This window comes from Mustelus asterias, chromosome 6 (genome assembly GCF_964213995.1).
Source record: "Mustelus asterias chromosome 6, sMusAst1.hap1.1, whole genome shotgun sequence".
NCBI lineage: Eukaryota > Metazoa > Chordata > Chondrichthyes > Carcharhiniformes > Triakidae > Mustelus > Mustelus asterias.
This window is the reverse complement of record NC_135806.1, coordinates 23,507,720-23,579,808: the sequence shown is the minus strand read 5'-3', so window position 1 is coordinate 23,579,808 and position 72,089 is coordinate 23,507,720. Positions and strand designations below refer to the sequence as shown.

The window sequence follows — 72,089 nt, the reverse complement described above, 5'->3', positions numbered from 1 at the left end:
GTTATGCAGAATCTCAGAAACGCATAAAAAGATTTTCTGGGACAATTTGTCAAGACTTCACCAACATTCATTCTGGAAATTCTCTGAGAACTTCACCTGTTGCATAATATTAGACATCTTACAGGAGTCGGTAGGTAAAAGCGAGTGCTTGTTCATAAGCATCTTGCTCGCGTTCCCACTCTATCTGAAAGAGAAACAAAAGGAGGACACAAGGCCACATAAAGCAACACCAGCTGTTGCAGAAGAAAGGGTCAAGAGGGGTTAATGGGGGAAAGGTAACATCTATCCCTCTTGCAAGCACAGGACATCGCTCCTCCTCTGAATTTCCTCCATCAGCGTCTCCAATGCTGCGTTCAAGAGACTGTGCGCCCTCTTCCTTGGTCCCTGGCCAAACTTCAATGTGCTACAGTGTGTCAAACAGAGCACTTCACACCATCAGTGAAGAGGAATCCACATACGCTGATCATGAAAATTGTGTCTAATAAACGCTTGAGTGCTAAATTTGAAGGGATCTAGTTTAGTACCTTCAACTGAATTCACGTTATGGGAATCAACAATTAGGACTAACATTACATGTGCTAAATCCAGACTTTCATAGAGGTGAATCTAATTAGAACAACATTCATTTTGTGCCAGTTTCACACTTTGATCTAAAAACTCCAATTACAGTCAATAGAAGAGATTCTCATCCAGGTTCCAGAAGTGAAAGGCCAGCACCTATTACACTGTAACTCGTTCAATACCCTTCTTGAGAAATAATAGCTGAAGTGTTTTTTTACTCAGCCAGCTGGGCACAGCCAGGTCGAAAAAAACAATTTATAAAAGTATTTTCAAAACAAAATTGAAGCTTAATCATAAAATTTAATCCATTAGTGTTGGATTCATGGGACATAGCATCGTTGGTTAGCCAACATTTATTGCCCATCCCTAGTTGCCCTTGGAGGGCATTTGAGAGTCAACCACATTGCTGTGGCTCTGGAGTCACATGTAAGCCAGACCAGGTAAGGAGGGCAGATTTAGTGAACCAGATTGGCTTTTACGACAATGGTTTTATAGTCATCAGTAGATTCTTGTAGATTGTTTTATTGAATTCAAATTCCACCAGCTGCCGTGGCAGGATTCGAACCTGGGTCCCCAGAAAATTAGCTAAGTTTCTGGAATAATAATCTAGCGATAATACCACTCGGTCATTGCCTGTCAGCAGCCTGAAAACTATAATTCAAGACTTGTTCTGGGATAAATAATGCGTTAAGGCAACTAAATTTCAGTAGGAATATTACTCCAGTCCCTCCACACAACTGGAATCTCTCATGCCTGATGCAATTCCAGCACAATAGCAATTTATATAGTGCTTTTTATACTAAAATATACCAGGTGTTTCACAGGGGTGTTGCAGAAAAAAAATTGACATTGAACCACATAGAGATTTTAGGGAAGATAATAAGAAGCTTGACAAAGAGGTAAATTTTAAGGAACGTTTCAAAAGAGGAAAGAAAGAAAGAGAAGCAGAGAGACATAGAACAATAATTCCAAAGTTCAGGGGCTTGGCAGCTGAAGGCAAGGCCGCCAATGATGGAACTACTATAATCAAGCATGCACAAGAATTTGAGGTCTGCCAATATCTGGGAAGGTAGTAGAGGTGGAGGAGATTGCAGAGATAGGAAGAAGCAAAGCCAAGAAGGAATTTGTAAAGATGGAGGAAAGGTTTAAGATCATAGCATTGCCTGACATGGAGCACACAGATGTTGGGTGAACAGGTCTGGGTAAGAGTTAGATCATGGGCAGCAGAGTTTTGTATGACTTCAAACAACTTTCTTCCACAATCTGACCAAGACCTTAACATAATCCTAAAGTGGTGCTGGAAGGGAACATTCCAGTTGGGGAGTACTTCAGCAATCAAAGAGGCATTCAGCCTCCGATCTTCGGGTAAGCATTCTCCAAGGCGGCCTTCAGGAAGTAAAAAGGGTCGAGAGCTTCAAGTTTTTAGGTGTCCAAATCACCATCAACCTGTCCTGGTCCCCCCATGCCGACACTATAGTTAAGGAAGCCCACCAATGCCTCTACTTTCTCAGAAGATTAAAGAAATTTGGCATGTCAACTACGACTCTCATTAACTTTTACAGATGTACCATAGAAAGCATTCTTTCTAGTTGTATCACAGCTTGGTATGGCTCCTGCTCTGCCCAAGACCGCAAGGAACTACAAAAGGTCATGAATGCAGCCCAATCCATCACGCAAACCAGCCTCCCATCCATTGACTCTGTCTACACTTCCCGCTGCCTCTGCAAAGCACGCACTCCGGACATTCTCTCTCTCACCTTTTTCCGTCAGGAAAAAGATACAAAAGTCTGAGGTCACATACCAACTGACTCAAGAACAGCTTCTTCCCTGCTGCTGTCAGACTTTTGAATGGACTTACCTTGCATCAAGTTGATCTTTCTCTACACCCTAGCTATGACTGTAACACTACATTCTGCACTCTCTCGATTCCTTCTCTATGAATGGTATGTTTTGTCTGTATAGCGCGCAAGAAACAATACTTTTCACTGTATGTTAATACATGTGACAATAATAAATCAAAATCAAAATTGAAATACGACAATGCAACATCGCCGAGCAGAAACTGATAGCCAAGTTCCGCATGCATGAGGAAGGCCTCAGCCAGGATCTTGGGTTCATGTCATACTACATGTAACCCCCATCATACTGCCGAGGTTTGCAAAATCCTACGAACTGTCCTGGCTTGAGACAAGTCACACCTCTTTTACCTGTGCTTAACCCTCTCCCCATGCACATTGTTTGTACCTGCAAAGACTTGATTACCTGTAAAAACTCGCATTCCAACCATTCTTCACATTCCAATCTGGAATTATCTTGCAATTGTGTCTTTGCCTATATATGCTGTGTTTGTGAACCTACCTCCACTCCCTGATGGAGGAGCGCTCCGAAAACTCATGATTCCAAATAAACCTGCTGGACTTTCACCTGATGTTATGAGGCTACTTACTGTGCTCACCAGGATTTAGCATTGTTTCCTTGTCTTTGTAACCTATTGCACTATTAATGAGACCAAGAATTGCATATGCTTTATAGCAGCCTTTTCAATGTGTCCTGTCACCTTCAAAGATTTCTGCCCATGAGCCTCCTGATCTTTTTGTCCCCATCCAGCTTTAGTTCTTCTTTTCTCTCACCATTACCAATTTACACTTCTGTATGCTAAATTCAGTCTGCCATGTATCTGTCTGTGGCATTAGATTTCGTTCTCTGTAAGTCCATTGCAATCATCCTTAATGTTTACCTCATTATGTGTGCTGCCTGCTGCTCTGAAAAACATCTGTTTTGCCCGATTCTCTGCTTTCTGACTGAAGCCAATTTTGTATTCATCCTGCCACTATCCCTTTAATCCCATGGGCTTTAATATTATGTTATATTTTGTAAAACACAAAGGAGCCTAGTAAATCCCTTTCAATGGTTATTCTTCATTAGATGCTTCGAAATTGGGGGTGGGATTTTCTGCTCCCACTCCCTGCAGTGTGTTTTCCGGCAGCAGAGATGGTTCACCATTAGCTGCTAGCGGGATCTTCCGTTCCCAACAACATCTTTTTTTATTCATTAATATTCATTCATGGGACATGGGTGTCACTGGCTGGCCAGCATGTATTGAGCATCCCTATTGGCCTTCAAGGGCCGTTGAGAGTCAACCATATTGCTGTGACTCTGGAGTTGCATGTAGGCCAGACCATTTAAGGATGGCAGATTTCCTTCCCTAAGGGATGTTAGTGAACCAGATGGGTTTTTCCAACAATCAACAATGGTTTCATGGTCATCAGTAGATTCTTAATTCCAGCTTTTTTTAATTGATTTCAAATTTCACCATCTGCCGTGGCGGGATTCGTATCCGGGTCCCCAGAACATTAGCTCAGTTTCTGGATAAACAGTCTAACGATAATAACACTAGGCCTGCCCCTCCACCAGGAAACCCACTGTGGGAGGGGAGGGATGGGGAGGGGGTGTCACCTTTTGCGGGAATGGAGCTCCTCCTGGTTGGAAGGGCTGGGAAATCCCGCCCTGAGATTGCGGCCCACTCCCGTTGTCTGTGACTTGCTCCCAGTCCCTTGCAACCTATTGTGACCTATTGTGTTCTTGTGTGCTGGTTGAAAGCTTTCACATAACTATAATTTCAGTCCAAGCATTACATTTAGATATTGTTTTTATAACCAAAGTGTGGATACCATTATCATGATAGGAAATGAAGCAGCTGATTTACACACAGCATTATGCCACAAATAGCACATGAAAGAATGATCAAACTGATTTTTTGTTCTGCTGTTTACAGGAGCAGTGTTTTCCAGGGCACCAAACAAATGCTTATTTTTCTTTGAATTATGCAGTTAGACCTTTCAATGACAGGTCAAAGAGTCTTCCAAGGTTTCTATTTAACGTCTCATTCAAAAAATAGAATATACAGAAATGCAGCATTCCCTCAATACTGTATTCAAGCTTAATGTAATGCATGTACCAATAGAAATCATGTTACCCATAGGCCCTGCTCATTAATATGAACCTTCCACTCATCTAAACATCAGTGTGGACTGAGTGAATATGGAACATGGTATGGTAGATTGAGAGGGTACAGGATCTAGCTGTAACGAATGGATCAGTTTGGACTGAGAGAGGTAGAGACCTATCTGTAATTGATCAATTAGTGTGGACTGATAGAGTATGGGATGTATCTGTATCTGATGGATCAGTGTGGAATAAGAGAGTATGGGACCTATCTGCAACAAATGGATCAGTATAGACTGAGAGAATATGGCACTGATCTGTAACTGATAGACGAGAGTGTTCTGAGATAGTATGGGATTAATGGATCAGTGTTGTCCCTGCATGATGTGGGGGCTAGTTGACCCCATTGTGGTTCCTAGTGAACACATCTGTAGTAAGTGTTGTTGCTCAAGGAACTGTGGCTCAGAGTTGATGAGCTGAAGTCTGAGCTTCAAACGCTTATAAAAAATCCTAATCACAAGGAATAGAGTATCAGAGAAACTCAAGGGGCTAAAGGTGGGCAAGTCCCCAGGATCCGATGAACTGCGTGCTAGGGCTTTAATGGAAGTGGCTGCAGTGATAGTGGACCCATTGGTTGAAATTTTTCATAACTCACTAAATTCCGGGAGGGTACCAGAAGATTGGAAAACAGCCACTGTGACTCCCTTTTACAAAAAGGGAGAAAGACAAAAGGCGAGGAACTAAAGGCCAGTTAGTTTAACATCTATTCTTGACAAGATGCTGGAATCAATAATCAAAGAGGAAATAACTAATCATTTAGGGAAGTTGAATATAATCAAAGCTAGTCAACATGGTTTAATGAAAGGTAAATTATGTTTGAAAAATTTGCCTGAATTCTTTGAGGATGTAACAGGGAGAGTAGATAGAGTGGAACCTGTAGATGTGGTGAATTTAGATTTCCAGAAGGCATTTGACAAAGTGCTGCATAAGAAGCTGATGCATGAAATAAAAGCCCATGGAATTGGAGGAAGTGTGTTAGCATGGATTGAAAACTCTTTGTCAGATAGAAAACAAGAGAGTTGACATAAACGGGTTATTTTCAGAGTGGAAAGATGTCACTAGTGGAGTAATACAGGAATCAGTCCTTGGCCCGCAATTGTTCACTATTTACATTAATGACCTGGTGGAAGGAACAGAATGTGAGTTCCAAATTTGCTGATGATGTGAAGTTAGGTGGAAGGGCAGATTGTGATGAGGATATTGTGATTCTGCGACGGGATGTAGATAGATTGGATCACTGGGCGAAAAGCTGGCAAATGGAGTTTAATGTGGGGAACTGAGAGGTCATGCACTGAAGTAGGAGGAATCAAAAGGCAGATTATTTTCTAAATGGAGAGAAACTGCAGGTGAGTGAAGTGTAGAGGGATCTAGGTGTTCTAGTGCATGAATCACAAAAAGCTAGCAAACAGATCCAACAAGTAGTTAAGAAGGCAAATGGCATTTTAACGTTTATTGCAAAGAGGTTGGAGTTTAAAAATAGGGAGGTTTTGTTGCAATTGTACAGGGTTTTGGTGAGGCCTCCAAAAGAGAAAATGTTGGAAAATCTCAGCAGGTCTGGCAACATCGGTAAGGAGAGAAAGGAGCTGACATTTCGAGTCCAGATGACCCTTTGTCAAAGCTAAAAGTCATAGAAAGTGGGAGATATTTATACTGCAGGGTGAGGGAATGAAAGATGAGTCATAGGCACACAAACAAAGGGAAAGGCTGCTAATGGCAGTCCATAGAGAGAATATCAGGTGTGAGTGGCCAAACAGCAGAGAAGCTGAAATCAAAGGGTGAGCCATGACAGATGAAGATGTGGGGGGAACGGGGATTGGTGGGAGAGAAGTAAAATAGAGAAAAAGGGGGAAAGGAGAAGCAAAGGGGGAGAAAAGGTAAGGAAAGGGAAGATAAAATAAGGAGAAAGAGTGGGGGGAAAATGAAAAATAAAGAATGACAATAAAAAGGTAAAAGGTCGAGAACAGTTAAAAATTAAATGAAATGAAAACAAAGGGGTTGAGGTGGAATAGAACTAATCATCTGAAGTTGTTGAATTCGATGTTGAGACCGGAAGGCTGTAATGTGCCTATCCGGAAGGTGAGATGCTGTTCCTCCAGTTTGCGTTGAGCTTCACTGGAACATTGCAGCGGGCCAAGGACAGACATGTGGGCATGGGAGCAGGATCGTGTGTTAAAATGGCAAGTAACCGGAAGGTCAGGGTCCGGATCAGCCAGCCTACATTTGGTCTCTCCGATATAGAGGAGACCACATTGGGAGCAGCGAATGCAGTACACCAAATTGGGAGAGGTGCAAGTGGAACACTGCTTAACCTGGACTGAGTGTTTTGGACCTTGGATGGTAAGCATGGAAGAGGTAAAGGGGCAGGTGTTACATCTTCTGCGATTGCATGGGAAGGTGCCATGGGTGATGGGAGAGATGTTGGGTATAATGGAGGAGTGGACTATGTTATCCCAGAGGGAACGGTCTCTGCAGAATGCTGACAGGGAGAGTGAAGGGAAGATGCGTTTGGTGGTGGCATCACGCTGGAGTTGGCAAAAATGGCGGAGGATTATGCTTTGCATGTGGAGGCTGATGGAGTGAAATGTGAGAACAAGGGGGACTCTATCCTTGTCCTGGGAGGGAGGGGAAGGGTTGAGGGTCATGGCGCGGGAGATGGACCACATGCTGTTGAGGGCCCTGTCGACAACTGTAGGTGGGAAACCATGGTTGAGGAAGAAGGAGCACATATTAGAAGCACCACTTTGGAAAGTGGCATCATCGGAACAAATGCGACGGAGGCGAAGGAGCTGAGAGAAAGGGGTGGAGTCCTTACAGGGTGTAGGGTACCAAGAGCTGTAGTCCAGATAGCTGTGGGAGTCAGTGGGCTTGTAATGGATATTGGTAGATAGTCTATTGCCGGAAATGGAGACAGAAAGATCAATGAAGTGAAGGGAAGTGTCTGAGATGGACCAGGTGAAGGCGATGGAGGGGTGGAAACTGGAAGCGAAGTTGATGAATTTTTCCAGATCCGGACAAGAGCATGAAGCACTAAAATAGTCATCGATGTACTGGTAAAGAAGTTGTGGGAAGGGACCTGGGTAGGCCTGGAAATAAGGAATGTGCCACATAACCCATAAAAAGACAAACTAGGACCCATGCGGGTACCCATTGCTACTCCTTTGATTTGGAGAAAGTGGGATGAGTTAAAGGAGAAGTTGTTGAGAGATAGAACGAGTTCAGCCAGGTGGAGGAGAGTGGTGATGGATGGGAATTGTTCAGGTCTCTTTTCAAGAAAGAAGCGATGAGCTCTCAGGCCATCCTGGTGTGGGATGGAGGTGTAGAGAGATTACACATCCATGGTGAATAGGAGGCAGTTAGGGCCTGCGAACTGGAAGCTGCCAATATGATGCAGGGCATCAGAGGAATCCCGGATGTAGGTGGGGAGGTACTGGGCCTCACCTGGAATACTGCATACAGTTTTGTCCACTTACCTAAAAAAGGGTATCGTAACATTGGAGACAGTCCAAAGGAGATTCACCAGGCTAATTCCTGGGACGAGAGTGTTGTCCTGTCAAGAGAGACTTAATAGTCTGGGTCTGTATTCCTTGGAGTATAGGAGGTAGGGGTGACCTTATTCAAACCTATAAGATTCTGAGGGGGGCTTGACAGGATAGATGGTGATATGTTTTCACGAGTGGGAGAGTCTTAAACAAAGGGGCATAGCTACAAGATAAAGGGCTGGTCATTTAAAACTGAGGAGCGTAGAAATTTCTTCTCGCAGAGTGTAGTGAATCGCTGGAATTCTCTGCCCCAAAGCATGGTCATAGAATCATCATAGAATCCCTACAGTGCAGAAGGAGGCCATTCAGCCATTGAGTCTGCACCGACCACAATCCCACCCAGGCCCTACCCCCACATATTTTACCTGCTAATCCCTCTAACCTACGCATCTCAGGACACTAAGGGGCAATTTTTAACCTGGCCAATCAACCTAACCCGCACATCTTTGGACTGTGGGAGGAAACCGGAGCACCCGGAGGAAACCCATGCAGACACAAGGAGAATGTGCAAACTGTGGTAGAGGCTGGATCATTAGAAGTATTTAAAGGGGAGGTGAATAAATATTTGATAGATCGAGGAATAGAGAACTATGGGGAAATGGCACAGAAAAGGAATTGAGGCCAGCATAGATCAGCCATGATCGTATTGAATGATGGGGCAGGTTAGAAGGGCCTGGTGGCCTACTCCAGCTTTTATTTCTTGTGTTCTTTTGTTGTGTGGACTGAAATAAGTATTAGACCTATTTGTAAGTGACTGATCAGTGTGGCATAAGAGACTGATCAGTAACTGATGAATGAGTGTGGACTGAGAGAGCATGGGATCTATTTGTAACTGATGGATCTGTGTGAACTGAGAGAGCATGGGACCTAACTATGGATAGCTGTGGGATGAAAGATGATTGTAAACAAAGTGCACCGTAAACATAGTGTAAGTGTTGTGAATTTGAGGAGCATGGAAATTTTCTGGTAAGTAGCTCCTAACCTAAAATTTTATTTAATATTTAAATTTAATTTAGAATTTTAAAATCCGGAAAGGAAACTATGGGTGGAATTTTCGAAATTCACCCATGACAGGTTTGGTGAGTCGCGGGCACGGAGAATCTGGCAAGAGACAAAATGTTGGAAACTTGCCAGTGTAAAATCATGTTGCAATCCTTCCAATGGCGGTTTAGTGGTGAGTCGCTCATCCTGCTGACAGTTGATTCAAATGCCATGTGTGTTAATTTGCATCCCATGAATGCTCATTAAAACTGCTAGCTGCCAGTGTCCCGTCAGGACTTCCCATCTTGCCAACGGGAAATCATGTTGGTGTCAAACATGGTTGATAAAGACTGCAGTGCACAAGACAGCCTCAGTTCACCAGAGACTTTGTGGTGAGTGCAACATGCAAAGCCTACTTACTATAGTACTGCGCTGCTCCTGATGCATCTTACACCACTCTGCTGGCGCAGACCATTTCCTGCTCTCCATCCCCATGCCGAGCTGGTCTTCATGGACAGCACTGTGCTGTTGGACCCATGGACCCTCCTGTGTTACTGTCTCGGTTCAGTACTGCTTCTAGGGTTGAGGAGTACAATGGTTTCCTTCCCCCCTGGTGCCTCAGGCCAGTGTCTATCCGGACAGCGCTGTGCTGTGGGTCTCACTCAGCCACCACACCAAAGATCTGAAGTTCACCCGGTAGGAGTGTGGGTAGGCAAACGGAGACAAGGTGGAGGGGAGGGGAGGGGGGGGGGAGCAATGTGGTAGGAGGGCTAGGCAAGGAGGTTGGGGAGAGTGAGGGCAGGCAGAGGGGAAAGGAAATGGATGAGCAATGTAAGGCAGAGGGTTGGGGGGGGAGGGAAGCTGGATCTCAACAAGCCTGCATGGAGTGCTGACATACAAGCGGGTCTGAGGGATAGCACATGTATTACTGGAAGAAGATGCGCTCAGATGGCAGTTTATGGGGTTGGTGCCTTTTAGTGTGACAGATTAGGGATGGTTCATGTGAACACTGAACAGGTCAGGGCTGCAGTGCTTGTGAAAGTCACGGTTGTCCATAGTCCTCTTTGGAAACGAGAACTATGTCAAGACTCACGTTTAAGTTCAGGGGGTGGCACACAGGAATCAGAGAGTACAGACACTCCTGGAAAGAAGTCCGATATGATAGGCAGTCCAGAGGCTATATGGACCTCAGTCTGAAGGTAGAGAAATGAGACAATGCAGAAGAGCAGTAGCCATGCAGCAGGAGCTATCATTGGAAGCATGGTATAACCGAGCTGCAGGAAGGGGCAAGGACTGTCTGCTCCACAGGACAAATGCACAGTTTGGTGTTCAGGGCTGTCCTACACTCAATGCCCCTGGGTGTGGCAGGCTCTGTGCTAGGTTGCAGAGGAAATGATGATGGTCACGGGGCATCTGTATCCTGTAGATAGGGATCACATAGACGGTGTAGGTGAAGCTCCCATGGAGGTGGAGGGGATAGGGACCTCCAGTAAGTGAAAGTGCCCACAGCCTCCAAATAGGGTGGGTACAGGTCCACATGAGGAATGGGCTCTCTGCAGATGATGAACTAAGGGGGAGTGTGCCAATGTCTACCACCACAACAACAGGACCCAGTATTAATGGGGGAGGCTGGAGAATAACAGTGGCATCTCTACCTGCACACTGTGAGGCTCCAGGTAAATCATTGGTAAGCGGAGAGTGAGGGAGAGAGGGTCAAACTCCATCCTATCAAACAGGTGCTGCATCACCATCTCAACACTGAAGTAAAATATTGTCTTACAAAATCAAAACTAAGATCGGATCAGAGGGATATGATGAAGTGTGGGAGGACTGTTAAGCTGGGCTAAGGGGCTCCTTTTTGGGACCTATACCCGTTTGTTGGTGCCATTACAGTGAACAGGGTCCAGGACAATTTAACAGGACTCAGAATCCATTGCCCGGGAAGCAAGAGCAAGACAGATTTCTAATTTTGAGCTTTGCAAGGGATCAGCACAACTCAAGAGGATCATGTCAAATTTGGAAAAGCCACAGAGTGAAAGAGAGGAATGCAGCCTTAGAGAGTGAAGGCAATAGTGAAGAGGGCACAGGTATCAACTCTGCCATCTCATCAGTGAAGGGGAGTCATGGGTTAACAATTAATGCCATTCATCAGAGGATAAATGTATTCCATTCATTCACTATAAGCGACTGAATGCTCATAGTTATGCCAAATCAATGAATGGAGTTCAGAGTCACATTGGTTCAATGATGTTATTCCCAAGTTCCCACCCCATACAGGGTTCCAGATGTAAAATCTGTGGAATGGAATGCTGCCAACCTCTATGTGCGTGTTAGTGTCCCAGGGGTAAGGCCACATGAGGAACAATGTAATCTAAGATGCCAAAGCTTAGCTGCCCCATTTCCCCCAGAGGTCTCTCATTCATACTTTTGTACTCAGCACCTGTTATATATTTAAAGTGGCCTCATCTCTTCTGGTGTAACATCATGTGATCAGCAGTGATGGCAGCAGAGAGATTTGGGGTGTTTGTGGCTCTTCCATCTTAGACCTGGAACGAGCAACACCTTCTTAATGAACCTGCATCGTGTTTTACTACAGCCCACTAGTGCGGCAGCTCATTACTTTTCTCTTTGTGGTAGCTACCAGTCGATATGTAACAAAGGAGAAATTAGCGATGAGAGTTGGAGAGGAAAAGAAATTTCGACTGGATTCATAAAAAATGAAACCCAGCAATTTGGATTGAAATGTCAATTGAATACAAGGAAAAGAACCTTAGATGCACTACAAAAAGGTTTAGAAAGAAAATAAAACCACAAGTGAGCAAGAAACAAAGGTTAAATTTACTTATTGTTCAGTAAAGTGTGTAGACTTCCCAGCTGCGGAGAAGGGAGACAAGCTGCGGAAACGGAGACTTAGAGAAACGAAAAGTCTGTGGGATCTTAAAGAGAAGCTCCTGCTTGGAAGAAAGGAACTTATATCAAAACGCTTTAGCAATATTGCTGTCAGCATTGTTGGAAAGTGTAGGTTGCAGGATTACTGAACTGCAAGGACAACAAAGACTTTTCAACGAAAACCTGATCCAAAAGAGAAGACTGAGAGAATCGACCTCTGGGCCCTTTGGGACTAGAACAGAAGAGCTCAGGTCACTCGGAGGAACTTGTTGCTTCCTCAAAGGATTCTGGGAAGAGATTTCAGAAGAGGAATGACTTTCACTTCCCAGGAAGACTATATCACATCTATATCACCCACTGCTGCATCAAAGACTCACAAGGCATTGAAGATCTGAGATTTCAATGAACTTGAGCGATGAAAAAAACAACAAACAATAAGTAAGACTGTTAGGAAACCAAGACAGAGATTTCCCAATGATTCCTCAGCAGAGTCGTCAACTTTCTGTGGGCAATAGAAGACAGCCACAATTCTCTCTCTGCGAGGTTCCTCTACCATGGGCAATGGGAAGAACTGCTAAGAATATAGAGACAAGACATCCTCACCTTTAGTAATGGGAGGAATTTTCTGTAGTCAAGCAACTCGAGAACAAGATTGCTGTGTAGGATTCTGCAGCTTTAGAAGTGGTAAATTCTGCCATAGCTTCTGTGTTGACCTCCAGCCCTGAAGGGAAGAAGGCTTTCAGCTGATACGGAAGTATGAATGTCAATTGACTTTCACCCTCTGAAGGTACCTGCTTTTGAGCAATGTGAACCTTTATTGACCCTGATATATACTCAGGCAACACATGCTCTGTAGAAGGTTTTTCATTATGAACAGGAGATAAAGCAGGCAATACATGAGGCGGTTCAATCAAACTAAGATCTGGAACCTGTTCAGCCATGAGAAACACAGCTGATTCTTTTAAAAAGACAACAGAGGGGTCATAAGTTAAACCTAACAAAGGAAAAGTGAATCATTCTCTGGGAACTCAATGTCCAAGAGATTATTTAATACTGAAGGGATTCTTCCTTATGCCACTCTAGAAAGAGCCAATTCAGGTCCAGCAGGACAGTCACCATCTGCTGCAGTGTGTTCTGTATCTGTCACACTGTAAAGAACTGAGAGATTCATAACTCCCATATTATTCTGGGTCTAGTGGACAGTGTATCTGTGAAAGAACGGAACTTACTGCTGAGAGAATGAACATCCCCAGTTTCTGAAGGTTGAATTCCCACTTCTTCTAAACAAAAGGATGAAGATGGTTGTCTGAAAGTCAGTGAGCCAACGAAATGATGAGCATCATCTGTGCTTCTGGGGTTCCTAGGAGTTTGCCAACAACCGCCACTCAATAAGGAGGTATGCTGATTGTGAAGAGGATGGAGGGATTAACTCCTCCTACCTAAAGGGAGCAATAGTCCTGCCTTTGATTGGGAGTTCAATGCTGTTGGACATTGTAACTCGGTTCTGCTGGATAAAGTGTCATCAGCTGAAGCCAGTCGAAGTCATCTGGTAACAGCTACTCCAATATCATTTAAAAAATAATATCAAAGCCTTGAACTTGGACTTACTGTGGATCTGCTTAATGCTTTTTAATTGTTAAATTAAAACACCTCAGCAGAGGTGTAGTACAACTGAAAAGCAGAGTAGGCATGATGCTCTTAGGCATGAGTCCAACCTCTTGCTCTCTCCAGTCTCATACATGATTGACTAGTGTGAGTGGTTCATCATGATTAAAGTCATACATTGGCATACCCCATCTGTTAACCATTTATATTATACTGCATGCTAAAAATCACTTTTTCTTGCTTTAAGTAGTTTGAAAGAGAGAAACAGGAATCAGGTCCTAAGATTCCAGAGTTTGGTATGTCTGACTTCGATGGAATCAGACACTTCCATAACAAACTGGGCAACTCTGTCAATAGGTTAAACACCATGAGATCAGTGGGCGGTGTTCAAAATAGAATTTAACATGATGGAGAACAAGTTTATATCTCAAAGGGTATGCACAGTTTATCATCTTCCTACAATGCCTTTCCAATGTTGTCCACCTGAATGGGTTGCTTTCACTTGATTCCATTACTGGAATTTCCTCGAATTAAATATTGAGAAGACCAATCTCCCCCTTGAGAGGATCCACTCCCTATAGGCTCTGCCCCCTCATGTGCAGTAGCCCTGCACTGCCCATCTCACAATCGCTGGCCAGCCCCACGACCCCCATCATTGGTCATGCGAACCTCCTTACCCGCCGAACGCTGGACTCACGGACTTTTTACGGACCAGCCCCGACCCACCCCCAGCCTGCCTCAATCTTCCCCCTCCCCCCCCCGGCAGCCGATCTCCTACCCCCTTGCCTCCCCCACCAGCAGCCCGGACCTCCCCACCCCCCCCACCCCAGTGGCCAGCCCTGAATGCTGGCCTCTCTCCCTCTGTCACAGATCCCAAGTGCAGAGTAGCAGCAGGACCCCTCCACCCCCACCGATCTCCCCCCGAGAGGACCCACTCCCTATAGGCCCTGCCTGCTCTGGCCATGCCCCCTTGGCACTACCCATTGCCACTTTGCCCCTTGGGCAGTGCCGGGGGCCAGGCTGGCACCGCCAGGCTAGCAATGCCCCCCCCTACTTACCCGCAGCCTCCTGGGGGGCCGCCATGGCCCCTCGTTCACTCCAGTGGGGTCAGGCCGCCAGCACTGGAACTAGTGGGGAACTGTTGGATGATCAGCCATTGAGTTGGATGATCAGCCATGATCATAATGAATGGCGGAACAGGCTCGAAGGGCCAAATGGCCTCTTCCTGCTCCTATTCTCTATGCTTCTAAGAGTAGAAATGGAGCAAGACCTGTGGGGGGAATAAAGAGAGATGGTAGACCATATTTGAGAGCAGTAGTGAGAATGAGAGATGAGTGACTGAGGGGGGAAGAAGGAGCTAGGGGGACTTGGAACGGACCAGCCCTATTCAAAAAGAAAAGTTCCAAGTGTGACATCACAGAAGTGGTGAATGATTTGTTGGCGAGTGTTTCATCTTTTTCTCCTTTTTCTTTTTCTCTCATCCAAAGTTTGCTTAAACTAGGAGCAGGAAATTGAAATTTCAATCAGGTTAACAAAAAACAGTGAATTGAGAACACAGGCTGAGTACAGAGGATGTCCAAGGATATTAATTAAAATTAATAGTTTGCAGAAAGTATTAACTCAATTATAAAAGAGGGAATAGTGATTTTTTTCAGAATACGAATGGACAACTGACAGCTGTTGCTTGCAACTTCTGTGCTACGTGGGAACTTTAGGCCACTTCATGTGTCTCCAGCTGCTTGACTCTGAACTCAGATGTTCGAAACGTATGGGGGAATCTTCGGAGCATCAGGGATTTTCTTGGATTGTACACTCCAGGAAGTGATCACCCCATGGGCAGAGCAAGTTCAGTATAGTAGATGGAGTGGTGGGGGGAGTGTCAGGAAATGTAGGACGTGGTGGGAAGTGCAGGAGCCTGCAGGGTATTTGTGACTCTCAAACTGGGAGTGATAATGTCATGAAGAGTTGCAGATCACGTAATGGCACTGATGGGCAATGCGCTGCTCAAGGTGGAGAAACAGAGGAGAAATGCAGTCATTCTGTAAGATTCCTTGGTTAGAGGGATAGACAGATCATAGAATCATAGAATCCCTACACTGCAGAAGAGGCCATTCGGCCCATCGAGTCTGCACTGATTCACTTAACAGAGCATTTTACCAAGGCCCTCTACCTCGCCTATTCCACACATTTACCATAGCTAATCCATAGGACAGCATGGTGGCACAGTGGTTAGCACTGCTGCCTCACAGCGCCAGAGACTTGGGTTCGATTCTCAGCTTGGGTCACTGTCTATGTAGAGTTTACATGTTTTCCCCGTGTCTGTGTGGTCTTCCTCTGGATGCTCCAATTTCCTCCCACAGTCCAAAAGATGTGTGGGTTAGGTGTATTGGCCATGCTAAATTCTCGCTCAGTGTACCTGAACAGGCACTGGAGTGTGGTGGTTAGGGGATTTTCACAGTAACTTCATTGCAGTGTTAATGTAAGCCCACTTGTGACACTAATATAATAAATTAAAATCTAACGTACATATCTTGTGACACTAAGGTGCAATATAGCATGGCCAATCAACCTAACCTGCACAATCTTGGAGTATGGCAACTAGGGGATTTTCACAGTAACTTTATTGCAGTGTTAACATAAGCCCACTTGTGACACTAATATAATAGTTAAAATCGAACCTACATACCTTTTGACACTAAGGTGCAATATAGCACGGCCAATCAACCTTACCTGCACAACCTTGGAGTGTGGGAGGAAACTGGAGCATTCGAAGGAAACCCACGCAGGCATGGGGAGAAGGTGCAAACTCCACACAGACATTTTTTATAATTGTCATTGGGGGTCCTTCATGATGCTTCCCCTTCCATGTGTCAGGTAAATAATATCACAGAGAAGAAGCTGAATATTTTGCAGGGAGAATGGAGTGAACTATAAATTGTGGTACACATCGATACTAATGACATAGAGAGGCAGGTGTTTAGGTCCTCATGTCAAACTTTCAGGAGCTTGGGAGAAGTTAAAAAGTGGGGCCTCAAAAGTAGTGCTGGATTACTCCCAGTGCCATGTACCAGCCAGAGTAGAAGTAGGAAGATAGGGAGGATCAGTGCATAGCTTGAGGCATGGGGTAGGGGGGAGGACTTCTAGCTCTTGGGGCATTGGGATCAGTTCTGGGGCAGAAGGTACCAATTAAAAAGGGATGGGTAACACCTCAACAAGACTGGGACCAATGTCCTAATTGGAAGGATCAAAACAGAAAATGCTGGATAAAGGCAGCAGGTCTGGCAGCATCTGTGGAGGTAAACAGAGTTAATGTTTCAAATCTAAATGATCCTTCTACAGAACTGATCATAATCGGGAGCAGTTATTTTCAATTTATTATTTTGTGAGACAGGAGTGTTGTTGGCAAGGCCAGTATTTGTTGCTCATTCATAATTTCTCTTTGAACTGAGTGACTTGCTAGGACATTTCAGAGGGTGGTTAAGAGTTCAACCACATTGATGTGGGTCTGGAGTCACATCTAGGCCAGACCAGGTGAGGATGGTAAATTTCCTTCCCTAAAGGACATTCGTGAACCAGGTGGGTTTTTGCAACAATTGAATATCACCATTACTGCGACTCGCTTTTTTCAAAACCAGTTCACTAAATCGTCAGGGGAATGGGCACCAGCACATAGAAAAGAGGATTAAATGCTTAGAGGAGTGAGAATTTTGGATATAAGGAAATAGTACCCAAATGAGATAGAAATAGTACCCAAGTAAGAAGAAATATGAGGAATACAAAAACAGTTTAGAATGCACGTATGTAGAAAAACAAATTGGGAAGAAGGTTGGTGAGCTACAAGTACAAGTAGACATGTGGGAAGATAGTGTAGTGGCAATAATGGAAACATGGCTTAGTATTCAAGAAGGCACAGTGTTAAGCAAAGATAGAGGAGCAAAAGCAGTGAGTTGTTAGTGCAGATTACAGATTATAGTTTTAGAAATAGAGCGCAAGAGAAGTCCTTGTGAAGGAAAGGGCAGAATCCATTTGATTACCGACGAAAAGTAAGGAAGGTTTGATCACATTACTGAGGATAGTCTGTAGGCTTTCAAATAGTGAGATAGAAGCGGAAATCTGCAGGGAAATTATAGGGGTGTGCAATATCTTTAGAGTGGTCATATTGTGAGACTTGAATTTCTCAAAAATAGCAATTAAGATATTGTTAGAGTAAAGGGTAAGGAGGGAAGGAATTTCTGCAATGTATTCAGGAGAACCTCCTTGATCAGTATGTTTTTGGCTTAACTAGAAAGAAGGCATTGCTGTATCTGATGCTGGGGTATAAAATTGGCCAAGTGTCAGTGGGGGAACACTTGGGGGGAAAAATGATCGTTGTATGTGGTGATCGTCCCTTTAAGGGCAACACAACAGAGTAAGGATCACATGGCCTATGCAACCAATCGGGATTCAGAGTAGGAAATCAGCCCGGGGCTGAAGCTTCTTTAGGCAAAGAGGCAGTTTGGGAGCTGGCTGCTGTACAATTCTTATTAATAAATAACTTTTGTTTCCACTAATGGAGTCTCTGAAATTGCATCTTTACATTGTATCATAGGGTTTTGACTAGTCGAGGAGAAGAGAACACGTCCATGGAAAGTAGAATTTCTAAATTGGAAGATGGCCAACCTAAATGGGATGAAAAGGGATCGAGCCAGGGTGAAATGAAACCAAAGACTAACAGGAAAAACTGTAATGGAAGAATGGGTGATTGTTAAGGAGGAAATGTTTCAGGTACAGGGTTGGTACCTTTTAACATGGGTGAAAAACATAAGAACCAAAGTTAGGGCCCTGGGAAGAAAGCGAGATGGAGAATATGATGAAACAATAAAGGAAGATGCAAGAAGTATTCAATGCAAATTCTTCAAATGAGAGTCAGGCCAAATATGTTAAATAGAAAAAAGCAATGAAGAGGAAAGTAAGATTGGTAAAGAGAGATTATGAGAATAGAACGGCAGTTTATGTAAAAATAATCCAAAAACCTTCTACCGACATGTAAATAGTAAGAAGGTAATAGGCGGGGGCCTATCAAGGACAAAAGGGGTGATATATCCTGAGAGGTGCAGGAAGGCTAGAATATTTAATGAGTATTTTGCATTGGTATTTACTAAGAAAGCTGGCAAAATATCAGTAGAAGTGGAGATAGTAGAAAGGGTGAAAATTGATAGGCAGGATGTGCAGAAAAGGCTGGATATGTTCAGAGTGGATAATTTACCTGTGCTGGATCGTTGCATCCTAGGTTGTTAAGGGAAGTTGAGGTGGAATATGGAAGAAGTTACTAAAATCTTCCAATCTTCCTTAGAGGATTGGAGAGGCACCAATATGACTCTTTTATTTAAGAAAGGGTTTAAAGGCATTCAGTGTAACTACAGGCTGCTCAGTTAATCAGGTAGATAATGTTCTATAAACAGTGAACAAATTAACAGGCGTTTGAAGAGGTTTGAGTTAGCTGGGGAGAGTCAGCACGGATTTGTAAAGGGCAGATCACGGTGTTCTTATGAGGAAAGGTTAGATAGTCTAAGCTTTCCATTGAAGTTTAGAAGAGTGAGGGGTGACTTGATTGAAGTATATAAGATCCTCAATGGTCCTGACAAAGTGGATATGGAAAGGATGTTTCCTTTTGTGGGTGAGTCCAGAACTAGGGGACGCTGTTTTAAAATGAGGTGTTTCCCTTTAAAGCTAGAAGTCATAGAATCATAGAAACCCTACAGTACAGAAAGAGGCCATTCGGCCCATCAAGTCTGCACCGACCACAATCCCACCCAGGCCCTACCTGTACATATTTTACCCACTAATCCCTCTAACCTATGCATCGCAGGACACTAAGGGGCAATTTTTTTACCATGGCCAATCAACCTAACCCGCACATCTTTGGACTGTGGGAGGAAACCGGAGCACCCGGAGGAAACCCACGCAGACACGAGGAGAATGTGCAGACTCCACACAGACAGTGACCCGAGCCGGGAATCGAATCTAGGTCCCTGGAGCTGTGAAGCAGCAGTGCTAACCACTGTGCTACCGTGCCGCCCCATGAGAAGAATGTTTTTCTCCCAGAGGGTTATGTGACTGTGGAACTCTGCCTCAGGAGATTTAGGCAAGGTCATTGAATATTTTTAAGGCAAAGGGAGATAGGTTCCTATTAGGCAAGGGAATCAAAGGTAATCAGGGGTAGAAGGCAATGTGAAATTCAAAACACAAACAGATCAGTCATGATTTTATCGAATGGTAGAGCAAGCTCAAGGGGCTGAATGGCTTGTTCCTATTCCGTATGTTTGTATATCCACTGGTTCCCTCTCCTTCATCAGGTGAGTGCACCTGATGAAGAAGAGGGAACCAGTGGATATACGAACAGGTGCACTCACCTGATGAAGGAGCAGTGCTCTGAAAGCTCGTGCTACCAAATGTTGGACTTTAACCTGCAATTATTTTAACTTCTTGCTATTTCTCTATTCCCTATTATGAATGATCCTGTCTCTGCCGGTAATGGACCCACATTTGCCTTTGCTTATTGTTTACTTTTTCCATACTTATAGAAGCTTTTACAGTCCATTTTTGTGTTTCTTGCTAGATTAATATTCATATTCTATTCTCCCCTTCTTTATTAGGGTAGCACAGTGGTTAGCACTGCTGCCTCGTACGTCCAAGGACCTGGGTTCAATTCTGACCTTGGGTGACTGCCTGTGTGGAGTTTGCACGTTCTCCCTGTGTCTGCATGGGTTTCCTCTGGGTGCTCCAGTTTCCTCTCAGTCCAAAGATGTGTGGATTGGTCATGCTAAATTTCCCCTAAGTGTCCAATGATGTATAGGTTAGAAGGATTGGACATGGGAAATGTGTGGGGTTATGGGGATGGGCCTGGGTAAGATGCTCGGTTGGACAGTCGGTGAGGACTCTTCTGCACTGTAGGGATTCTATGATTCCATGAGTTTCTTGATGCTCTTTTGCTGAATTCTACATTGCTCCCAATTCTCAGTCTTATTACATTTTTGGCAATTTTATAAGCCTCTCTTTTTGGGTTCATCTACAGTCAGCAGAAGCAAACTGTTCAATTCGGAAGTACTGTTCAGAAGGAAAGTATAGCTATTTTTGGGCCAGATTAAGTGAAAAAGGATTACCTGCATATAGAATCATAGGGGGTGATTCTCCCGAATGTGCTGAATTGGTGGGAAAACTGTTCTAGATCACGACTGTTTTCTCGGTTCAACTTCACACCTGAATATCCCTACTCTGTGCAATGCAGAGGTCCCAATCGTGAATATCATTAAAAACCCAGGGGGCTGCGGGGCCTATTCACGCCAGAGTCTGACATTCTGGAACTCTGCGCATGCACAGTGGTCCCAATCTGTCAGTCTCCCCGTTTGCTGGCCAGCTCGATCGCTGGCCAGCCCTGGACCCCACAGTGCTGCCCCTCCATGGCCCGATTGCGGCCCCCACAACAATTCCCGGGCCAGCCCTGACACCCCCTATCCCGGAGCACCCCGATGTCCAGCCCATTCCCCCCCCCCAGCAGTGGCGATCCCCCCGCCCCCTCACCCCGGCAGAGCCCCCCTCCCTCTCGCTGACCCCCCCCCTCCTGGGGTCAGACTACCCCCCAGCAAGTCTGCCCCGATCGCTGGCCTCCCTCCCAGACCGATCACCATGCAGAGTGGCAGCGGGACCCCCCCAACCCCAACAATTGCCCCTAGGCCCCACCCATAATAGTTCCCTTGGCATTGCCCGATGCTTGATGGGCAGTGCCAAGGTGCCACCTGGGCATGGGCACCTTGTCCCTTGGACAGTGCCGGGGGCACAAGCTGGCAATGCCAGGGTGTCCATGCCCAGGGGGCACCACCCCCCCACCACATGAACCCCTGGGAGGCCCTGATTGCCCTCCCCCTTCATTCCGGTGGGGTCTCCTGTGGGGAGGTACTCTAAACCCTGCTGGAATGAAGTACTCCTGGCAGAGTGGGAGATTCAATCGGGCCTGGGAAGTTCCTGATAATCGCATGCAAAACATATTTAAACCATATTTTAAAAAGGTTCAAATCACTTCCTTGCCTTCCCGCCGGTTTCCAGTGTGGCCTGGTCTCCGACTGTTCTCCGGCTCTGGGAGATGTGCATGTGTTCCCGGTGCATGCGCAAATCCCAGAAAAAGGCCAACGACGCACATCTCCCAGCCCGACCCGCCAGAAAAGTTGCGGGTCACGATGGGAGAATCGCCCCCATTGAATCCCTACAGTACAGAAGAGGCCATTTGGCCCATCAATATATGCATATCAATCTCTTGTTCATTTACTGCAATGCTAATACAGTTGTGATGTTTCAAATGTGACTAGCTCCCCTTTAAATCTGCAGAACACCCTGGAAAATATTGATGGCCACACAGGGAGAAAGAGGAATGTTTGACTGGAGAATGGATCAGGATCCAAGAAATAAGAGCACCATGTATTCTACATGTTATAAAGGGAGCATTTTATAGGATAACAACAGTCCTTGTGATAAGCCCTCAAGATGAATCGGATCCAGTTTTAGACGGCATCAAATTATTCCACCTGATATCTTAAAACTGTCGGAAAGAATAATCCTGATAGTCCCACTACTGAATTTGAAATTAAAATATGTAAATACTTTTTTCAAAATGTTGGTTTCGTTTTTATAAAAATGATATTGAATTTGCTGTATTAGCCATTTAGTGTGGTTGTAGCTGGCATATTTTTGTGCTGAATTGTGGGCCAGGTTAAGAGGAGCGAAATGACCTGCTTCATGACAAAACAGTTCAGCCTCTGCTTGTGAGCCAGTAACCAGTTTCTTAGTCAACTGCACCATCTAGTGGCAAAATTGCCCATTTATTTTCTCTGATTTAGGGCCCAATTCTCCCATTGTGATGCACTAATCTTTTGGCACGTTGGGTTGGATGATGCCCGCGTAGGCCATTTCGCGGGATTCCCACACATGTTCCTGACGCATGTGTATCTCCCATTGCCAGAGAGCAGGCACGGTGGAAACCACGCTGGAAACCGGCGGGAAGACCAGGTCAGTGATTTTAATTTATTTTTCATGTAATTTAAATGTCACTATCAGGCCCGGGATTGGATTCTTCAGCCCAATAGCATCTCCCACCCCGCCAGGAGTATTTCACTCTGGTGGGGTTTAGAGTAGCTCCCCACGTTCAGGGAACTAGCGGGACTCCCTGCTGGAGTGAAGGGGGGCAATTGGGGCCCCCCCAATGGGTCGGATGGTGGGAGAGTGGTGCCCTCTGGGCTTGAGCACCCTGGCAGTGCCAACCTGTGCCCCCGGCACTGCCCAAGGGGCAAAGTGTCCATGCCCAGGGGGCATCTTGGGAATGCCCACTGGGCATTGGCCAGTGCCAAAGGGGCGGGGCCTATTGTGGGAAGGGCATAGGAGCGATTGGTGGGGGTGGGGGTTCGGGCTGCTACTCTGCATGGTGATCGGTCAGGGCTGGAGGGAGGCCAGCGATTGGGGCGGGCTGGGGGGGTGCTGGTCTGCTGGGAGTCTGCCCCCCATGGGTGGGGGGATAGTCACTACTGACAAGGGGGGGGGGGAGGGGCTGGAGATTGGGGTGCTCCTGGACAATGGGGGGGGAGGGGAGGGGTGGTGGTCAGAGCTAGTCCAGGAATGCCTGTGGGGCCACGATCGGGCCAATGAGGAAGGGGAAGGGGCTGGAAGGGCTGCACTGCAGGGGACCAGGGCTGGCCAGCAATTGAGCTGACCAACAAACTGCAGTCTGACAGATCGGGGCCACTGCTCATGTGCAGAGTTCCGGAACTATCAGACTCCAGCACGAATAGGCCCCGCCCCCGAGCTTTTAATGATCTTCACGACTGTGACCTCTGTATTGCACAGAGTGTGGGAGATTCAAGTCTGAACTCCCACTGAAAAAACAATTGTGATTTACAGCAGTTTTCCCATCAATTCAACATTTAGAATTTTTGGGGGAGAATCGGGCCCAAAATATTTCGATGGCCAAGGAACTCTGTGGGGACATGATGCCGCAGTTACACCACTTCCATGCAACCGTGCTGTAGACATCCATAGGATTTGGAGAGGGATCTCCAGGAGTAAACCATTGGTGATGTCCACCAGCATCTGTGGCAGCCATTCCACTGAACATCCTGGAAACCACAGCATATTCCACTACCGTGGCTGTACTTGGGTCAATTGACACTATTCCCACTTGCATGCTTATTTCTGAAGCACTACCCACAAGAGTTGTGGCAGGAATGCACAACAATGCTCCATGAAATGAAGGATAGCACCAAATTCCAGTTTCCATCTATCTCGATTTCACCGGTCTTTTTTGCAACCTTATTTGGCCCGATTTCCATGACATCTCTCAGTTCTCCCTTATCTGTGATCAATCCGGCCTCCATCCTAGCTTCTTGCCTTTCCCAACTAAATCCTGTCTGGTGCTGAACCTCTTCATGTGCTGCCTCTGCCTGTTGAACTCACTGAAAGTTTTTAAAAATGTGTTCCTGGCATGTGGGCATCACTGGCTAGGCCAGCATTTGTTGTCCATCCCTTATTGTCCCTGAAGGGGCAGTTGAGACTCAAGCACATTGTTGTAGCTCTGGAGTCACATGTAGGCCAGACCAGGTAAGGACGGCAGATTTCCTTCACTGAAAGACACCAGTCAACCAGATGGGTTTTAACAACAATCAACAATGGTTTCATGGTCATTATTAGATTTTTAATTCCAGATTGTTATTGAATTTAAATTTCACCATCTGCAAAAGATTACTAGTCCAGTGACAATACCACTATGCCACCACCTCCCCTGCGTGCTGCAATCTTTAATTGAAGACCACTGCAAGTTATTTTTTCTGCTTACCAGCTTCTTCCATTGACTGACACCATATTGTGCTTGAAAATGGAAAGTTCTCCACCACTGCCACCATGTTGTGTTTTTCTTCTCCTTGTACTTACTTGGTAACTAAACATCAAGGCACCAACTATGTATAGGGATTAGTTAATGCATAGGTTCATTTATTGAGGATTTAAGAAGCTAGTACAACTGGAGAACATGTGCACATGATACATTGCATTATTCCTCCTTTAGTGATGTATGCAGGAAAGATAAAGATGTACCTCACAAGTTCCTGTTCTCAGCTCTCTTAGTTGCCTTATTTCACATGGGTAGTAGTTCCATTACCAAGCAAAGACAAAAGAGAGAGGAAACTCTATCCCACTCCTGGCATACCTAGACATATGCGGGCTGCAGAGCTTTTACCCGATATAGGGTTGTGGTTCACACACAAAGCAAATTAAATTATACAATTTTAACCGGGCTACAGGAATGGAGATCCTTCGAGGTGTACATATATGTCTTCAATGCCAGATTAATAATTTGTGGAAGGCTGCTAAGAGCAGACAGCATCCTTGGCTTTATAGAGGCACAGAACACAGAATTTTATCATGTTATGATCACTACTTCCGAGGGGATCTTTTACTCTGGAGTCATTTATTAAATATGCCTCATTACCCGTTACCAGATCCAAGATAGCCTGTTCCCTGGTTGGCTCTATGACACATTGTGCTAGGAAACGATCCTTAATGCACTGTATGAATTTGCATAGCTACACTTTCCAACTTGATGAACCAAATCAACATGTTTTGGGGTCTTTACACTACTCCAATGTCATCTCTCCTTGTGATCCTCATCAGCGATGATCTCATATGGTCCCCCACCAACGGTGGGACCAGAGGCCATTGAGGCCCCCTGGGTGGTCAGGGGCGGGGGAAGCGTCATACAATTTGATTTTTCCCCTCGCCGGATAAACGGGTCTGAAACTCTTCCATTTTCATGTTCGTTTGGCACTTACAATTTTGATACAATCAACCCCAAAGGCTTGTTTGATCCAGTAATTCATCTTGTTTCGAAGTGTTGCTTTGCATCATGATCACACAACAGCACCAGCCACCATGAGATTATTCATACAAGTTTATTGGAGTTTTTGTTTGAACATTTAGCAGAAAAGTAACTTTGTGGTCTACAAGTTATCTCCAATACTTCTCAATTTTAAACCCCACTCAAAGCCCTAACAACGACCATGAAACATTAAAAGCCATAAGCAATCATTTTCATTGTAGGTGGCCTCGTTCATTTATTACTACAGCAAGTCCAGAGATTCAAAATTCTGTGGCTTATTGATCTTTGAACTAAACACAGGAAATCGGTTTGTTTTCCTAAAGCACATTGGCATGGTATGAAAGCACAAAAAAGGATCAATTGAATCAGTTAACAGGCTATGGGGTTTTTGGGGGTATTGTTGGTTCATCATAATCGGAGTAATGTGGATACGGAGTCTGTAAAAGAGGTTCACTCAGTTCACTTGCAGCGAGCTTTCTTCTTTTGTTGCGTAAAGCTAATGTAGAGAATGCGAAAACAATAGCAACCAACACCAGAGCAGCCACAATCCCCATGGCTATCATCTCCAACAATGAAAACGACTGATCTGTGGAGGATACGTAAAGTTAAAAATATTTCATCTAGTCCAAAATTCAGCAAGGTATACATATATCTACGATGATGAACAATCTCAATGTTGTGTATAAAATTATGAAAGGCAGAGATAGGGTGAACGGTGGGAAGCTTTTCCCCAGGTCGGTGGTGACGTTCACGAGGGGTCATAGGTTCAAGGTGAAGGGGGGGGGGGGGGGGGAGGTTTAACACAGATATCAGACGGACATATTTTACACAGAGGGTGGTGGGGGCCTGGAATGTGCTGCCAGGCAAGGTGGTGGAGGCGGACACACTGGGAACGTTTAAGACTTATCTAGACAGCCATATGAACGGAGTGGGAATGGAGGGATACAAAAGAATGGTCTAGTTTGGACCAGGGAGCGGCGCGGGCTTGGAGGGCCGAAGGGCCTGTTCCTGTGCTGTATTGTTCTTTGGTTCTTTGTTTCACTCCCTCTCGGTATTGCAATTTGATGCACCAAACCGTTAGTATTTATGATCCTTTTAAAGGTGTTTCACAGATGAGTAATGCTTGGCCTGGAATTCAAAATGCTTTTTATTGAGAAGGAAAACTATTCAGTACAGGTCTGTTCAACATTGGTCATCAACTTTGAAGCTAAAAATCTTAGAAAATTGAAACTTTAGGAAAAAAAGTAATTGTTTTTCAAACAAACACAAGAATGTTTAGTTGTCAGAATTTACACTGAACGTTGACACAATTAGCTAGCAATGGGAACTACTTGCCTGGCCATTGGAAATGATGTGCAGCATAGTTTATTTATTTGTTAGTATCACAAGTAGGCTTATATTAACACTGAAATGAAGTTACTGTGAAAATCCCCTAGTCGCCACATTCTGGTGCCTGTTCCGGCACACTGAGGGAGAATTTAGCATGGTCAATGCACCTAACCAGCATGTCTTTCTGACTGTGGGAGGAAACTGGAGCACCCGGAGGAAACCCACGCAGACACGGTGAGAATGTGCAGACTCCACACAGACAGTGACCTAAACTGGGAATCGAATCTGGGTCCCTGACGCTGTGAGGCAGTAGTGCTAACCATTGTGCCACCATTTCGCTCCATCAGCATCATGAATCAGATGTTTTTACACATCAGCTATGCTAGGAAATGATCCCTAATGAACTGTATGAATTTGCATAGCTACCCTTTCCAACTTCATTAACCGAATCAACATTTTTTGGGGTGTAGACACTACTGCCGAATGTCATCTCTCCTTTGTTGTCTTTGAAATTAGCTGAAATTTCTGTTCTTATATATAGCCATACAAGTAAAGCTGATGAAAAGCAGAACAAAGAAGGGAGTCACATGGAGCATTCATCCCTGAAAAGGAATAAGATTGTGGAAGAAGTTGCCATGCAGTGGCAGGGAAGCAGACTACGCTGATGTGTAAAATCACTGACAACTATCTGAAAGCAACTGCATGGAGAAAATGGTTTGGAAAGATATTCTGGACAAATAACGTAAAATGCAATTACTTTTTGAACAAGGAACACCGTTCCCCATGATCCCCATTTTCTCGTGCACTGTTTAATCTGTTTCGTCAATTATTGAATTCCATGAACCTGTATTAAGTGTATTGTGGCTTTGGTGCACTTTCTGTTCCCGCACCAACCTAATATAAAGGCATTAGACAGAGAAATGCTAGACCTGTGAAATGAATAGTGGCTTTCAAGAGACTAAGTTTTTCAAGTGTGCTTATCCAGGTCAAGGCAAAGTAGCTTCAGGTTGTTATTTTTTTAAAGCTCAAGCCTGGATGAAAGCTGCACAATTATTAGGCATTTTAAAACACAAATGCTCAAGTTAATAGTTACATAAGGAGCTTACTTGGCCATTGAACATCATAGGTGTAGCCAAGGTTTTCAGCTGCTGTCAGAAACATTTCCGCATTGGTAACGGGAGGCCAAAAAGGAACCATACTGTACTCTCGATTATGTCCTATGGGAGCATTTTCAAATGGAAAGACTGATAAACCTGGAAAAAGAGAGGGGCAAAAAGCTGATTTTTATCAACAAGATGGTATAAACTAGGTCGAGCAGGCAGCATATTTTTATTGTATTACAAACAATGCACAAAATACTTCAAATGCTGGAATTCCAGCAAAAAATATTGGAAACACCCAACAAGCAAGCAGAGCAAAATGTTTTGGGTGCGGACCCTTCCTCAGTAATGGAAGATTTGAGTACTGTTGAAAAAAAGATACAACTGTTGAAGCTTTTTGTCTTGCACTTATCACGATACATTTGCCAGAATGCAGTTAGTTGTAAAGGGAAGCATAATTTATACTGAATGAGCAGAAAGTGCTGATTGACTGCCAAGTGGACTCTTGGTGGTATTGCCATGGTGATTTTACCAGGGAACAGTTAACTGCCAAGCTTTTGTTTAAGTTCAAACCAGGCAGATTAACACTGATTGATCAAGGCATTGCTCTGGGAAATGAATCCAGTGTGGCTTACTTACACATACTAGAAGCTACATATATTCACAGGCAGGGCCTGTCATTTAAAATTGGACATTTTTCAAATAAACAAATTCTTGGGAGGTAGCCATTCCCTGCTTCACCTGCCTGGTTTGAATTTAAACAATAAGCTTGGCAATTAACTGTTCTCCAGGCAACACTTCTATCAATCAGAAACAATGTGCTGATCAGCACTTCTTGTTCATGCAGTTTAAATTGTTGTTTCCTTTATAGTTGATAGTCTTGTGAATCTGTCCTGATGAATGCAAGACAAAAAGCTTCAACAGCACGTCTCCTTTTTCAGCAATACTCACATTCTCTACTACCAGATGACTAAACTATATTATCGGATGACTACATTGGAAATTATAGTGGAACACTGGAAAAAAAAGGAAAACACAAGGAAATAAAATATGATGTAGAGTGTTTGAATGGAGAACAGGACATGGCTACAGGAAAGAAACAGTGTGTTTTGGTTAAGCAGGACATAAAAGTGAATCATTTTTCACACGGAGCACACCCTCCACCATATTGTGTGGCATTTTCTCCATGCAAAAGATTCACAGATGGACAATCGTGTAGCTCAAAACCATGCATCCATGAGATGCTATGAATATCAGCCATAGCTGAATTGATTTGATTTATTGTCACATGTATTGGGATACAGTGAAAAGTATTGTTTCTTGCGCGTTATATAGACAAAAACACACTGTTCATAGAGTACATGGGGAAGAAGGAAAGGAGAGGGTGCAGGATATAGCGCTGCAGTTATAGATAGAGTGAAGAGAAAGATCAACTTAATATATAATAGATGCATTCAAAAGTCTGATGGCAGCAGGGAAGAAGCTGTTCTCGAGTCGGTTGGTATGCGACTTCAGACTTTTGTATCTTTTTCCCGGTGGAAGAGAGAATGTCCGGGGTCGGGGGGTCCTTGATTATGTTGGCTGCTTTGCTGAGGCAGTGAAAAGTGTAGACGAAGTAAATGGATGGGAGATTGGTTTGCGAGATGGACTGGCCTACGTTCACAACCCTTCGTAGTTTCTTGCAGTCTTGGTCAGAACAGGAGCCATACCAAGCTGTGATATATTGGCAAGCATGCTTTCTATGATGCATCTGTAAAAATTAGCGAGAGTCGTAGTGGACATGCCAAATTTTCTTGGCCTCATGAGAAAGTAGAGCCGTTGGTGAGTTTTCTATATATACTATATAACTATAGAGTTAGCGCGGAGGGACCAGGACAGATTGTTGGTGATCTGAACACCTAGAAACTTGAAGCTCTCGACCATTTCCACTTCATCACCATTGAATTGTATTCAGTCATAATATTTAACCTCATGGCCTGGCATATCTCTTACTTTACCGTAACCATGTTAGGTGACTACGTCTGGTTGAATAAGTTCAGGAGAGTATGCCAGGAGCAGCTCTAAGGATACTAAAATATATGATGCCAGCCCAGTGAAACAACACAAGACTACATGCATGATACACAGAGTGAGCAGCATGCTGTAGACAGATCCAAGTGATCCAACAACCAAGCTGTGCAGTCCTGCATTCATGGTGGACAATTAACCTTTCTAAGTCTCTGATTAAGCCACAACTAGAGTGTTGCATACAGTTCTAGTCATCATGCTTTAGGAAAGAAGGATGTGAAGGGCAAGGAGGAGATTTACCCAAATTGTTCAAAGGATGAGGGAATTTAATACATGGTTATGTTGGAAAAGCTGTTGTTGTTCTCATTGCAAAAAAGAGGCTCGAGAGGCAATTTGATAGAGTTTGAATAAAGGAAAGATTTTCCCATTAGCTGCTGATGGTACAAAGGCTCAGAAGGTTTTCAGCAAGAGATATGGAGAGACTTACACAGCAAGTCAGAATGTTCTGGAACTTATTGCCCATGAAGGTGATGGAAGCAGAGCTGTAAAATTAGTCCTTAAGGAAATTGGATAGGCACTGGAGGGAAACTTGTAGGGCGGCACGGTAGCACAGTGGTTAGCACTGCTGCTTCACAGCTCCAGGGTCCCGGGTTCGATTCCCGCTCGGGTCACTGTCTGTGTGGAGTTTGCACATTCTCCTCGTGTCTGCGTGGGTTTCCTCCGGGTGCTCCGGTTTCCTCCCACAGTCCAAAGATGTGCGGGTTAGGTGGATTGGCCAGGTTAAAAATTGCCCCTTAGAGTCCTGGGATGTGTAGGTTAGAGGGATTAGCGGGTAAGTATGTGGGGGTAGGGCCTGGGTAGGATTGTGGTCGGTGCAGACTCGATGGGCCGAATGGCCTCCTTCTGCACTGTAGGGTTTCTATGATATATGGATTGATAGCCCCAGATAGAACTGACTTTATCACTCCAGAGAGACCTGGTATGCTCAATAGTGTGAACAGCTTCTTGCTGTGCTGCAATGCCTCCATGACTAAACAACTGGAGGAGGATATTTCAAAAATAACACCATCCTCAAATGGTGGTGAAGCTCAAAACCTCAGTGCAAAGACAAGGTTGAAGTCTTCACAATTATCTTTAGCCAAAAAGTGCCAAGTTGATGAAATACCTTGGGCTCTTCCTGAGGTTCACAATATCACAAATGCCAGTCTGCAGCAAATTTTAATCACTCCATGTCAAGGAACAACTGAATGCACTGGATATAGCAAAGACTATGGTTTCTGATAATCTATAGGAAATAGAAAGATAGAGCAGATGAATGTATGGTCGGAGGGATGGTAGAGGAGGAGGGTATTGAGATTAATTTTTGGGGGAGTGGAAAATTGTACAGGGCAGATAGGTTGCATCTGAACAGAATTGGAACCAATGTTTCTGCTCCTGCGATTGGGGGAAGTTAAAACGATTTGGCAGGTGGGTCACTATGAGGAGCTAACACCAGAAAGGAAAACCAAGATGCACAAACAATTGGGTGAGGCAGAGTGCACTAGAGTAATGAATAATAATGTATTAGGTGGGATCAGTGAAAACAAATGCAATAAGACCTCAACTTGGTTTATTCTGCATGTATGTGAATGCACAAAGTGTGCTTTATAAGGTTGGTGAGCTGCAGGTGCAGGTAGGCACATGGAAATATGATGCGATAATGTAGACCTGGCTCAAAAAAAGGAAGAACTGGGTAATAAATATTTCTACACACAAGGGGAGGGGAGGGAGTTTAAAAGGTTTGTCCCACCAGTCGATCGGCGTGGCGAGTCAGTAAGATCGGACGAGATGGAGAATTGGGTTTGTGCCCGGTTTTGCGCCTCTTGTGATGTTACTGGTCCCGTTTTGCTGGAGGGCGTGAAGTCTATTTCAATATTCAGTAGTTAACTTAAATATTATTGATGAGTCCTAGACGCGATCGCCTGGGCTCACTTGCACTTACCTGCTCGGAGGATCATATCTGGTCCCCCATGAATGGGGATGAGGCATAATGGCCTTGCTGGTGGGACCGGAGGCCATTGAAGCCTCCCAGGTGGTCAGGGTCAGAGCTGGCCAGTGCTCTTTGGATAATGTCAGCCTGTACTGCCCACCAGGCAGTGCCAAGGGCGCAGGGCCATTACAGGGAGTAAGGAGTTGCTCTGCATCGGAGGTAAGTTGGGATCGGCAATCAGTGGAAATGGGGAGGAGGTGGGGTGATGTCCAGGCAGACAGGGAGTGACAGATCTCCCAGTGTGTACACAGTGCATGAAAGATCGGGGCGCCTGCGCAATGGCACCCCTAGAGCTCAGCAACTGGCTTCCTGGCATGAATAGGCTCCGCCCACTCCTTCTGCTGATAAGAATCACATCTGGATTCTTTCTTTTCCTAAATGCCATACAATTGCGATTGGAAGCTCGCCCACAAAATTGGCACGATTCGCTCCCATTTTCACACTCATTCAGCATTTAGAATTTTTTTGCTAAGTTTGCCCCCAAGGTGTTCATAAAAGATAGAAAAAGGAAGAAAGCAGATAGTGGCAATGTTGATTAAGAATATTCCTCCAGTGCAAGAGAGACAGGATGTCCGAGAGGGGTCAAGGACAGAATCTATTTGGTCAGAGCCAAGGAAAAAAAGAGATGCTATTGGACTGCTAGGTTTATGGGCTACTGACTATGAAGATATATAAGAACACATTTTCAAGAAAATTACAGAGTCGGAAAAACTGTAGGGTAGTTATAATAGGTTTTAGTTATCCTAATATAGTTTGGAATAGCAATAGTGTGAAGGGCAGAGACAGAGAAGAGTTTCTGCAATATATACAGGAAAATTCTCTTCATTAATGTTTCTAGCCATCGAGGAAAGATGCACTTCTGGATGTGATTCCTGTGAATGAGATGGGGCAAGTGGATCAGGAGAATACTTATGGGACAGTGATAGTAATAGTTAGCCATGGAAAAGAACAGGAAGCAACCAAGAGTAAAATGAATTAACTGGCAATGGGTGGGGGAGGGAGCAGTTTAAATAGAGTGAGAGCAGGTCTGGCTCTGGTAAAAGAAAATCAAATCAAAGATTGGCAGGCAAAACTGCAACAGAACTATGGATTGCCTTTGAAGAGGAGGTAATTCAGGCGAGGTAGATTTCCATGAGCAGGAAAGATGAGGATAAATAAAGACAGAGATCTCTGGATGAAGGAAGAGATGGAGAGTAAAATTAAACAAAAAAATTATGCATATAACAGATATCAGTTTGATGACATAGATGAAGCAGAATATAGAAAGTACAGAACTGAAGTCAAAAAATGAAATAAAAGCAGCAAAGAGAGTGTGTGAGGAGAGAGTGGCAGCCAACAGAAAATGGAATCCAAGGGTGGAATTCTCCCATCCTATCCTTGGGAAGTTTGATGCTGGACAGGAGTGGAGAATACAGCAGGAACCAAAATCTCCTGCCGCTTAAAGAGTTTGAAATTTGCCCAGTGGTGGGTTTGTTCTTGCGGCTGGTGCTGTGACTAGAGTCATAGAATCATAGAGGTTTACAACATGGAAACAGGCCCTTCGGCCCAATTTGTCCATGCCACCCTTTTTTTTTTAAACCCTAAATTAATCCCAATTGCCCGCATTTGGCCCATATCTCTCTATACCCATCGTACCCATGTAACTATCTAAATGCTTTTTAAAAGACAAAATTGTAGCTGCCTCTACTACTAACTCTGGCAGCTTGTTCCAGACACTCACCACCCTCTGAGAAAAAATTGCCCCTCTGGACACTTTGTATCTCTCCCCTCTCACCTTAAACCTATGCCCTCTAGTTTTAGACTCCCCTACCTTTGGGAAAAGATATTGACTATCTAGCTGATCTGTGCCCCTCATTATTTTATAGACCTCTATAAGATCACCCCTCAGACTCCTACGCGCCAGAGAAAAAAGTCTCAATCTTTCCAGCCTCTCCTTATAACTCAATCCATCAAGTCCTGGTAGCATCCTAGTAAATCTTTTCTGCACTCTTTCTAGTTTAATAATATCCTTTCTATAATAGGGTGACCAGAATTGCACACAGTATTCCAAGTGTGGCCTTACCAATGTCTTGTACAACTTCAACAAGACATTCCAACTCCTGTATTCAGTGTTCTGACCGATGAAACCAAGCATGCCGAATGCCTTCTTCACCACTCTGTCCACCTGTGACTCCACTTTCAAGGAGCTATGAACATGTACCTCTAGATCATTTACATCTGATGAATGCTCATTAAAATAGTTGCTCATTGGAATCTGGTCAGGTCTTTCAAAATGCCATCACACCAGTGCAAAATCACATCAGCCGCAAAGCCGTTTGAACAAAAGAGTGACCCTTCAGTTCACTCGATCTGCAAGGGGAGCAACAACACGCAGAACCTACCTGCCATAGTGCTTCCGTGCTCCTACTGTGCTGAATGCCACTCTGCTGGGGCAGACCGCTTTATGCCCTCCAGCCCTATGCCTGCACTGTGCTGTGGGACGCATTCAGCCTCCACTGGACTGGAGTTTGACTGTGGGCAGGGTGCGAAGTGGGGGGCTGGGTTAGCTGACAAAGACAAGGGAGCAATGGGGAAGGAGGACACTGCACGGGGGCACAATTGCAGGTACAATGACAGGAAGAGGGGCAAGGAGATGGATAATGGATGGCAGAGGGAAGGGAAGGGAAGGGGAGGGAACTGAACCCTGACCGGGCTCAACAAACACTGACAAACAGGGACAGATATCACATCACTTATTGAAGGGGGTGCATGTGAATTTCAGATGGGGTGGATCGAGGTCCATGTGGGGCATGGATACCTCGCAGTTGATGAGCATACCAGGAGGTTGGGAATGTTCACCAAACAATGACTCGATCCAGAGTGTCTGCTGGGGGGATGCTGGGGGATAAAGGCCATTGGCTGATGACACTGGTGCATCAGCCTCAGACTCATGCCGAGGAGAGGTATAGTGATGCTCGCAGTTCCATACATTCCTTCAGAGCAGACCATAGGACTTCTGAAGATGTCAGGACCGCTCAGGTGCAGTACCCACCGGAGTGAGTTTCCTCAATGATCATATCTTGCTGTCCCCTTCACAATCTCACAATGGAAAGAGGTGAGTCCTCCCCAGAGGATGAGCAACATGACAGATGGGCTGGTGGTGTGAAAGTGTCCATGTGAGATTGAGGGGGTGATGTTCAGCTCACATTTGGCATCAAAAAGAATGGCAATGTGGGTGGAAAATCCGGAGAGATTTTCACAAGTGATATACAAAGGACGAGAACTTAATTTAATGGATTTGAATAAATTTTAATGTCATTACCCAGCACCCACACCTCGCGGAATATTAAAACCTCACAATGTGACGTCATGTTAGGTGAGATTTACAACAGCTTGTTAAAAACGAGATTCAGACAAAGGGATACCACCAGGGGTGCAAAGTACAGCCCCTGGGTGGGAGGAATGTGTCCAGACAGTGCCCTGGAATTTCCCCCTTGCACAGGGGAACAGCAGTGTCAATCTGGCAATGCCAATCTGTGCTGGGACAGTGCCAAGGGCAGGCCCGAGTGGGAGCCCCAGTGTGGGGTGGAGGGGGTCTCCAGTTTTTTGCACAGTTGCGGGGTGAGGGGGTGGAGAATAGTGGTGATACTTCCACAGTGATGGTGGGGCACCGAAGAAAGCCTCCAGTGGGAGGAGGGTGTGTTGGAATAGGGAGTTTAAGTTTAGTTCCGATCGATGCATCTCGGTGGAATTGGTTTTGCCAGAGTAATGGCATAAACCCTGACTACTTTAAGTCAGAGGCACTCAAGATCTAGTGAGAAAATTGGATTGTGTAGTGTCGAGCCTGCTGGCTGACTTTGGGAGGATGAACTAGCTCTCAACTCTTAGATGCATAATTATTGAGGCCCCAAGAATGGAATCGGGCATGATTTCACCCATATTAGATATGGGAATGACCCAGCAGGAGCTTCCCATCACTGTACTTAGACAAGAAAATGAAAAATTCTACCCCAATGATAAGCATATAAGCAGAGGAGAAGAAAGGCCAATTAGGGGCCTAAAAGAGGATTTGCACAGAGACAGAAGATATGAATGAATACTTTGCATCTGTCCTTACCAAGGAAGAGGATGCTGCCAATGTTGTAGTGAAGGAGGAGATAATTGAGATACTGGATGGATTAAAATTTGATAAAAACAAGATGTTCGTAAGGATGGCCGTACACAAAATTGGTAAGACACCAAGACCGGATCTGGTGTACCCAAGGGATGTGAAGGTATTGGAGAAGGCACAGAAAAGACCCATTCATATGGTTCCAGGGATGAGCGATTTCAGATATGTGGATCGACCATATGGTTAGATTGTCCCAATTTTACCATTACATCACTGTTGCCAAGTCAAAATCTGGGAGCTCCCTCCATCACAGTACTGGAGGTGTACTTACAGTTCGAGACAGCAGTTCATCACCAGTTTCTCAAGAGCAATTAGGGATGGGAAACAAATGCTGACAGTGATGCTCACATCTCAAATGAATATAAAAATAGAGCGTCAAGTTATTAAATGCAACATTGCTATTACGTGGGTAACAGATACGTGTTGAAATATGTCCTCTTATAATAAATGTTCAAGATCTACTTGAAATCCTACAGAGAGATAAATTTAATAAAGTCCAGCAATAGTAAATAAAATGAGATGGTGTTATCTTACCTGCCTTACTCCTCTTCAACCACTCATCAAATATTGCATCAGTAAACGTATGCAGTAAAACAAAGATAGGGTCATTTGGGGACAGATGGGTTTGTCCGCCAGTGCCGTTGAGGAATAAATGTGCCAGATTGTGCAAACTGCGAAATGATGGATCGTACCTTCCTGAAGGATCATTATAACCTAGAAGACAGACCACAGCCAATTCATAGTAAAGAAAACTGGTTGGAAAGACAGTACATTTCAAATCATTCTAACCTAGCGCAGAGACCTTGGGTGGGATTTAGCAGGCCTGTTGGCCAAGGGCACTAATCCCGTAATGGCCACTGAATTGCGCGAGAGACCAAAAGCAGGATTTGCGATAGCGAGATTTTGGAATGTGATCTTCCTGGGTTCTCCCCTATGATGCCCAGAAAGGCCATGAATCCTATTTGCATCAATTTGAATGTATTGTAATATACTTAGCATGATTAATGTTGCTCCTTCAGCATAAATCATTCCATCCGCCAGGTGTGGTGTTATGCTGTCACCGTGATCTCCGAGAGGGAGGAAGGAGATGAACTAATGTCTTCAACTAACATCAGGGAGTCCAAGGAGCCAGAAACTGCTGGCCAGCTCCGTAGAGGCAGGGTGGTTATCGGGATGGGGGTTGCAGCTAAGTGTGGGTGGTCCCGAAGTCTGTTGCCTCTGCTGTTTTTAAAGTTCTTACATTAGCCTGCTGTCTGTAGGCATGGGGCGGCTGTAGCTGCAGGCTACATGGAGTGGGCTGGGTGGATGATACCCCAAAAAGAGAAGGGAAAATGGTGCCTGGATTGTGGGGAAGGGACGGCTGGCCCAAATGAGGCATGACAGCAATGAGATCTTGAATGATGCAGCCTGAGGAAGGGTGCCTATTAGTTTTGCCTCTCCCTGAAGCAGAAAGTAATTGTGCCCTCTAACATTCCTGAGACTCATGCTTGCCAAACTAATTGGCCGAAGAGTTAACCCTTAACAATGTCAGCTGCAATTTCAAACTCTGAGAGAAAATAAAAATCCCATCTCTGTCCTGACAGGGTGACCCTTAATTTTAAAATGGTGCCCCTAGTTCTGTACTCACTCACAAGAGGAAACATCTTTTGCACACCCCCCCCTACATCCACGTCCAGTATCTTATAGACATCAATCAAGCCACCTCTCAACTCTTCTGAACTCCAGTGGAAACAAAACCATTCTGTGCAACCTTTCCTCATAAGACAACTCATTTATTTCAGGTATCAATCCAGTAAACTAAGCGTGACTAATTTACCAATAACTGATGTTTGACTAATTGCTCCATAATTTCCTGCTGTCCCTCTGTTATCTTTCTTAAATGTGGAGATGCTGGCGTTGGACTGGGGTAAACACAGTAAGAAGTCTCACAACACTGTGGGTGGCACAGTAGCACAGTGGTTAGCACTGCTGCTTCACAGCTCCAGCGACCTGGGTTCAATTCCCAGCTTGGGTCACTGTGTGTGGAGTTTGCACATTCTCCTCGTGTCTGCGTGGGTTTCCTCCGGGTGCTCTGGTCTCCTCCCACAGTCCAAAGATGTGCGGGTTAAGTTGATTGGCCATGGGAAAAAATTGCCCCTTTGTGTCCTGAGATGCATAGGTTAGAGGGATTCGCGGGTAAATGTGTAGGGATATGGGGGTAGGGCCTGGGTGGGATTGTGGTTGGTGCAGACTCGATGGGCCAGATGGCCTCTTTCTGCACTGTAGGGTTTCTATGATTCTATGACCAGGTTAAAGTCCAACAGGTTTATTTGGCAGCACAAGCTTTCGGAGCGCTGCCTCTTTATCAGGTGAGACTCACTTGATGAAGGGGCAGCGCTCCAAAAGCTTGTGGCTTGTGCTACCAAATAAACCTGTTGGACTTTAACCTGGTGTTGTGAGACTTCTTACTATCTTTCTTAAATAATAGAGCGGCATACCAATATTTCAATCTAAGGTACAGTTCCCAAATTGAGAGTTTTGAAAAATTATAAACTCATACAACTACAATGTTTTTACCTAGTTCCTTTTAACCTCGAGATCGAAACCATCTGGCCCTGGGTATTTGTCACTCTTTAGTACCAATATGGTCTTCATTACTGTTATTTTCCTTGAATTAATTTTGGTGCGTCTCTGTACCTGATCCAATATTCGATACCTTGGAATCTTTGCTTGTTGACTTTGTCCTCTATTTAAACAGTTAAGTAGACATTCAATATGTCTACCATTTCCATATTTTCATTGACAATATTGCAACCACTTTGTTCCTGAGCATTCTCCTTTCCCTAATATAATTGTAACATAAGGTATTGATTTTGATATCCCTTGCAAGTTTTTTTCCATATTCCTTCTTTTCATACTTTTTGTAGCCATTATCGATTTTGCTATCCTTTATTTTTCTCTGCATCTTTGCCATCTGTGCGATGTTTTGTATTTCTATGCCCTGTTATATGTTGTCGCTTACTTCTTCAGTTGTCATTGGCTATTTCTTTTGGGAAAATGGAGCTCTTGCACCTTTGGGGTATAAACTGGCTCACCTTAAATTCTTCAAACACCTCTCTCTGGCCTTTCGTCACAGGCTTGTTCACTTTACTGTGGTCAATCCGTCTCCTCACACTGAAGGGAACCTTGCCTAAATCGAGAATTGTAGTACCTATTTTGTGTTTCGCACTTTTAAACACTAATTTGATCACGCTGTTAGGTTGCTAACTGAATTACCAACTAGGAACACAGAAGGGAGGAGCAGGAGAAGGCCATTCAGCCCTTGGTGAGTCTGCTCTGCCATTCAATAAGATAATGGCCGATCTGGCTGTGGTCAACTCCACTTGACAGTCTGCCCTCCACTCACATCAATCACTAACTCCAATGGGTATAGGACCAATCTAAAAGTCCCTTATCCCAGGAATGAGTTGAGCGAACCTTCCCTTAAGTGCTTTTAATACAATAATAGCATTTTTCCAAACAAGTAGGCCAAAACTGTACAGTATTCCAGATGTTGTCTCACCAAGGCTCTGTATAGCTGCAGTAAAATTTTTCTACTTTTATATTCCATTCCGCAGTCCAAAGATGTGCGGGTTAGGTTGATTGGCTATGCTAAAATTGCCCTTAGTGTCCTGGGATGCGTAGGTTAGAGGGATTAGTGGGTGGATATGGGGGTAGGGCCTGGGTGGGATTGTGGTCGGTGCAGACTCGATGGGCCGAATTGCCTCTTTCTGTGCTGTAGGGTTTCCAAGATTAAAATAAGTGCCAATATTCCATTTGCCTTCTCAGCTCTAATATGGCATGGCCCTTATTAGTTCAAGAACGTAGCCCTGTTCAAGTGCATTCTGGACACACAATAAATTCTTCTGGCATTGGGACATGCTTATCCCAATCAAAATTCCCCATTAAAACCACTTCATCATTGCTCCATGCTTACCCAATCTCCACATTCTGCCACTTGTCCTATATACAATATCCATTACTCATAAATTTTGTTTAACTTTACCAGTAAGTATCCACTGCGCACTTAGAACTTAGTATATTTCTTGTTATATCTTCTCTCATCTTGGAAGTAATTTCATCCTTAATCACTGAGGCTACCCACTCCCACCATACTCCCATCTTTCCGACAGACATCATTCGCCTTGGAGTTCTCTTCCCGAATGCACAGAATCATGAACTCTACCACCAATCGAGCAAGAGGAAAGGTCCTGAATCCATCCCAGCCAAAATGGGGATCAAATTCCACGCAGTTGTCGCCAATCTGATCCCCACTGGCCGTCCAGCCAACTAACTCAACTGGCTGCCCCTAAGGAGTCACTGAGACAACCTAGCATTTTACAAGCATGTTGTAGCTTGGAACTATGGATAATAATAGCAGAGACTCCAATTTCTTTCCATCACATGGTTGAACAAGGAATTTCTTTCACTCTTGCCATTGGCGTATATTGGAAGGATTTAGAAGTTGATACTCATGGTCATGTTATGAAAGCGCCTTCCTTCACTGGAGAGGAACATTACCCACTGCATCACAAGACCTGCAGACCTTATCAGCCTAATACGTTTAGTTTCTATCCCTGACCATCTTGAAACAAAACCCTGTAATGGATACCATGTCGTACCTCCAAGTAAAATCTGGAATTGAAAGTCTAAAAGGTGACCATGAAACCACTGTCCATTGTTGTAAAAACCCATCTGGTTCACTAATGTCCTTTAGGGAAGGAAATCTGCCATCCTTTCTTTGTCTACCTATCTGTGACTCCAGACCCACAGCAATGTGGTTCAGGGGCAATCAGGGATGAAGGCCTTGCTAATGACACCCACATCCATGAAAGAATAAAGAACGTTTTGACTTTGCCAAAGCAGGCTTGTCCATCCTTTTCTCCTGGGGGACCACATTTCAATTCCTTCCTCACTCGAAGATGCTGATGTGCAAATTTCAGAAAGGTATGGTTCGGCACAATGTTAAACATGAATTTCAAAATAAGAAACATATTTTGGAAAAAAAAGTTTAAAACAAAAAAAAACTGATGTTTTTTTAAATATGTAATAAATAAAGATGACCATTAGAGTATAAAATGGTGAGAAGGCGTGTCCAGCTTGCACTCAGTTGCAGGTGCTCACTCACGCTATTGCGAGATCAGGTGAGGGTACGTGATGTGTGTGAATGGGGGTGAATGAGAATGCTGAGGCTGGGAGTGAGCCAGATGCACACATTCACTCACTCACTCCTCACACTCACGTGTAGAAATGCTTATTGCATTTATGCACATTTGGATTCCACTCCCTCTTTCAATTAATTTTCACTCTTTCTTTATAAGACTTGTTAACCTTCCAGTGAGTACTTTGAATTTTGTACATCTGTCTTATCCTTGAACTGGTCCCTATGCCCTAGGAATCTTGCATGTTGACCCTATGCCATTTCTCCCACCACACGCTAATCTGCTTTACCCACGCTAATCAGCATGTGGAATTCTGAGTTATCCAGAGACTGTGGACTGGTAATTTAAAAATAAATCAGGTGGCCAGAAGGGGGGTGTTCTGCTCCCATTCCAGCAGATCCCATCCTTGCCAGCAGGGGGAAAGAGGGAGCAGCATGAATCACACAGGCCTGATGCAGGAACCTGCTGGACTATTTGATATTAGTGCTAATTTCAAGCAGACCTCATACATGCTGTTCCTAGGGCCCTCAATCTGCAGTGTGGAAACCCAGATTTTATGAAGGTGGGTAAGAAGTTGGTGGAGATGTATTTAAGTTCGAAGTGCCACGACTTGAAGTGATTTCAATCTTCATTCCTTCAAAAGTGAAGAAGGTTTTGAAGATTTCAGTTAATGTCTACTGCTGGACTACACTAATTGACAGGCCATCTGTTGTACCATGGAAAAAACACAATCAACAATCAAATTCAATAGATAAATCTGCTATTTTCGCATAGTGTTTAATTCACTGTCCTTTTTCTTCCAGGGATGCCTACCTGAAAGACATTCTGATCTTTTCTCAGACAGGATTTCCATTTGTCTCTTTCATTGGGCCCGATTTTACCAAAACTTTTCGCCCGAAATCGCAGTAAAGTTGGGCGTTGGGCCTTTAACGCGGTGCACACCCGATTCCTAGCAGAGCACGGCTTTACCAACACCCGATTTGGGCACGGGCCGGGCCCGCGCCTGGATCGGGCATGCATTTAAATTGACTTAATGAAGCGCATGCCCAACTACCACCAAATCCCACTTTACCACCGTGCGGCCCAATCTACGTCCGCGTTAACGACCTGGTAAATAAAAGTCGGAAGCCAGCACTTCCTCAGAGGGTTGGCAAGGAGGTTGCCCATGCAAGTCACCCAATGTTGCCCATGCAAGTCACATTCATAAGTAGGGGCACATCTGCCATGGAATGTGAGAGAAGAGTTGCCAATACAAGCTTCTTTTCACTATGGTTGGTTTCCCAGATGTAGTAAGCTCCTTGAATCTTATTTCCAACCAAGTTCCACCACAGGGACAATTCTACCAAGTGCACCACAGGACTCTGAACATTTGAGCATCAACAATCCAGTTACAGACCACAAATGTATTATACAGGTCACTACTTGCTCACTAGGCCACTGTAGTTTAATGACCTTTCTCATAGATAATTAGGCAGCACAAAGAGGATGCTACATTATTTGCAGTTTGCAAGATTCTCCCAAGTCCATCTGTCCCCCCCTCTCTGCTGTTTTGTATTTCGCGCCCGGTCGTGCTGCTTCGGATTTTTTTCAAACTGCGCATGCGCAGTTCACAACTCAGATCGGACCGCCAGCGCTAAGCACCGCCGACAGCGTGCATCGGGCCAGAGCCGGCAAAACGTGTATGGGTGCGCTGCAAAGAGGATTCCGGGCTCGGATCCGTATTACGCCCGGATCCCGCCCTTAGGCTCCGATTGGTAAAATCGGGCCCATCATGTTCACCATGACACCTTGTCACATTTCGCCTGAATGCTCACCTAACCCTGCCCTTCTATTTTGCTTCACCTGCTCACCCCATCCATCACATTTCTACTTTTCTTCAGCTCTGAATAAGAGTTTTGTAGACTCAAAGTAGATTCTGCCAGATCCAATGGGATTTTTTCAGCATTTTCAATTTTTATTTCAAGAGACTCATTGTTGTATACATTTCCCAAGGTTGTTATAACAGCTGAACTTATTAAACATACTTGAATGAGTTTCAAAAGGTCCAGAACAATTTATTTCAGCAGGGGACAGTATAGACATTTTGATTGAAAGTTTTAAGAGCTTATTAAAGGATTAGCTACCTTTAATGCAGTTAATGAATAGATTTTGTTTCACAACAGATTGAAGGGATTTACATTTTTTTTTTGAATGGGTTCCATTCAGGATTTTTTTCAATATCAGTTATGTGTATGAGGCAGATCCCCAATCAGAATTTTTCATCTCCATGTGGCTCCTGCGATCTGTCCATAGTGGATTCTGGACAAGTAGCTGCAAAGGGAAAAAGGAGTGTGGAGCGGGCATGGGTAATATGAGGAGACAAGGAGAAAGCATGGGGTATAGAGGTATGAAGGGACATGGAAAATGCAAGGGGGGCATGAGACATTAGAGGGTTGATGGTAGTTGAGGGGGTGTGAAGAATGAGGGTAAAGGATCTAACAACTTTCAATACAACCAGGTTGAAATATCAGAGAACTGAAGCAGACCTTCTAACCACCCCATCTCAGTACTCCCCTACATCTGTAGTTCTTGTTGCTTCCAGGATCAGCGAGCCTGACTCTTTCTCACCCCCACCTCCCTGGAACACAAATATGGTGGGTGGGGGCTTTTTAAATGATGATAGATCAGCCAGTTAACATTGCTGCCTCACAGCGTCAGGGACCTGGGTTCGATCCCCGGCTTGGGTCACTGTCTGTGTGGAGTTTGCAAATTCTCCCCGTGTCTACGTGGGTTTCCTCCGGGTGCTCCGGTTTTCTCCCACAGTCTGAAAGACACATTGGCTCGTTGCGTTGACCCGAACAGGCACCATAGTGTGACGATGAGGGGAATTTCACAGTAACTTCATGGCAGTGTTAATGTAAGCCTTACTTGTGACTAATAAATAAACTTTACTTTACAGATTGGGAAATTTCAAACAGAAGCTTACTGGCTCAGCCTTACCAACTCTTCAGCAAAATCGTCCCCGTACCTGTTTGAGACCCTGCTCTTTAACTTGCTCCCTAACTACTGACATTCTGACTGCAGGACCACAATTTGTTTCACTTCTATGTCATTGCTTACAACATACATATTAACCTCGGACCCTTCTCCCTGCAGAACACACACATCCATTCAGTGACAGCCTTTACTCTGATATTACAGACGCAACATAGTCTCACCATCAGTAGCTTCAAAAACCTCTGCCTATTCCCTTGTATCACCTATTACTCCAGCGATTATGCAGTTCGAGGTGTCCCCTTTTGCAGTCATTTGTCCCATGGTGCAACATTTTTGATTGCCTTTTGGAGGCACTTTCACCCTCACTGAGAACCAGTTTCTGAGTGCAACACTTCCAGTGAAGCCCTGCTGAGCTGCCCTCTTCCTCTCCTGCCAGATGGCTACCCACTTACTCCCCTGTATTCTCTGTGGAGGTGACCACCTCCTGGAACATATGCTCGCTAATATTTGCAGCCTCCTAAATGTCCTGCAAAGACTCCAGTTATTGCATGTTCAGAAACATTGAGCTGGAAAAGCTGGAGTATAAGGCACTCCTATACACGTGGTTGTCACACAAGACATGCTTAGGTTCTCTCAAAGCAGGGAATGGCCTCAGCTGTCCCAATGTTTTACTTAAAATGGGCTTGTTGTTGGAGGTCTCTCCTGTAAAAGTCACAAATTATTCTTCACCCAAGATATTTCACAATTGAATATCCAAATTTTATTTTTAAAAGCGTACTTGCCTTCCACTGTGTTTCGGAAACTTTCTGCTGAATTCGAGTAGAAAGGTGGTGTGTCATAAGCAGTTATGTCTAAACATTTCTCTACATCCTGGGCATCAGGGAGGCGCTGCACCATCGGTCTAGCAACATTGCCACCTGGATTTCGACGGATAGGACCACCCTCAGTGGCTGGAAACAACAATAGTGTGGAGTAATTAAGGCAGATTCTCACTTCATCACAGCAAGAGTTTCATTTCTGAACAAAGGGAAGATTTTAAATAGTGAGTTTGGCAGCTTGTCAAAGCCTATTCCGACGTCTACACTTTCCCCCCCGTCATTTTGATCCAATGTTGCAAAGTAAAAGATTTTAAATAAACAACAACTTATATAGACTCAGTTAGAAGTTTATAGGAGTAGAGCTGAAATAAGAAGGGGGAAATCACTTTGATAGGGTTGTATTATAGGCCCCCAAATAGTCAGCGGGAAATTGAGAAGCAAATATGTCAGGAGATTACAGATAGCTCCAAGAAAAATAGGGTGGTAATAGTCGGAGATTTTAACTTTCCAAACATTGACTGGGACAGCTATAGTATTAGAGGGTTGGATGGAGAGAAATTTGTTGAATATATTCAGGAGGAATTTCTCATTCAGTATGTGGATGGCCCGACTAGAGGGGGCAAAACTTGACCCCCTCTTGGGAAATAAGGAAGAGCAGGTGACAGAAGTGCTAGTGAGGGATCGCTTTGGGACCAGTGACCATAATTCTATTAGTTTTAAGATAGCTATGGAGAATGATAGGTCTGGTCCAAAAGTTAAAATTGTAAATTGGGATAAGGCCAATTTTGATGGTATCAGGTAGGAATTTTCAAAAGTTAACTGGGGGAGTCTGTGGGAAGGCAAAAGGATGTCTGCTAAGTGGGAGGCTTTCAAAAGTGTGTTAACAAGGGTTCAGGGTAAGCACATTCCTCTTAGAGTGACGGGCAAGGGTGGTAGAAGTAGAGAACCCTGGATGACTCGGGATATTGAGGCCCTGGTCAAGAAGAAGGAGGAGGCACGTGACATGCAAAGGCAGCTGGGATTAAGTGAATCCCTTGAAGGATATAGGGGGTGTAGGAGTAGAGTTAAGAGAGAAATCAGGGGGGCAAAAAGGGGACATGAGATTGTTTTGGCAGATAAGGCAAAGGAGAATCCAAAGAGTTTTTACAAATACATAAAGGGCAAAACAGCGACGAGGGAGTCGGGCATCTTAAGGATCAACAAGGTCATCTATGTGCAGATCCACAAGAGAGGGTGGGATCCTAAATGAATATTTCTCATTAGTATTTACTGTTGAGAAAAGCATGGATGTCAGGAAACTTAGGGAAATAAATAATGATGTCTTGAGGAACGTACATATTACAGAGAAGGAGGTGCTGGAAGTCTTAAAGCGCATCAAGGTAGATAAATCCCCAGGACCTGATGAAGTGTATCCCTGGACATTGTGGGAGGCTAGGGAGGAAATTGCGGGTCCCCTAGCCGAGATATTTGAATCATCAATAGTCAGGTGAGGTGCCTGAAGATTGGAGGGTGGCAAATGTTGTGCCTTGGTTTAAAAAGGGCTGCAGGGAAAAGCCTGGGAACTACAGGCCAGTAAGCCTCACATCTGTGCTGAGTAAGTTGTAGGAAGGTATTTTGAGAGACAAGATCTACAGGCATTTAGAGACGTAAGGACTGATTAGGGACAGTCAGCATGGCTTTGTGAGTGGAAAGTCATGTCTCACAAATTTGATTGAGTATTTTGAAGGGGTAACCAAGAAGGTAGATGAGGGCAGTGCAGTTGATGTTGTCTACATGGACTTTAGCAAGGCCTTTGACAAGGTACCGCATGGTAGGTTGTTGCATAAGGTTAAATATCACGGGATACAGGGTGAGGTAGCTAAATGGATACAAAATTGGCTTGATGACAGAAGCCAGAGGGTGGTTTTTCAAACTGGAGACCTGTGACCAGCGGTGTGCCTCAGGGATCAGTGCTGGGTCCACTGTTATTTGTCATTTATATTAATGATTTGGATGAGAATACAGGAGGCATGGTTAGTTAGTTTGCAGATGACACCAAGATTGGTGGCATAGTGGACAGTGAAGAAAGTTATCTCCGATTGCAATGGGATCTTGATTAATTAGGCCAGTGGGCTGATGAATGGCAGATGGAGTTTAATTTAGATAAATGTGAGGTGATGCATTTTGGTAGATTGAACCAGGACAATCAGTTAATAGTAGGGCATTGGGGAGAGTTACAGAACAAAGAGATCTAGGGTTCCATGTTCATATCTCTTTGAATGTGGAGTCACAGGTAGAGGTCTATAAAATAATGTGGGGCATAGATCAGCTAGATAGTCAACATCTTTTCCCAATGGTAGGGGAGTCTAAAACTAGAGGGCATAGGTTTAAGGTGAGAGGGGAGAGATACAAAAGGGCCCATCGGAGCAATTTTTTCACAGAGGGTGGTGAGTGTCTGGAACAAGCTGCCAGAGGTAGTAGCAGAGGCGGATACAATTCTGCCTTTTAAAAAGTGTTTAGACAGTTACATGGGTAAGATGGGTATAGAGAGATATGGGCTAAATGCGGGCAATTGGGACTAGTTTTAAAAAAAGGGCGGCATAGACAAGTTGGGCCAAAGGGCCTGTTTCCATGCTATAAACCTGACTATTTGTTGTAATAAAATAACTCAAGAGCCAGTGTCACCAAAAAAATTAACACTTAACCACAGAAGGAGATAGCAGCAAACAGACCAAGGATTCAGCCAAAGAGATCAGTGTGAGGAATATCCTGGAAGATAGATCACAATGTACAACACAATTCTTTGCAATTAAATTGTTTTGTAATAGATTGCATGATCTGAAACAAGAGTGTTTGGTTAAAAAGTCACTAGCAGATGAGGTTTCTGTACCATTTTCATGTAAATATACTGTGATGATCTTTCTATTTATGAATCCACATTTCCCTACTGGCTTTTAAGACACAAATATCATCACTTGCCTTCAGGGAGAGAAGTAAACTGGCCGTACACAGTCAGCAGTGGATAAATACAGCCCAAGGAGCAAGATCTGTAGCATTTACTTTTAGGAGGAGAGGCTGAAAAGTCTTGGGGAACCCCACTTTAAAAACAAACAAGCAGACAGGTTTAGTCATAAGAAAGTTGTAAGGTTATTGGCTTGTGATTATTGCTGCTGAGGGACCGAGTGTAAACAACTGGGAGTCTAGAAAATGTTCGAAGTATTAACTATTAGCAACAGGGAAGTAGCTGGTGAGTCATATCTTTTATTCTCAAGTAAGGTTTATTACCACTCGGAATGTATTTAGTGTTGGTATGGTTATCAGTATTAGTAAGGCTTAAGTTTTTAAAAAGTTTTAATGTTTATTTATTAGTGTCACAAGTAGCCTTACATTAATACTGCAATGAAGTTACTGTGAAAATCCCCTAGTCGCCTGTTCGGGTACACTGAGGGAGAATTTATCATGGCCAAAGCACCTAACCAGGATATCTTTCGGACTGTGGGAGGAAACCAGATCACCCAGAGGAAACCCACGCAGACATGGGAGAACGTGCAGACTCCACACAGACAGACAGTGACCCAAGACAGGAATCAAACCCAGGTCCCTGGCGCTGTGAGGCAGCAGTGCTAACAGCTGTGCCACTGTGCCACCCCTACTAATAGTAGTAAGTTTTGTAGCTTGAGTTCAGAGTTTTTCTGGTGTTGCAGACATGAGGCTGAGAGCCATGTGAATAGTACATTTATAGATGTGGTCACCCTGCAGTTTAAGCGTATGCAGGCAGAGATGGAATGAATGACCAGAGTGTAAAAAAAACAGGTAGGTAAGATCAGGAGTCCCCTGAGTGCATCCCACTCACCAGCCAATATTCAGTTCTGAATATTGATAAAAATGATGGAGAACTCAGCCAGAGTCAAGTCCATGGTGCCAAAATGGGCTGAGCTGTACAAGTAAGACTGCAAGAATCATTGTGATAGATTTGATCGTTCAGGGAATAGGCCATTCTGTGGCCACAGGTGTAAATCCAAGATGGTGTGTTGCCTCCTTGGTGCCAGGTTCAAGGATATCACAGAGTTGCTGCAGAAGACCGAGGCGGGAGAGCACCCAACCAGTGGTTATGTTCCACATCCAAACCAATGACATAGATAGAAAAAAAAGAGATGTGGTCATGCAGTCTTAAGGAGATAGGTAGAAGGTTTGCAAGCAGGATCTCCAAAGTAGTAATCCCCACGTTACTTTAGTGGAAGTGGGTACAGAAATAGGAGGACAAGACAGATGAATGTGTGACTGGAAAGATGTTACAGGTAGGAACATTTTAGATTCCTGGGACCGGCTCTGGCAGATATGGAACCTGTACAGACAAGAGAGTTTGCACCTGAACAAAGTTCCTTTCAAAACAAAGTTTTGCTAGAGCTGTTGGGGAGGGATTAAGCTAACAAGGATGTGGGAATCAAGAGATATCAGAAAGGAGTAGCAAAATGCCCAGGGAAGGACTTTAAAAATATACTTTTAATACACAGACTTTTTCCATTGGAAAAGTACTGTAATGCATATGAACAATTACAAAAGAATGGAAGGGTCAAGAACTAGAGGACACCAATTTATCATTGGCAAAAGAACCATTTTTTAAAAATGCAGCATATGTTAGAATCTGGAACTCACTGTCAGAGTGTGATGGTAGCAGATTTGATCACGCCTTTCAAAAGAAAATTGGATATGCACCTGAAGATAATAAAAAAATGACAGGCTACCAGAAAAGGACAAGACTACATATATATATATATTCATGTTTCATTTCGTACAATTTTCTCTTCATTGTATTTTAAATTTGTTACCATTGCAAATAGTTCCCAAGGTATCATAATCTTCCAAATTTTCACATAAGTTTCTCCACTGGGAAAAGATAGAATTAGGACTGATAAGCGTAGAGTCAAAATTGCTTCTGGCTCCCATTAGGTCATCAGTACAGATGTCACAGGTATTCCTTCCAGTGGCAAAATTCCAGTATGGGAGTGCAAAGGTGGGATCTTGCAGCATCTCCTATATTAATGAGGAAAAATAGATACTTGGCAAATGTGATATAAATGTATTACAGCCCCAAATGTTACGGTCACAGTCAAAACCCCCAACTTTCTGCAATGATGCAGTCAGTACCTTTTTGTTTTAAAGCAGACAAAATTAGTGACTCACTAAGAGAATAAAGTCACATTTTACACAGTTCTAAACAAGCAGAAGAAATTTCAGCATACACAAGTTAACAAAGCAAACTGTTATTACCCGTCTTATATTCTAACATCCAGAATTAGCACGAGACAAAAATGAATTAACAGGCAAACTGTGTCAAATACTAACGCAACTGGATGTTAAATTGCAGACATAAATCTGTTCATCAATCTCCCCAGATGTCAATGAGTCACAAAATTCTTCAAAGCCCGTCTTCCTCATGGGAATTTAAGCTTCTCTCTTTTAAGGATCTGGCCTCTGATTTCCCTCAACAGCAGCTCCTGTTCAGCCTAGAGGTTTTCCTGCTTCTCTTTTTGACTGCAAGCAATTGTTAGGCAATAGAACTCAATGCCCCAACTTTCCGAGACTGTGTACCACTGCATTTACAAGGCTGCAGCATCTAGTTACCAACATGATTCCAGCTTCCTTCCTTCTCTGACAAAAACTGCACTGCTTTACTTTTCCCAAAATGCCAGCTTCACAGAACTATCATGAGCCCAGGCTTCTTTGAGTTCCAGATCCTCAGAGCAAATGACAACACTTCAGCTGTACAAATCTAGTAACCGTCTGCTGCCTTTTCAGCTGTGGACTAATCCATGTCCTGTTAAATTTAACAGTAGTCTGCCGTGCTCAAAGGCTGAGTCTAATGTATTAACTTTTGTACATTCTGCACCTTAAAGGTTACAATTTCCATTCAACCAAAGATCACCCCTGCTTACAACCAGGGTTCCACACCAAACATTCCCTTAAAATGTGTTTACCTAAACTTTGATCAGGTAATACAGAACTAATTTAGAAGCCTTTAAAAGTTACCAGCAAGCAATTTTAGTATACAATTTCCAGCGAGATTACTTGCTCTGTGCAGGACATTCAAAATTATCTGAGTCAATTAAGACATGACAGCACAAATTGTCGACCAATTTTGACTTCCTCCCAGCATCAAAACCTTCCTCCTCCACACCTCTTCCCCCAACAAAACTAGCCAATGTTGTAACCTGTTCTCATCAATACAACAGATACTATTTCACTTTTGTAATTATATGGACACAACTCAAATGGAGACATTGCTGTTAATTTTGTTCTTTTCTAAAAAGTATAACCCTACCAGAAAAGGGTGACTGTGTTACCCTGCAATCTGCTTTGGAATCCAGAGTATCACACAATCTTTCAGTCATCATTACACTCAAAGTGATCAAGTAAAATCACCAGTCTGGAATTAATTCACACAGCATTCAAACAATATCAGCTGTGAACATCTATTTGTCTTCAAGCATTCGGTTAACACAATTGGTATTAAACGTACGTGGAATGATGCCAAAAGCAACTAGCTTCAAATGGCATATACCCAAGCTGTTTTAAATCTCTGCAATGTGCTTTAGGTGTAGGAATTAGCAATTCACATGGGCCTGCCTCTGGCCCTCTCCCAATTTCTGATGTTCTGGAAATGTACCCACCAAACGATTGACATAGCTTCAACTCTCCCCTACTACCCCCTCTGACTATCCAACATCCCTCACTCCATGCTGATTCCACTCCAGAACACCCCCCTGCACCCACCCCCCTCCCACCCAAACATGACTTCCCCTAACCTCGCATTTGGATGGTTTTGACTTTCTGTAGAACAAAAGCAGAAAAAGCTGGAAACACCCAGCAGGTGTGGCAGCATCTGTGTGGAGTGTTCAACATGCTTCTTCAGAATCATCCTGCTGAGCTTTTGCAGCATTCTATTTGGCATCCATAATATTTTGTCTTTATTTTCTCAAGTAGAAAACCCTCCCGCCCTGCTCAGCCCCACCCCCCCAGCAAACTAGGCCCCTGATCAACTCCCTCTCTCCCGCCCCTAAACCCTGATCAACATTGCCCCACCCATTAGGGAGATAAAGATCTACTCCAATTCTGCAAGGCCCAAATGAGACTTTGAGTGTCTTTGTTCATGTGGTTTATAAATGCTAGAATATGCTAGGGAACTCGTACCCATTCAAGATGAAGCACAAGTTCACTGAAAAACTACAAAACTATTAGTGTTATAATGATTTGGTGATTGCACTAATCAGTGATTTACACAGTGGTGTTCTGCTATCTCAGCCCGATTATGTCCATAAATTACTTCACTACATTCCAAGTGACTTCATGTGATAGAATCCAAATCAATCCTAACACTACATTGTCCAATCACCACCAAGTTATGCATACGTCATAGCACATGACTACCTGTGGTTAATCCCACCCACTCTTCTGTCCTGCTTGCTGTTCAAGTTTCTTTTAACCCCTTCACTCACCCCCAACACCATTCTAGGTCAGGAGGCGGATGTGACATTTAGTGGGATCTCAGAGATGGTAAGTTTTGATTGTGAATATAGGGAGACATGAGGGGATGGTGAAAGAGACAGGACAAGGTGAGGCAGGGGAAGAATGCGAGTGCACAAGATTTGGGCCTGGGGAGAGAGCAAGACTTGAGGAGAGTGGGCAGAGACTGGAGGGGGGGGGGGGGGGGGGGGGCAGTGTGGAAGGAGATGGGCTTCAGCAGTGGGGGGGGCGGGGGGGCGGGGGGGGGGGGGGGGGGGGGGTAGGAAACAGGCAGGAATGAGGCCACCCACAGCTTGAAGCTGGGGTTTTGTAGGCCCAAGACTTGAAGCGGGTGTTGGAGTTTGGCCCCAAGACTGGGGTGGGATTTGGCACACAGTCCCATCTAAGTACATTTTTGGCAGGCCCAAAGGTGAGGGGGTTGTGTGCACAGCAACACTGTGGATTTTAGACATGCAGTGGGTGGTATATTTTTTCATTCACATCAGGTTTTTTATTTCTACTTTTTTTCCTGATCTTTCCCTTTCCAGGCATAAATCTTACTGGTGTCTCCGTTTTCCTGGACAATGGCATGGATGCTGGGCCCACTCTGGGCTATGGAAACTGCTCCCAGCTATTCAAGAGCGCCTCATGATGGAGGATGGTGAGCTGCAGGTAATGGAGGATGATATGGGACTTGTTCCAGGCCACAGTGTCCGCCAGCTCCTGGATCTCAGTGATCAGGTACTCAAGAACAGTCGCCAAGTAGACAGTGGCCGTTATAAAGGGCTGTTCCATATACCAATTAACAGAAACAGCTTTTCTTTATACAACTGATACAAAACTTCATTCATCTTATCCACCACTAACAATCTCCCTCTTATCTCATTTGCTCCAAGGAGAACAAGCCCAGGTTCTGTAATCATACTTTGTTTTACAAATCCACCACCCATAGAACTATTCTGGTAAATTTCCTCTGCATCCTCTCAAAAGATCTTCACATCTTTGCTGAAGTGTGGTGACCAGAACTGTGTATAATACTCTAGACTGTCCTCACCCAAGCTTTATAAATGGTTCAGCACAACTTTGCTCCCTTTGTATCGAATGTCTCTATTTCTGAAACCCAAAATATCCAATTAATCCTGTTACCTTCAAAGATCTTTGTACAGGAACACCCTGGTCCTTCTGTTTCTGCACTCTTCCATAAGTCAATATTGCCTCTTCCTATTCTTTCTGCAAAGATGCTTTACCACACACTTGTCTGGATTAAATTCTCTGTTATTTTTCTGGTCACTCCGTTAGCCCATGTATTCGGCCCTGGTAACATTGTCTGGTATCATCCTCACTGTCTGCCACATCTCTTGGTATCATCAGTAAATTTTGAAATACTGTGTACTCTTAATATTCACCTGCTCCTAACACTTGGTCATCCAGGGCACAATGGTCTGGATCATTAGGGGCGGCACAGTGGCACATGGTGAGTACTGTTGCCTCAGCGCCAGAGACCTGAGTTTGATTCCTGACTTGGGTCACTGTCTGTGCAGAGTCTGCATGTTCTTCCCGTGTCTATGGGGGTTTCCTCCGAGTGCTCTGGCTTCCTCCCACAGTCCAAAAGACATGATGGTTAGGTGCATTGGCCATGCTAAATTCTCCCGCAGTCTACCCGAACAGGAGCCGTAGTGTGGCAACTAGGGGATTTTCACAGTAACTTCATTGCAGTGTTAGTGTAAGCCTACTTGTGACCCCAATAAATAAACTTTAAAAACTCCACCATCCTCTTGTCCGAAAAACAACCAATTGCCACTAGTCTGTCCTTAAGCCAATTTATAAAATCCAAACTGACACTGACTCTTCTATTACACAAGCCTCTATTTTAGTAACCAGCCTTTTATATGGTACTTTCTCAAATGCTTTCTTAAAATCCATCTATCACATTCCCTTCAACAACTTTCTCTGTTCAACAACCTTACTATGGTGTCTTGTCCTTTTAAGGCGTGATCTTCTGAAAGGGTCACAACATGACCCGGGTTGACCAATCAGGAATCAAGTTGGGGCTTCACTCCAACTTGTCCGGGCTTGTCCTAGCAGTTAGAGCCAGGAGGCATGATTGTAAACATTGAACCTGCATTGCTCTGCATCTATAAAAGGGAATTACTGCAGTGCTGGAATCTGAAACAAAAACGGAAAATGCTGGAAAATCTCAGCAGATCTGACAGCATCTGTGGAGAGAGAACAGAGCTAATCTTCGTGTCTGTATGACTGTTTGTCAGAACGCTGAGTGCCCCGACTGTGATGTGTAGAAATTTCTTCTCGCAGAGGGTGGTGAATCTCTGGAGTTCTCTGACCCAAAGTTTTCACATGTACGCTGAAAACACCCAGCTTTACCTTTCACCACCTCCCTGTTATTCAATTATCAGATATCTAATTTGCTCCAATTAGATACTGGGAAGACTGAAGCCACTGTTTTTGGGGGGTGGGGGTGGACGCTGGCTGCTAGCACTGCTTCTGATGCAGTGGCGGGATGTGCACAGCTCGAGTCCCCAGGTGAGGCAGTGGGCAGTGTCTGCACCTCGCCAAGCGCCCTCACCCTGAGCTGGTAATAGCTCTGTTCCCTACCTACCAAGTCCATTCCTTTCTCTGCCAATGGTCTGAGAATAAACCAGTCTGGTGGTAAATATGATTTCATACTTGGCCCATTAGATGAATTTCCAAATCTTTATTTGCACCATCACCAAGATCACCTTTTGCCTATTTTCATCTGCATAACAACACTCGAGTTAATCTCTGTCTTAGAACATCTGCTGCTTTTGTTAGGTCTCGTCTAACTGTTTCAACATTCTCCTCGTCTCCCACATTCTACTCTCTGTAATCCTGAAGTATTCCAAAGCTCTGTGTCCAGGTCTTAAATCACACCAAGTCCTGATTCCCCATCACCGCTGTGTTCACTGATCTTTAGTGGCTCCCAGTCAAACAACATCTTAATTTTAAAATTCTCATCCCTCCACCACCCACACTTTACCAGCTCTGTAATCTCCTCCAACTCTACAACCCTCTTGAAATATCTGCACTCATCTCATTCTACACTCTTGAATATCTTATTTTAACCATTCCACCATGGGTGCAGAACAAAGAACAGGCCTTTCGGCCCTCCAAGCCCACACCGCTCCCTGGTCCAAACTAGACCATTCTTTTGTATCCCTCCATTCCCATTCCGTTCATATGGCTGTCTAGATAAGTCTTAAACGTTCCCAGTGTGTCCGCCTCCACCACCTTGCCCGGCAGCGCATTCCAGGCTCCCACCACCCTCTGCGTAAAATACGTCCTTCTGATATCCGTGTTAAACCTCCCCCCCCCCCCTCACCTTGAACCTATGACCCCTCGTGAACGTCACCACCGACCTGGGAAAAAGCTTCCCACCGTTCACCCTATCTATGCCTTTCATAATTTTATACACCTCTATTAGGTCACCCCTCATCCTCCGTCTTTCCAGTGAGAACAACCCCAGTTTACCCAATCTCTCCTCATAACTAAGCCCTTCCATACCAGGCAACATCCTGGTAAACCTCCTCTGCACTCTCTCTAAAGCCTCCACATCCTTCTGGTAGTGTGGTGACCAGAACTGGGCGCAGTATTCCAAATGCGGTCGAACCAACGTTCTATACAACTGCAACATCAGACTCAGACTCCAACTTTTATACTCTATGCCCCATCCTATAAAGGCAAGCATGCCACATGCCTTATTCACTACCTTCTCCACCTGTGACGTCACTTTCAAGCATCTGTGGACTTGCACACCCAGGTCCCTCTGCGTATCTACACCCTTTATGGTTCTGCCATTTATTGTATAGCTCCCCCCCACGTTAGTTCTACCAAAATGCATCACTTCACATTTATCTGGATTGAACTCCATCTGCCATTTCTTTGCCCAAATTTTCAGCCTATCTATATCCTTCTGTAGCCTCTGACAATGTTCCTCACTATCTGCAAGTCCAGCCATTTTCGTGTCATCCGCAAACTTACTGATCACCCCAGTTACACCTTCTTTCAGATCGTTTATATAAATCACAAACAGCAGAGGTCCCAATACAGAGCCCTGCGGAACACCACTCGTCACAGGCATCCAGCTGGAAAAAGACCCTTCCACTACCACCCTCTGTCTTCTGTGACCAAGCCAGTTCTCCACCCATCTAGCCACCTCTCCCTTTATCCCATGAGATCCAACCTTTTGCACCAACCTACCATGAGGGACTTTGTCAAAGGCTTTACTAAAGTCCATATAGACGACATCCACGGCCCTTCCCTCATCAACCATTCTCGTCACTTCTTCAAAAAAGTAGTCTTGGTTACCCAGGACCTAATGGAATTCCCTCACTACATCTCTCCTGTGCCTTCCCTGTTTAAAATAGTCTTAAAACCTTGACCAGGCTTTTGATCCTAATATTCTTTTATGTGCTTTGGTGTCAGATTTTGTTTAGAATGCTCCTGTGTAGCACCTTTGGATATTATAGACAGTTATAAAGAAACTGAATATCAAATCCCTTATGACTTATGGAATTAGGACATTGATTGTAGGTACTCTGTGCCAATTTAAATGCACTGACATCTGATCTAATGACAAAATGGGCCCCTCAAGAAGTTAACATATCTTAAAAACACTTACTGAGAACATACTTAAAGACTTACTGAGAAACAATTTCTTACATTTAGTAACATTGTATTACATACCCCTAACTCGATACATGTTGAAATGCCCCTAACTTGATACATTTTTAAAAAGTTTATTAGTCACAAGTAGGCTTATATTCCCACTGCACCATACCCGGCCTGTTCGGCTACACTGAAATGGGTGAAGGATGATGCCCTTACCTGGATGTCCCGTTCCAGCTGCAACAGGTGGTAGCGGTGCCAGGTGAGGAAAGCGGGTCCCTCATGAGAGAAGTCGATGCCACTGAAGGTCCTGCCTCCCCCCAGGTAGGTCTTACTCACCGAGTAGTAGTGAGTCCAGACGAACAGGTTGTAAATGGAGATGTTCTGGAACTGGGGACTCCGGCCGTCCGGCCCGGTGATGTTGGGGAGGTGGCGAGTGGCCACCACCAGCCGGGGGTGTGGAGTGACCTTGGCGAGGTGGAGTGCCCGGAGCAGGCGCTGCCTCTCCCGGGGGCTCAGGCTGTGTGCGTCCCGGCGCTGCAGCCGCAGCGGCTGCTGGCACTCCGCTCCGCCCCAGCCCCAGCGGCAGCCGCCGCAGTTGTAGCCGCCGAAATTGGCGGCGCAGCGGCAGCTGCGGTTGAAGAAGCGCAGGGGCCAGCCCTCCCGCTCGTCCAGCCCATCGTGCGGGTACTGCGGGCCGTGGCGAGCCGGGTCAGCCCGCAGGTCGGCACAACTACCCCGGCCAAGGCTGGAGCCGCAGCGGTCGCTAGGATCGGCGGTGAGAGCAGGGCAGCATTCCCCACTCTGCAACACCTCTAACTGCACACATTCCCTGGGGAACTGGGCATGAATCCTCACTGTGCAAAGCACACTGAGATAGGTGAGAAATCCCGCTGAATTCATCTTTAAAAAAACACCCTCAGCCCTAACTTTTTCCCAACTTCACTAATCCTACTTAATCAAGAGGCTGAGCAGTGCAAAACAAAAAAGTTTAATTATTCATCCAACAGAACTGGTAGCGTTTCCAGCTAATCCTTTCCACAATCCCCTTAAATACCCAATTATCCCTAGGGTAGGGTCTGGTGCTCATCTCGTGATAATTTTTGTTGGCAAGTATACCTTCAGGTTAACGATGAAACGGAAAGTTGCTGGGAGATCTTGAAGCGAGGTTGGTGTACAAAGCCTTCATGCATCGTCCTGCCAAGCCATAAACAGCTGAAGTATGAATAAAGAGAGGCACGAGTTTCATTCCAGGATCTAAACTGCCACTGGCTCCAGTCCTAACCTTCCTCAAACAAATAGCGCTCAGAAAACATCTGAGCTGAAATCTTGAAGTAACAGTCAGTAAGAAGAGCTGGTTCAATGAACCACTTGAAGTGGCCAGTGATCATGTGGAAGACTTCTGGCTCTGAGATCACTGGGATATCTACACTTGAGAAATGAGAAGGCATTTGGGGACAATATGCTCATCACTAAAGGCCAATGAGCTCTAGATATTGTGCCAGTTAGTGATTCATCTGGCAGGATAGGAAAGCCAAAACCCCCCCTCTTGACAGTCAATGACCTCACCATTGACAAATATCCCATCATCAACATTCTAGGAATCACCATTGGGCAGTAACTCATCATAAATGCAATGGCTAGTAGAGCTGAACATTCGGTTAGTTGAATTCAAGGCGTATCCACCAGTGCTTGTTCTCAATACTCACTTTTAGCAGGCGTCAGTGGATCGGGAGGAGGGCCGGTAACCCAGCTCTGATGAATGGCCATTCAGACTTGAAATGCTGGCTCTATTCTCTCTCCACGGATGCTGTCAGACCTGCTGAGATTTTCCAGCATTTTCTGTTTGTGTTGGGGTGGAAGTCCTTTTCCTTTGATAAGTATAAAACATAACCATTTAGCAGCTAGGAAATGCCAACTGTAACTCAATTGACAGCACTGTTGCTTCTGGTTCAGAAGAATTGTGAGTTTCAAGTTCCATTCTAGGTCTAAGGCTGACATTCTGATGCACAGCGAAAGATTCCTGCCCTCATTGAGGTATGATCTTTTGAATGAGATGTTAAACTGAGGTACTGGCTGCTCTCTCAGATCCCAATATTTTGAAGAAACTAGGATAGTTATCCCCAGTCAACTGGCCAATATTTATCCCTCAATCAAATCGTAACAGCAAATTTTCTTATCATCATCACATTGCTCTTTGTGAAAGCTTGCTGAGTGTAAATTGGCTGCCACATTTCATACATTACAAGATTCCCAGATGGGGAGACGATGGTCCAGTGGTATTATCGCCAGACTATTAACCCAGAAACTCAACAAATGTTCTGGGAGCCCAAGTTCAAATCCCGCCACAGCAGATGGTGGAATTTGAATTCAATTGAATTAAGAATCTACTGGTGATCATGAAACCATTTTCAATTGTCAGAAAAACCCATATAGTTCACTAACTTCCTTTAGGGAAGGAAATCTTCCATGCTTACCTGGTCTGGCCTACATGTGAATCCAGAGCCACGGCAATGTGGTTGACTCTCAACTGCCCTTGGGCAACTAAGGATGGCCAGCCAGCGGCGCCCATGTCTCATGAATGAATAAAACAAAATTCACCCCCGAGCTAATGCAACCCAATTTAAAACAACAACTAGGATTTCTCGTAATGTAGTAAAGTGCTTCAAGGCATTTCACAGGAGCATTTAATGACCAAAAATAAATGCAGATTGGTCACTGGGAAAGGTTTTAAGGTGTGTCTTAAAGGTAGGAAGGGAGTTAAATAGGTGGAAAGATGGAGAGAACTCCAGAGCACTTAGGGTCAAGGCAGCTGATGCTGCAAACTTCTTGGATCTGGTTCACCACAAAGTTTAGCTACATTTGCAGCCTATTAGGTCAAAATCCCTCTCATTTGTCACACTGATCCATGCATTTTATCTGAAGAAATTCTGAATTAAACTTGGGGTGAATTTTACCATCTTGCCTGCCATGGGAATCGGAGCGAATAAGGAGCGGATCATGGAAATGGTTAACCTCTGGTGAGATTATCTGGTTTCGGAGTGAGCGAGGCTGGAAAATCCCACCTTAGATGTCTATAACAGTAAACTACTTGGTTCATTGTCAAACCATGGACGGTGAGATTTTACTGTGACAGTTTAATAGAAGTAAAATAAACAGTTCCACTCAGAATTTACTTAAATGGAGTATGCCCCATTAGCCAATTAATGAGGAGACATCTAGCACCTTGCTGAACAATCGGACCTATTGTCCATCCCCTGTACCAATGAAATTTAAGGATAGAGAAAGAAACAGAGAATTGAATGAGGAGGAAATGAAATGAAACCTGGTGGAGGAATGTGAAATTGCACAGATGGGATTCCCTCTGAGATCCCATCCACTGGGATCCCAACCACCCCATCTGGGATCGCACCCACCCCAATCCGGTTGCAATTTCTGCGGTGGGGAGGGCCGGGCCTCGAACAGGAAGTCCATTCTTGTCCCAATTAAAGCCCTAGAGTGGCTACTCAATGGCCTTTTCCTGGCCTGCTTTAGTTTTTTTAGGCTGACGGGCATCTGCTAACTCAGGGGAGGAAATGAAACGATTTAAAGATTCTCAATTTTGGGTCAATCAATGCTCATTTGAGTGTAAAATGGCAGCGGGCCTGTCAGAATGGGTGTGGGGGGGATGGTGCAAGGATTGAACCCCATCATCTGAAAAATTCAGGTCATACTCTTAGACTGGCAGAAAACTAGCATAGTTACCCCAACTGTTTATCTTTGTGAGATCTGCTGTTATCAATAAACTTGTCTTTTAATATTGTGGAAATCAAACTCATGCAATGGGATTAGCTGGGTCAAAGTCAGCACACTTATTGTCTGGTACTAGTTCTGGTTGTAATATTGCTCCTCACCATGTTATAGTAAAAACGTCCAGTTTTCAGCTAATTCTAATATTCAAACTACCATCGTCATTAAATAAAAAGCACAGCTTAATATCCAAATTTATTCAGAACTGATTTTCTTCAAAAAAATTCCAATGAAAGTCATTACTAAATTTCTATAGTGTATTTCAACAATAATTAGCTGCTTCTGCATTAAGTCTAGTTTTTTCCAATTTCACCTTTGAGTTTTTAGGTAAATTATCTGTTCAAATTGTTCATACACTTCTCTATCCTATGGCATGAAGACAGCAAAATTATTTTTTTTCAATTAATTTTCATAATTTGAAGAAGAAACATGAGGACTCAATCTGTGATTTCACTTCCATTACATCCCCTTTCCAGTTTTGTTACTTTCCAAACACTGGCAACACTGCGCACAACAGAATTTGTCCTATTTTGTTTTAAGTGATTTCCTCCAGAGTTGTATGAGGAAACATTCATAAGTTTAGCTTAATTGACCAACTCTTTGACCAACCATTCATATGAGGATATTCAGGCTCTTTGATCTGTCTTGATATCTCCTTGTGTGGCTTGGTGTTTAGGGCTTTTTGATAATGGCCCTGTGAAGTGCCTTGACTTGTTTTACCAAGATCAGGGCACTATAGAATTGAAGGATCTTTCAGAATGCCTGGATGCTCTTTTATGAGTTTAGTACCAGTGAGCTCTGATCTGAATGACGGAATAGTTTGTAATCAGAAACGTCACATGCCAAGATAACGGCAAAATACTGCAGATGCTGGAATCTGAAACAAAAACAGAAAATACTGGAAAATGCCATATGTCCAGATTCCATTGTGTCATTCTGTTCCTTTAACCTCCATAGTTAAATGATCATCCTGGATGCTACTTGGATGGGTGATGGAGGAGATAAATTGGAGGATGGAAAATATGATCACACTAAAGCAGAAACTCAACAATAACAACTTGTATTTGTGTTGGATTTTTATTGGAGCAAAATCTCCCAAGGTGCTCCACAGGAACATTATCAAACAAAATTTGATATTAAGCCTTATCAGGATATGTTAGAGCAGATGGATCCAGCAGTGTGGCACAGTGACACTGTCTCACAGTGTCAGGAACCCGGGTTCAATTACAACCTTGGGTGACTGCCTGTGCGGAGTCTCCACATTCTCCCCATGTCTGCATGTGTTTCCTCTGGGTCCGGTTTCCTCCCACAGTCCAAAGATGTGTGGGTTAAGTTGATTGCCCTGCTAAATTGACCCTTAATTTTACCATTGTGTCGTGCCCGTTTTTGGGCACGAAAACTTGGTAATGTCAGGCGTGAGGCCATTAACGCAATCCGCGCCATCGTCCATGCAGATGCCCGCTTTACCAAGGCCCGAAAATGGCCACGATCCGATTCGCACCTGAAATGGGCGCAATGTCGATTTAAATGCATTTGCATGCATTTCAATTGAATTAATGGGCTGCCTGCCCAACTTTACCAGCATTTCTCCCTTTACCATCGCGTTTGCGCGTCGAGATTCGGCACGAAACAGACCTGCTCGGCAAAGGTCTGTTTCGGGCGCTCCAGCTTCTGAAGAGGTGAGTTCAGAGCTTCCAATGGCTCTCTAACTCAGATCAGTGGTGGAGGGTGGGGGGGGGGGGGGGGGGGGGGTGGGGGGTGGGCCAGATCATTCTCTGGTGAGGGGGGGTGGGTGCAGGCGGCAGGTCAGATGTATCTCTGGTGGTGGGGGGGAGGAGGGAGGCCGGATCATTCTGTGGTGCGGGGGGCGGGGGGTAGACTTAATTCTATCCCATCACATTTCTAATTCTATCATTCCTATTAGAAATGCTACTTAGATTATATTTCACTTGCCATGGATGTTGTTATTTTTCCCCAACAGCAGCAAGTTCAGAAGAAGTAGAAATTATTTTATTACCATTTCCCAAATTATCTTCTAAACTTGGAAATGCAGCTCTTAGAATTTACTGCAAGTTGGCTGTTGCTAAACACAATTGTAAAGGTTGTTGAATCAAGCAACGGTTATTTGTACACACACCTGTGTGTTTCATTGCACAACTTCAATAAAGGCCTGGATATGCACCTCGGTGGATTTTGTAAGTGCAGGCAGCAGAGAGAAGGGATTCCACAGCTATAATAGTGCACATGCACTTAATTAGTGGAACTGTCAAAGTACTCGGCTGTGAGTATGTGAAATATACTGGGAGGGAAGCCAGATGGATCTCTGGTGGGGGGGGGGGGGGGGCGGGGGGTGCAGAGGCGGGGGGATTCACTGCCACTCTGCAGGCGATTGGTGGGGGGGGAAAAGGGACAGAGGGTCGCGATTGGTCTGGGTAGCTGGGAGGGGGAGGTGGGTGGATAAGGGGGACAGTTAGGTTGTGGGGGTGGGGTGATGTCTGTGGGGGGGTCATTGCTCCTGCTTTTTGCTCCCGTGCTACTTTATCCGCTTTTTGCGGCCCGGCAGTGATGTGACAGCAGCGCATTTTTCAATTTTTTTTCCTCACTGCACATGCGCAGTTCAGAGCTCCAATCGTTTCGGGTGCGCTAAGCCCCGCCCACAGCGTGATTCAGACCCACGATTGTTTTTTTCAGGCTAAGTGCTAATGGGGGCGCCTGAAAGCAGATTTCCAAGTCAGATCTGAATTGCGCCCAGATTCAGCACTTAGAATGAAAATGGTAAAATCGGGCCCCTACTGTCAGAGGGATTGGCAGGGTAAATATGTGGGGTTATGGGGATAGGGCCAGGTGGAATTGTTGTTGGTGCAGGCTCAATGGGCCGAATGGCCTCCTTCTGCACTGTAGGGATTCAATATTCTATAGTCCAAATTGTGTGTTTTAAAGAGCATCTTTTAAGGAGGAAAGAGAGGAAGAGAAATTTAGGGAAGGAATTCAAGAGCTTGGGGCTCAGGTAGCTCAGGTCACAGCCACCAATGGTGAAATAATTAAAATCAGAGTGACCAAGAGATCATAATTGAACAGCCACGGATTTCATGGAGGTTTGCAGAGCTACCAGAAATCACAGCAATGGGAAAAAGAGAATCCATGGAGGGATTAGGAATCAAGGATGAGAATTCTTAAATTGAGCTGTTGTCTAACTGGAAGCCAGCAAGCACAAGGTTGATGGGTGAAGTGGACTTGGTGAAAATTAGGATACATGAATCAGAGTTTTGGATGATCTCAAGCTTACGGAGGGTAGAACGTGGGAAGCAGATCAGGGGTGCACTGGAATAGTTAACTCTAGCAATAACAAAGTGTTATGACCCCTGCTAGAGACTCCAAAGTATTTTGTGAAGTTAGCCCAGACCATAAGTTTTACATTTGACTTTGGTATTGGAGAGCATAAGGTGTTTCACTCCAGGTATGATTCAAGTGACCCACTAGGAAGTTTTTATCAAACAAAGTTTATTTAAGAACGCAATTAGAATATAACAAAAATAATTAGTATAACTTTTACCAATTACAAGACTTAAACATGATACAGTATAACTCCTAACAACTAGTAATCTCTGTTATTCCAATGTAAAGCAATATCCCACAGACATACACCCTTCTTCAGCATCAGTTCACACAAAAACAAATATGCGCTCATGATGCCAGATTTCCAGCTTTTCAACACTTCAAGACAGTGAACCCGACAGCAGTTTTCAGAGAAGGATATATCCTCAAAACAGCCAAACCTCAGAGGTAAATCCAGTCTCTGGCAGCTTCCAAAAACAGCCACGTAGACAACAGAATCTCCAAATCCAGAGAGGGGGAAAAAACATTGCTGTCTCTTTCAGTTTCAAGTAGTTTCTAGAAACCTAAATTTAATTGGAATGCTCTGTGAAAAATAACTGTCATACCACCTGACTTGTCAATTATTCCAAATCAAGCTCTCCTCTGCAATCCCAGGGGAACATTAAAACCACAGAACACTGCATTAATTCAGATTAAAACAACCATGATGTCAATTATACTGCTTCAGTAACAATGAAGGACACTGGTTACCAACAACACAGTGCCGACAAAATTCCAGGGACTGCTAAAATGTCCTGCAGAGAAACATGATTAAAATACATTTCTTAGAGATGCAGTATCACCACAAAATGTATGGATGGAGCTTTCAGCAGTGGATGAATGGAGGCAGGACAAAGTTGGGCAATGTTCGACAGCAGGAAATAAGTCATTTTAGTGAAGGCATAGGTCTGTGGTGGGATGCTCAACTTGGGGTAGAGTATGACAGCAAGGTTGCAAACAATTTGGTTCAGACCTAGACAATTGCCAGCAAGACAGTTGTAGTTGGTGGTAAGGGGCAGGGACAAAAACAATATTCTTCCCAATATTTAGTTGGAAGAAAATATCTTCCGATCCAATATTGAATCTCAGGTGAGCAGGCAATTTGGAGGCAGTGGAGGAATTGAGAGAGGTGGTGGTCGAGTGGATGTGTGTGTCTCCAGAATACATGTTTCCAGATGATGTTGCCAAGGTGCAGCATGTAGGTGAGAAATAGGAGGGGGCCGCAGATCAAACTTTGAGGGACAACAGTGGTAACAGTGCCCGATGGGAAAGTGAAACCATTGCAGGTGTTTCTCTGACTGCAACTGATAGATAAGAGTAGACGGAGGTGTGTGTAGTCGCACTCAACTGGACAGTGTGTGGAGATGGTGGAGGATGGTGGTGTGGTCAACCAAGTTAAAGGTTGCCGACAGATCAAGAAGGAACAATAGTTTACCTTGGGAACAATCACATAGGATTGTGACTCGGGTGAAAACATAATTGGAATTCTGGGAAAGGTGGGAATGGATTTGGAAAGTGACAACTTGTTCAACTACTTTAGAGAGGAAAGAGAGGTTGCAGATAGGGCTGGGGGGGGGGCAGTTTGTAAGAATGCTAGGGACAAAGGTTGGCTTTTGAAGAGACGGGTGATGACAATGGATTTGAAGGATAACAGACCAGTATCTGAGAAGAGAGATCTGTTGACAATATCAGCTTACGTTGGGCCAGGAAAGGAAGGGAATGTTAACAAGTCAATTAGGGCACCCTCCAGATCAGCCAGGATTGTTCATGAACTGCAGAGGCTTCCACTCCATCCATGTGCAGTTTCTGGGAATCAGATTGTGGGAGCTAAAGGTTGGTTTCATGAACAAGGTAAGTTCAGGGAAGACATGATGAAGACAGGGGAGAAACTAGAGAATGATCCAAGTTCAGCATTAGGGCAAGGGGAAGTCATAGAGGAGGCTTGGCCTGTAGGCACAGGAATGGGAGGAAGATGGCAGTTGTAGCTAAGTGGCTGGTCTCAACCTTGTGATGAAGAAATCCATGAGCTCCTTGCATTTGCTGTTGTGGGTGAGGTTAGACAAGACAGGAGGGAGGGCTTTAAGAAGATCAGGCTGAATTTAACGGCAGCATTAATGAATATTCCCCCTTGAAGAGCTGCTGTCCAATTGGAAGGCTAGCATCTCTTCCATCCCAGCGGTGACTGCTGGTACTACAGCTGATCTGACGCAGCCACTATGGAGGAGGCTCCAGAATCTAGGGGGGGGGGGGGGGGAGATATTGAGCCCACACTCTCCATCTGCGGGAATGGTGTCATGTGCTCAAAGTCCAGAAAGCGTGATTTGCAACGGCAAGTTTCCATGTTCCGATCTTCCTGGCCCCTCGCCACCAGAGTGGCGTCAAACACACGGTGGGACTGCAGGAAGCTTATTTCAATATGTTAGCATGTCATTAGTGAACACTCTCTCCGGGAGTTCCCCCCTCACCGGATAGTCATGCCGGTGCCATTTACAACAGTGCCACATAAGCGTGAACTTAGCGCTTTCACCTCCGAGGAGGACTTTGGAGGTAAGTGCTCAGGCAGCCAGCACCTTTCGTAGTGTTCACTGCTCAGAGATACAGGAGAGAATACGGGGGACACAGATAAGTGCAACTTGGGGCTGGGATGGGGGACCCAGAATTGACATTTTGGGGAAAGAGGTTCCTAGGAGTCACTTGCAAGCCTTACCTTCCCTTCATGTCAGGGCACTCTTTGCTTTAAAGGGGTTGTGAAGGCTGGTATACAGGCAACGCTTCCCATGATCTCCTTCCTGGGTTCCAGTTCATATCACAGCTGAGGAAGTGCCCTTCCTAAATGGGGGCTCATAAGAGGGTGGGAGACCTTGAAAATAAGAGGCTCAGTACGGGGGGTGACTGTGAGTTACCGGGTGGGGTCCCATGAGTGGCCAGGCTATCAGGGCAGAATGGGGAGTTCAGGAATGGGCTGCGTCTCCCCTCATGTGGGAGACCCTGAAGGGTCTCACACTCAGGGGAGGATGACTGCAGTCTGATTGGAACCCACACTCAGGCAGCGGTGTGAGGTCAAAGGGGAGAAGGTGCCCGGTAGTTCAAAACCAGTTGTCAGGGTACTTGCGTGTAATGGTAAATCTCAATGGGTCATTGACGGCTGCTCAGCTCTGCACCTCTTGTGACCCGGGAGAAACAGGGTGCCCTCTAGGAATGCGCTGGACATGCTAACTGCTGACCTTGCACGATTCAGCTGTGAGGCAGACACTTTGCTGAACAGCCACCCCAGCCTCCCCTCACTAGTGATTATGCCAATAAATGTTGTGCAGCCAAACAGCACAGCCATTTAGTGGAGGTCACCTTTGAACACTTTGCAGCGAATGTCCCAGGTATTGAGCTGGTATTCCCAGAAAGGCTGCTACATCACACAGATAACACTGATGTGGTGTAATGGTGATGCCTAACATCAGGCACCCCAAGCAAGATCATGATGAGGTGCATCGGTAAGGTTCTTCATCAGGATGCAAACTCTGGTCATATGCAGCCACTCGACTGCCCTCTAACATGATTCCAGATTTCTTTGGGGTGGGCTTGGGGTCTGGGTGAATGCGGCTGTGTGTGCCACTGGAGGGTCCACATGTTGCATCCTGCTGGAGTGGACAGGGACCAATGTGGAGATGTAACTATAGAGTCCGAGTGGAGGGTGTGAGGGATGGCATTGAGGCACCTACTGAATGTGCTGCCACTGGATGGCAGTCCAGAGGAATCAAGAGAGGAGGGTCAGGACTCTCTCATGCACCCTTACAGCTCACTGGGGTTTTCTCTCCTTTACAGTGCTTGGTCTGGAGGATCATGGAGTCTGTCTAGAATCATAGAATCCCTACAGTGCAGATGGAGGCCATTTGGCCCATCGAGTCTGCACTAACCACAATCCCACCCAGGCCCTATTCCCGTAACGCCACACAGTTACCCTGCTCATCTCTCTGACACTAATGGACAATTTAGTTGGCTATCGTACTTGTTGCCATAGAGCAGTGGCAGAGAAACCGCTTTGCTGCGGCAGCTGGTCCATGTGGGCCAACGCGCTAGAGATGACCTCATAGCGTTTCATAAGGAAATAAGAACTAGGAGCAGGAGTATGCCGTCTGGCCCCTCGAGCCTGCTCCGCCATTCAATAAGATCATGGCTGATCTTTTTGTGGACTCAGCTCCACTTACCCGCCCGCTCACCAGAACCCTTAATTCCTTTACTGTTCAAAAATTTATCTATCCTTGCCTTAAAAACATTCAATGAAGTTGGAGTGTTATGGTAAGGTTATCTAAAGTTGGAGTGTTATGGTAAGGTTATATAAGGCATTGGTGAGGCCGAATTTGGAGTATTGTGTACAGTTTTGGTCACCTAGTTACAGGAAGGATGTAAATAAGATTGAAAGAGTGCAGAGAAGGTTCACAAGGATGTTGCCGGGACTTGAGAAGCTGAGTTACAGAGAGAGATTGAATAGGTTGGGACTTTATTCCCTGGAGCGTAGAAGATTGAGGGGAGATTTGATAGAGGTGTATAAGATTTTGATGGGTATAGATAGAGTGAATGCAAGCAGGCTTTTTCCGCTGAGGCTAGGGGAGAAAAAAACCAGAGGGCATGGGTTAAGGGTGAAAGGAGAAAAGTTTAAAGGGAATATTAGGGGGGGCTTCTTCACGCAGAGAGTGGTGGGAGTGTGGAATGAGCTGCCGGATAAAGTGGTAAATGCGGGGTCACTTTTAACATTTAAGAAAAACTTGGACGGGTTCATGGATGAGAGGGGTGTGGAGGGATATGGTCCAAGTGCAAGTCAGTGGGACTATGCATAAAATGGTTCGGCACAGACAAGAAGGGCCAAAAGGCCTGTTTCTGAGCTGTAATTTTCTATGGTTCTATGGTTCTATGGAGGTAGCCTCAACTACTTCACTGGGCAGGGAATTCCACAGATTCACAACCCTTTGGGTGAAGAAGTTCCTCCTCAACTCAGTCCTAAATCTGCTCCCCCTTATTTTGAGGCTATGCCCCCTAGTTCTAGTTTCACCCGCCAGTGGAAACAACTTCCCTGTTTCTATCTTATCTATTCCCTTCATAATCGTGTATGTTTCTGTAAGATCTCCCCTCATTTTTCTAAATTCCAATGAGTATAGCCCCAGTCTACTCAGCCTCTCCTCATAAACCAACCCTCTCAACTTCAGAATCAACATAGTGAATCTCCTCTGCACCCGCTCCAGTGCCAGTATGTCCTTTCTCAAGTAAGGAGACCAAAACTGTACACAGTACTCCAGGTGTGACCTCACCAACACCTTATACAGCTGCAATATAACCTCCCTGTTTTTAAACTCCATCTCTCTCGCAATGAAGGACAGGATTCCATTTGCCTTCTTAATTGCCTGCTGCACCCGCAAACCAACTTTTTGTGATTCATGCACAAGGACACCCAGGTCCCTCTGCACCGTAATGGGTCAGATCTCAAACAATGATGAGACAGAGTACAGTAAAGAGATAGAGAATCTGGTGAACTGGTATGACGACAATAATCTCTCCCTCAATGTCAACAAAATGAAGGAGATTGTCACCGACTTCAGGAAACGTAAAGGAGAACATGCCCCTGTCTACATCAATGAGGTAAGGGTTTTAACAACACCAGGTTAAAGTCCAACAGGTTTATTTGGTAGCAAATGTCATTAGCTTTTGGAGCGCTGCTCCTTCGTCAGATGGAGTGGGTATCTGCTCTCAAACAGGGCATACAGAGACACAAAATCCAGTTACAGAATACTGATTAGAATGCGAATATCTACAGCCAACCAGGTCTTAAAGATACAGACAATGTGAGTGGAGGGAGCATTAAGAACAGGTTAAAGAGATGTGTATTGTCTCCAGACAGGACAGCCAGTGAGATTCTGCAAGTCCAGGAGGCAAGCTGTGGGGGTTACTGATAGTGTAACAGAAACTCAAGATCCCGGTTTAGGCCCGATCTTGGGTTTATGTCACACTATCAGTAATCCCCACAGCTTGCCTCCTGGACTTGCAGAATCTCACTGGCTGTCCTGTCTGGAGACAATACACATCTCTTTAACCTGTGCTTAATGCTCCCTCCACTCACATTGTCTGTATCTTTAAGACCTGGTTGACGTAGAGTTTCGCATCCTAATAGTATTCTGTAACTTGATTTTGTGTCTCTGTATGCCCTGTTTGAGAGCAGATATCCACTCCATCTGACAAAGGAGCAGCACTCCGAAAGCTAATGGCATTTGCTACCAAATAAACCTGTTGGACTTTAACCTGGTGTTGTTAAAACTCTTACTTTGTTTACCCCAGTCCAACGCCGGCATCTCCACATCATGACTACATCAATGGGGACAAAGTAGAAAAGGTCGAGAGCTTCATGTTTTTAGGTGTCAAGATCACCAACAATCTGTCCTGGTCCCCCCATGCTGACACTATAGTTAAGAAAGCCCACCAACGCCTCTACTTTCTCAGAAGACGAAGGAAATTTGGCATGTCAGCTACAACTCTCATCAACTTTTACAGATGCACCATAGAAAGCATTCTTCCTGGCTGTACCAGAGCTTGGTATGGCTCCTGCTCTGCCCAAGACCACAAGGAACTATAAAAGGTCGTGAATGTAGCCCAATCCATCACGCAAACCAGCCTCCCATCCATTGACTCTGTCGACATTTCCCGCTACCTCGGCAAAGCAGCCAGCATAATTAAGGACCCCACGCACCCCGGACATTCTCTCTTCCACCTCCTTCCGTTGGGAAAAAGATACAAAAGTCTGAGGTCACACACCAACTGACTCAAGAACAGCTTCTTCCCTGCTGCTGTCTGATTTTTGAATGGACTTACCTTGAATTAAGTTGATCTTTCTCTACACCCTAGCTATGACTGTAATACTACATTCTGCATTCTCTCATTTCCTTCTCTATGAACAGTATGCTTTGTCTGCATAGTGCGCAAGAAACAATACTTTTCACTGTATGTTAATACATGTGACAATAATAAATCAAATCGAATCAGTAGCATGCTGCAATTTTTTATCATTTAAATAATAGTCTATTTTGCTGTTATTCCTACCAAAATGGATGACCTCACATTGACCAACATTGTACTCCATCTGCCAGACTCTTGCCCACTCACTTAGACTATCTATATCCCTTTCCAGACTTTCAGTGTTCTTTGCACACTTTGCTCTGCCACTCATCTTAGTGTCATCTGCGAATTTTGACACACTCGCTTTGGGTCGAGCAAGACTAGGAGTGATTAGCTTTCCCACCATGGGGACTAACATCTAACCAGTAATGTGGTGCCAGCAGTATGCTCCCATGCTGTTGCAAGGCATCATGGGCTAGGCATCATTAAGCTATTGTCTGGATTCTGTGGGAGAACAATGATGACTTGAATTGAGGACAGAGCCTGGTCACACATTACTCACCAAATTAATTCCTATGCCTCCCTGTGGAAATATTACTGAGCGTGTGATCAGGAGGAAGCATCACTTCTAGCCGACTGCAGATGTTTGTTACACCTGACCCGACAACCTGAACCTCATATAGGTATACAGTGAACTCTTAGCTAAAGTACTATGAACAAATGCCTCCCCATGAGTTTTTAAGGAAGCATGTTGTAGTGAGTATCCCTTGCAGTATTTCTATGAGCTGTAATTAGCCTCCCCAATTGTCATGGTGTTCTCACCATGCTTTCAACAGCAAATTTCAGGGAGCACAGGAAACT

At 44.7% G+C, this 72,089-nt stretch overlaps 1 protein-coding gene across 1 annotated transcript; it reads right to left on the bottom strand.

Annotated features, from left to right (window-relative positions):
• Positions 1–24,571: 24,571 nt before the first annotated feature.
• LOC144495272 (5,6-dihydroxyindole-2-carboxylic acid oxidase-like) lies at positions 24,572–58,247 on the bottom strand. Its single transcript, XM_078215342.1, has 6 exons — positions 57,408–58,247; positions 49,871–50,075; positions 45,027–45,194; positions 36,623–36,802; positions 27,909–28,055; positions 24,572–26,059 (listed from the first exon to the last, which is right to left on the bottom strand). The coding sequence occupies exons 1-6, from the start codon at positions 58,089–58,091 to the stop codon at positions 25,851–25,853; spliced, it is 1,593 nt and encodes a 530-aa protein (XP_078071468.1). The 5' UTR covers positions 58,092–58,247; the 3' UTR covers positions 24,572–25,850.
• Positions 58,248–72,089: the final 13,842 nt, after the last annotated feature.

Bases quoted from the DNA above. Each gene is read 5' to 3' on its own strand.
- LOC144495272 (XM_078215342.1), bottom strand. From the start codon at position 58,091: ATGAATTCAGCGGGATTTCTCACCTATCTCAGTGTGCTTTGCACAGTG. The intron at 36,803-45,026 runs GCAAGTACGCTT...TCTGTCTTCTAG, and splicing joins TTTCCGAAACACAGTGGAAG to GTTATAATGATCCTTCAGGA. The intron at 28,056-36,622 runs GTAAGATAACAC...CTCTTTTTCCAG, and splicing joins GTTGAAGAGGAGTAAGGCAG to GTTTATCAGTCTTTCCATTT.